Source organism: Heterodontus francisci, chromosome 40, assembly GCF_036365525.1.
Source record: "Heterodontus francisci isolate sHetFra1 chromosome 40, sHetFra1.hap1, whole genome shotgun sequence".
Taxonomy (NCBI): domain Eukaryota; kingdom Metazoa; phylum Chordata; class Chondrichthyes; order Heterodontiformes; family Heterodontidae; genus Heterodontus; species Heterodontus francisci.
The window spans coordinates 1,061,851-1,132,969 of NC_090410.1; the positions used below are offsets into that span (position 1 = coordinate 1,061,851).

Sequence of the window (71,119 nt, forward strand, 5' to 3'; positions counted from 1 at the left end):
TCCCCTGTGTCCCGATCCCCTTCCCCTGTCTCCAGCTCCCCCTCCCTGTGTCCAGCTTCCTTTCCCCTGTGTCTAGCTCCCCTTCCCCTGTGTCCAGCTCCCGATCCCCTGTGTCCCGATCCCTTTCCCCTGTGTCCAGCTTCCTTTCCCTTGTATCCAGCTCCCCTTCCCCTGTGTCCAGCTCCCCTTCCCCTGTGTACAGCTCCCCTTCCCTTGTGTGTAGCTCCCCTTTCCCTGTGTCCAGCTCCCCTTCCCCTGTGCCTAGCACCCCTTCCCCTGTGTCCAGCTCCCCTTCCCCTGTGTCCCGATCCCCTTCCCCTGTGTACAGCTCCCATTCCCTTGTGTCTAGCTCCCCTTTCCCTGTCTCCAGTTCCCCCTCCCTGTGTCCAGATCCCCTTCCCTTGTGTCCAGCTCCCCTTTCTCGTGTCCGGCTCTCCTTCCCCTGTGTCCAGCACCCCTTCCCCTGTGTCCAGCTCCCCGTCCCCTGTCTCCAAATCCCCCTCCCTGTGTCCAGCTCCCCTTTCCCTTGTGTCCGGCTCCCCTTCCCCTGTGTCCAGCATCCCTTCCCCTGTGTCCAGCTCCCCTTCCCCTGTGTCCAGCTCCCCTTTCCCTGTGTCCAGCTCCCCTTCCTCTGTGTCCAGCTCCCCTTCCCCTGTGTCCAGCTTCCTTTCCCCTGTGTCCAGCTCCCCTTCCCCTGTGTCCCGATCCCCTTCCCTTTGTCCAGCTCCCCTTCCCCTGAGTCCAGCTCCCCTTCCCTGTGTCCCAATCCCCTTCCCCTGTCTCCAGCTCCCCTTCCCCTGTCTCCAGCTCCCCCTCCCTGTGTCCAGCTCCCCTTCCCCTGTGTCCAGCTCCCCTTCCCCTGTGTCCCGATCCCCTTCCCCTGTCTCCAGCTCCCCTTCCCCTGTGTCCCGATCCCCTTCCCCTGTGTCCAGCACCCCTTCCCTGTGTCCAATTCCCCTTCCCTTGTGTCTCGCTCCCCTTCCTTTGTGTCCAGCTCCCCTTCCCCTGTCTCCAGCTCCCCCTCCCTGTGTCCAGCTCCCCTTCCCCTGTGTCCAGCTCCCCTTCCCCTGTGTCCAGCACCCCTTCCCTGTGTCCAGCTCCCCTTCCCTTGTGTCTAGCTCCCCTTCCTTTGTGTCCAGCTCCCCATTCCCTGTGTCCAGCTCCCCTTCCCCTGCCTCCAGCTCCCCCTCCCTGTGTCCAGCTCCCCTTCCCCTGTGTCCAGCTCCCCTTCCCCTGTGTCCCGATCCCCTTCCCCTGTCTCCAGCTCCCCCTCCCTGTGTCCAGCTTCCTTTCCCCTGTGTCTAGCTCCCCTTCCCCTGTGTCCAGCTCCCGATCCCCTGTGTCCCGATCCCCTTCCCCTGTGTCCAGCTTCCTTTCCCTTGTATCCAGCTCCCCTTCCCCTGTGTCCAGCTCCCCTTCCCCTGTGTACAGCTCCCCTTCCCTTGTGTCTAGCTCCCCTTTCCCTGTGTCCAGCTCCCCTTCCCCTGTGCCTAGCACCCCTTCCCCTGTGTCCAGCTCCCCTTCCCCTGTGTCCCGATCCCCTTCCCCTGTGTACAGCTCCCATTCCCTTGTGTCTAGCTCCCCTTTCCCTGTCTCCAGTTCCCCCTCCCTGTGTCCAGATCCCCTTCCCTTGTGTCCAGCTCCCCTTTCTCGTGTCCGGCTCTCCTTCCCCTGTGTCCAGCACCCCTTCCCCTGTGTCCAGCTCCCCGTCCCCTGTCTCCAAATCCCCCTCCCTGTGTCCAGCTCCCCTTTCCCTTGTGTCCGGCTCCCCTTCCCCTGTGTCCAGCATCCCTTCCCCTGTGTCCAGCTCCCCTTCCCCTGTGTCCAGCTCCCCTTTCCCTGTGTCCAGCTCCCCTTCCTCTGTGTCCAGCTCCCCTTCCCCTGTGTCCAGCTTCCTTTCCCCTGTGTCCAGCTCCCCTTCCCCTGTGTCCCGATCCCCTTCCCTTTGTCCAGCTCCCCTTCCCCTGAGTCCAGCTCCCCTTCCCTGTGTCCCAATCCCCTTCCCCTGTCTCCAGCTCCCCTTCCCCTGTCTCCAGCTCCCCCTCCCTGTGTCCAGCTCCCCTTCCCCTGTGTCCAGCTCCCCTTCCCCTGTGTCCCGATCCCCTTCCCCTGTCTCCAGCTCCCCTTCCCCTGTGTCCGGATCCCCTTCCCCTGTGTCCAGCACCCCTTCCCTGTGTCCAGTTCCCCTTCCCTTGTGTCTCGCTCCCCTTCCTTTGTGTCCAGCTCCCCTTCCCCTGTCTCCAGCTCCCCCTCCCTGTGTCCAGCTCCCCTTTCCCTTGTGTCCGGCTCCCCTTCCCCTGTGTCCAGCACCCCTTCCCCTGTGTCCAGCTCCCCTTCCCCTGTGTCCAGCTCCCCTTTCCCTGTGTCCAGCTCCCCTTCCTCTGTGTCCAGCTCCCCTTCCCCTGTGTCCAGCTTCCTTTCCCCTGTGTCCAGCTCCCCTTCCCCTGTGTCCCGATCCCCTTCCCTTTGTCCAGCTCCCCTTCCCCTGAGTCCAGCTCCCCTTCCCTGTGTCCCAATCCCCTTCCCCTGTCTCCAGCTCCCCTTCCCCTGTCTCCAGCTCCCCCTCCCTGTGTCCAGCTCCCCTTCCCCTGTGTCCAGCTCCCCTTCCCCTGTGTCCCGATCCCCTTCCCCTGTCTCCAGATCCCCTTCCCCTGTGTCCCGATCCCCTTCCCCTGTGTCCAGCACCCCTTCCCTGTGTCCAATTCCCCTTCCCTTGTGTCTCGCTCCCCTTCCTTTGTGTCCAGCTCCCCTTCCCCTGTCTCCAGCTTCCTTTCCCTTGTATCCAGCTCCCCTTCCCCTGTGTCCAGCTCCCCTTCCCCTGTGTACAGCTCCCCTTCCCTTGTGTCTAGCTCCCCTTTCCCTGTGTCCAGCTCCCCTTCCCCTGTGCCTAGCACCCCTTCCCCTGTGTCCAGCTCCCCTTCCCCTGTGTCCCGATCCCCTTCCCCTGTGTACAGCTCCCATTCCCTTGTGTCTAGCTCCCCTTTCCCTGTCTCCAGTTCCCCCTCCCTGTGTCCAGATCCCCTTCCCTTGTGTCCAGCTCCCCTTTCTCGTGTCCGGCTCTCCTTCCCCTGTGTCCAGCACCCCTTCCCCTGTGTCCAGCTCCCCGTCCCCTGTCTCCAAATCCCCCTCCCTGTGTCCAGCTCCCCTTTCCCTTGTGTCCGGCTCCCCTTCCCCTGTGTCCAGCATCCCTTCCCCTGTGTCCAGCTCCCCTTCCCCTGTGTCCAGCTCCCCTTTCCCTGTGTCCAGCTCCCCTTCCTCTGTGTCCAGCTCCCCTTCCCCTGTGTCCAGCTTCCTTTCCCCTGTGTCCAGCTCCCCTTCCCCTGTGTCCCGATCCCCTTCCCTTTGTCCAGCTCCCCTTCCCCTGAGTCCAGCTCCCCTTCCCTGTGTCCCAATCCCCTTCCCCTGTCTCCAGCTCCCCTTCCCCTGTCTCCAGCTCCCCCTCCCTGTGTCCAGCTCCCCTTCCCCTGTGTCCAGCTCCCCTTCCCCTGTGTCCAGCTCCCCTTCCCCTGTGTCCCGATCCCCTTCCCCTGTCTCCAGCTCCCCTTCCCCTGTGTCCGGATCCCCTTCCCCTGTGTCCAGCACCCCTTCCCTGTGTCCAGTTCCCCTTCCCTTGTGTCTCGCTCCCCTTCCTTTGTGTCCAGCTCCCCTTCCCCTGTCTCCAGCTCCCCCTCCCTGTGTCCAGCTCCCCTTTCCCTTGTGTCCGGCTCCCCTTCCCCTGTGTCCAGCACCCCTTCCCCTGTGTCCAGCTCCCCTTCCCCTGTGTCCAGCTCCCCTTTCCCTGTGTCCAGCTCCCCTTCCTCTGTGTCCAGCTCCCCTTCCCCTGTGTCCAGCTTCCTTTCCCCTGTGTCCAGCTCCCCTTCCCCTGTGTCCCGATCCCCTTCCCTTTGTCCAGCTCCCCTTCCCCTGAGTCCAGCTCCCCTTCCCTGTGTCCCAATCCCCTTCCCCTGTCTCCAGCTCCCCTTCCCCTGTCTCCAGCTCCCCCTCCCTGTGTCCAGCTCCCCTTCCCCTGTGTCCAGCTCCCCTTCCCCTGTGTCCCGATCCCCTTCCCCTGTCTCCAGATCCCCTTCCCCTGTGTCCCGATCCCCTTCCCCTGTGTCCAGCACCCCTTCCCTGTGTCCAATTCCCCTTCCCTTGTGTCTCGCTCCCCTTCCTTTGTGTCCAGCTCCCCTTCCCCTGTCTCCAGCTCCCCCTCCCTGTGTCCAGCTCCCCTTCCCCTGTGTCCAGCTCCCCTTCCCCTGTGTCCAGCACCCCTTCCCTGTGTCCAGCTCCCCTTCCCTTGTGTCTAGCTCCCCTTCCTTTGTGTCCAGCTCCCCTTTCCCTGTGTCCAGCTCCCCTTCCCCTGCCTCCAGCTCCCCCTCCCTGTGTCCAGCTCCCCTTCCCCTGTGTCCAGCTCCCCTTCCCCTGTGTCCCGATCCCCTTCCCCTGTCTCCAGCTCCCCCTCCCTGTGTCCAGCTCCCCTTCCCCTGTGTCCAGCTCCCCTTCCCTGTGTCCAGCACCCCTTCCCTGTGTCCAGCTCCCCTTCCCTTGTGTCTAGCTCCCCTTCCTTTGTGTCCAGCTCCCCTTTCCCTGTGTCCAGCTCCCCTTCCCCTGTCTCCAGCTCCCCCTCCCTGTGTCCAGCTCCCCTTTCCCTGTGTCCAGCTCCCCTTTCCCTGTGTCCAGCTCCCCTTCCCCTGTGTCCCGATCCCCTTCCCCTGTCTCCAGCTCCCCCTCCCTGTGTCCAGCTTCCTTTCCCCTGTGTCTAGCTCCCCTTCCCCTGTGTCCAGCTCCCGATCCCCTGTGTCCCGATCCCTTTCCCCTGTGTCCAGCTTCCTTTCCCTTGTATCCAGCTCCCCTTCCCCTGTGTCCAGCTCCCCTTCCCCTGTGTACAGCTCCCCTTCCCTTGTGTGTAGCTCCCCTTTCCCTGTGTCCAGCTCCCCTTCCCCTGTGCCTAGCACCCCTTCCCCTGTGTCCAGCTCCCCTTCCCCTGTGTCCCGATCCCCTTCCCCTGTGTACAGCTCCCATTCCCTTGTGTCTAGCTCCCCTTTCCCTGTCTCCAGTTCCCCCTCCCTGTGTCCAGATCCCCTTCCCTTGTGTCCAGCTCCCCTTTCTCGTGTCCGGCTCTCCTTCCCCTGTGTCCAGCACCCCTTCCCCTGTGTCCAGCTCCCCGTCCCCTGTCTCCAAATCCCCCTCCCTGTGTCCAGCTCCCCTTTCCCTTGTGTCCGGCTCCCCTTCCCCTGTGTCCAGCATCCCTTCCCCTGTGTCCAGCTCCCCTTCCCCTGTGTCCAGCTCCCCTTTCCCTGTGTCCAGCTCCCCTTCCTCTGTGTCCAGCTCCCCTTCCCCTGTGTCCAGCTTCCTTTCCCCTGTGTCCAGCTCCCCTTCCCCTGTGTCCCGATCCCCTTCCCTTTGTCCAGCTCCCCTTCCCCTGAGTCCAGCTCCCCTTCCCTGTGTCCCAATCCCCTTCCCCTGTCTCCAGCTCCCCTTCCCCTGTCTCCAGCTCCCCCTCCCTGTGTCCAGCTCCCCTTCCCCTGTGTCCAGCTCCCCTTCCCCTGTGTCCCGATCCCCTTCCCCTGTCTCCAGCTCCCCTTCCCCTGTGTCCCGATCCCCTTCCCCTGTGTCCAGCACCCCTTCCCTGTGTCCAATTCCCCTTCCCTTGTGTCTCGCTCCCCTTCCTTTGTGTCCAGCTCCCCTTCCCCTGTCTCCAGCTCCCCCTCCCTGTGTCCAGCTCCCCTTCCCCTGTGTCCAGCTCCCCTTCCCCTGTGTCCAGCACCCCTTCCCTGTGTCCAGCTCCCCTTCCCTTGTGTCTAGCTCCCCTTCCTTTGTGTCCAGCTCCCCATTCCCTGTGTCCAGCTCCCCTTCCCCTGCCTCCAGCTCCCCCTCCCTGTGTCCAGCTCCCCTTCCCCTGTGTCCAGCTCCCCTTCCCCTGTGTCCCGATCCCCTTCCCCTGTCTCCAGCTCCCCCTCCCTGTGTCCAGCTTCCTTTCCCCTGTGTCTAGCTCCCCTTCCCCTGTGTCCAGCTCCCGATCCCCTGTGTCCCGATCCCCTTCCCCTGTGTCCAGCTTCCTTTCCCTTGTATCCAGCTCCCCTTCCCCTGTGTCCAGCTCCCCTTCCCCTGTGTACAGCTCCCCTTCCCTTGTGTCTAGCTCCCCTTTCCCTGTGTCCAGCTCCCCTTCCCCTGTGCCTAGCACCCCTTCCCCTGTGTCCAGCTCCCCTTCCCCTGTGTCCCGATCCCCTTCCCCTGTGTACAGCTCCCATTCCCTTGTGTCTAGCTCCCCTTTCCCTGTCTCCAGTTCCCCCTCCCTGTGTCCAGATCCCCTTCCCTTGTGTCCAGCTCCCCTTTCTCGTGTCCGGCTCTCCTTCCCCTGTGTCCAGCACCCCTTCCCCTGTGTCCAGCTCCCCGTCCCCTGTCTCCAAATCCCCCTCCCTGTGTCCAGCTCCCCTTTCCCTTGTGTCCGGCTCCCCTTCCCCTGTGTCCAGCATCCCTTCCCCTGTGTCCAGCTCCCCTTCCCCTGTGTCCAGCTCCCCTTTCCCTGTGTCCAGCTCCCCTTCCTCTGTGTCCAGCTCCCCTTCCCCTGTGTCCAGCTTCCTTTCCCCTGTGTCCAGCTCCCCTTCCCCTGTGTCCCGATCCCCTTCCCTTTGTCCAGCTCCCCTTCCCCTGAGTCCAGCTCCCCTTCCCTGTGTCCCAATCCCCTTCCCCTGTCTCCAGCTCCCCTTCCCCTGTCTCCAGCTCCCCCTCCCTGTGTCCAGCTCCCCTTCCCCTGTGTCCAGCTCCCCTTCCCCTGTGTCCAGCTCCCCTTCCCCTGTGTCCCGATCCCCTTCCCCTGTCTCCAGCTCCCCTTCCCCTGTGTCCGGATCCCCTTCCCCTGTGTCCAGCACCCCTTCCCTGTGTCCAGTTCCCCTTCCCTTGTGTCTCGCTCCCCTTCCTTTGTGTCCAGCTCCCCTTCCCCTGTCTCCAGCTCCCCCTCCCTGTGTCCAGCTCCCCTTTCCCTTGTGTCCGGCTCCCCTTCCCCTGTGTCCAGCACCCCTTCCCCTGTGTCCAGCTCCCCTTCCCCTGTGTCCAGCTCCCCTTTCCCTGTGTCCAGCTCCCCTTCCTCTGTGTCCAGCTCCCCTTCCCCTGTGTCCAGCTTCCTTTCCCCTGTGTCCAGCTCCCCTTCCCCTGTGTCCCGATCCCCTTCCCTTTGTCCAGCTCCCCTTCCCCTGAGTCCAGCTCCCCTTCCCTGTGTCCCAATCCCCTTCCCCTGTCTCCAGCTCCCCTTCCCCTGTCTCCAGCTCCCCCTCCCTGTGTCCAGCTCCCCTTCCCCTGTGTCCAGCTCCCCTTCCCCTGTGTCCCGATCCCCTTCCCCTGTCTCCAGATCCCCTTCCCCTGTGTCCCGATCCCCTTCCCCTGTGTCCAGCTCCCCTTCCCCTGTGTCCAGCACCCCTTCCCTGTGTCCAGCTCCCCTTCCCTTGTGTCTAGCTCCCCTTCCTTTGTGTCCAGCTCCCCTTTCCCTGTGTCCAGCTCCCCTTCCCCTGCCTCCAGCTCCCCCTCCCTGTGTCCAGCTCCCCTTCCCCTGTGTCCAGCTCCCCTTCCCCTGTGTCCCGATCCCCTTCCCCTGTCTCCAGCTCCCCCTCCCTGTGTCCAGCTTCCTTTCCCCTGTGTCTAGCTCCCCTTCCCCTGTGTCCAGCTCCCGATCCCCTGTGTCCCGATCCCCTTCCCCTGTGTCCAGCTTCCTTTCCCTTGTATCCAGCTCCCCTTCCCCTGTGTCCAGCTCCCCTTCCCCTGTGTACAGCTCCCCTTCCCTTGTGTCTAGCTCCCCTTTCCCTGTGTCCAGCTCCCCTTCCCCTGTGCCTAGCACCCCTTCCCCTGTATCCAGCTCCCCTTCCCCTGTGTCCCGATCCCCTTCCCCTGTGTACAGCTCCCATTCCCTTGTGTCTAGCTCCCCTTTCCCTGTCTCCAGTTCCCCCTCCCTGTGTCCAGATCCCCTTCCCTTGTGTCCAGCTCCCCTTTCTCGTGTCCGGCTCTCCTTCCCCTGTGTCCAGCACCCCTTCCCCTGTGTCCAGCTCCCCGTCCCCTGTCTCCAAATCCCCCTCCCTGTGTCCAGCTCCCCTTTCCCTTGTGTCCGGCTCCCCTTCCCCTGTGTCCCGATCCCCTTCCCCTGTCTCCAGCTCCCCCTCCCTGTGTCCAGCTTCCTTTCCCCTGTGTCTAGCTCCCCTTCCCCTGTCTCCAGCTCCCCTTCCCCTGTGTCCCGATCCCCTTCCCCTGTGTCCAGCACCCCTTCCCTGTGTCCAGTTCCCCTTCCCTTGTGTCTCGCTCCCCTTCCTTTGTGTCCAGCTCCCCTTCCCCTGTCTCCAGCTCCCCCTCCCTGTGTCCAGCTCCCCTTCCCCTGTGTCCAGCTCCCCTTCCCCTGTGTCCAGCACCCCTTCCCCTGTGTACAGCTCCCATTCCCTTGTGTCTAGCTCCCCTTTCCCTGTCTCCAGTTCCCCCTCCCTGTGTCCAGATCCCCTTCCCTTGTGTCCAGCTCCCCTTTCTCGTGTCCGGCTCTCCTTCCCCTGTGTCCAGCACCCCTTCCCCTGTGTCCAGCTCCCCGTCCCCTGTCTCCAAATCCCCCTCCCTGTGTCCAGCTCCCCTTTCCCTTGTGTCCGGCTCCCCTTCCCCTGTGTCCAGCACCCCTTCCCCTGAGTCCAGCTCCCCTTCCCTGTGTCCCGATCCCCTTCCCCTGTCTCCAGCTCCCCTTCCCCTGTGTCCCGATCCCCTTCCCCTGTGTCCAGCACCCCTTCCCTGTGTCCAGTTCCCCTTCCCTTGTGTCTCGCTCCCCTTCCTTTGTGTCCAGCTCCCCTTCCCCTGTCTCCAGCTCCCCCTCCCTGTGTCCAGCTCCCCTTCCCCTGTGTCCAGCTCCCCTTCCCCTGTGTCCAGCACCCCTTCCCTGTGTCCAGCTCCCCTTCCCTTGTGTCTAGCTCCCCTTCCTTTGTGTCCAGCTCCCCTTTCCCTGTGTCCAGCTCCCCTTCCCCTGCCTCCAGCTCCCCCTCCCTGTGTCCAGCTCCCCTTCCCCTGTGTCCAGCTCCCCTTCCCCTGTGTCCAGCACCCCTTCCCTGTGTCCAGCTCCCCTTCCCTTGTGTCTAGCTCCCCTTCCTTTGTGTCCAGCTCCCCTTTCCCTGTGTCCAGCTCCCCTTCCCCTGCCTCCAGCTCCCCCTCCCTGTGTCCAGCTCCCCTTCCCCTGTGTCCAGCTCCCCTTCCCCTGTGTCCCGATCCCCTTCCCCTGTCTCCAGCTCCCCCTCCCTGTGTCCAGCTTCCTTTCCCCTGTGTCTAGCTCCCCTTCCCCTGTGTCCAGCTCCCGATCCCCTGTGTCCCGATCCCCTTCCCCTGTGTCCAGCTTCCTTTCCCTTGTATCCAGCTCCCCTTCCCCTGTGTCCAGCTCCCCTTCCCCTGTGTACAGCTCCCCTTCCCTTGTGTCTAGCTCCCCTTCCTTTGTGTCCAGCTCCCCTTTCCCTGTGTCCAGCTCCCCTTCCCCTGCCTCCAGCTCCCCCTCCCTGTGTCCAGCTCCCCTTCCCCTGTGTCCAGCTCCCCTTCCCCTGTGTCCCGATCCCCTTCCCCTGTCTCCAGCTCCCCCTCCCTGTGTCCAGCTTCCTTTCCCCTGTGTCTAGCTCCCCTTCCCCTGTGTCCAGCTCCCGATCCCCTGTGTCCCAATCCCCTTCCCCTGTGTCCAGCTTCCTTTCCCTTGTATCCAGCTCCCCTTCCCCTGTGTCCAGCTCCCCTTCCCCTGTGTACAGCTCCCCTTCCCTTGTGTCTAGCTCCCCTTTCCCTGTGTCCAGCTCCCCTTCCCCTGTGCCTAGCACCCCTTCCCCTGTGTCCAGCTCCCCTTCCCCTGTGTCCCGATCCCCTTCCCCTGTGTACAGCTCCCATTCCCTTGTGTCTAGCTCCCCTTTCCCTGTCTCCAGTTCCCCCTCCCTGTGTCCAGATCCCCTTCCCTTGTGTCCAGCTCCCCTTTCTCGTGTCCGGCTCTCCTTCCCCTGTGTCCAGCACCCCTTCCCCTGTGTCCAGCTCCCCGTCCCCTGTCTCCAAATCCCCCTCCCTGTGTCCAGCTCCCCTTTCCCTTGTGTCCGGCTCCCCTTCCCCTGTGTCCCGATCCCCTTCCCCTGTGTCCCGATCCCCTTCCCCTGTGTCCAGCACCCCTTCCCTGTGTCCAGCTCCCCTTCCCCTGTGCCTAGCACCCCTTCCCCTGTGTCCAGCTCCCCTTCCCCTGTGTCCCGATCCCCTTCCCCTGTGTACAGCTCCCATTCCCTTGTGTCTAGCTCCCCTTTCCCTGTCTCCAGTTCCCCCTCCCTGTGTCCAGCACCCCTTCCCCTGAGTCCAGCTCCCCTTCCCTGTGTCCCGATCCCCTTCCCCTGTCTCCAGCTCCCCTTCCCCTGTGTCCCGATCCCCTTCCCCTGTGTCCAGCACCCCTTCCCTGTGTCCAGTTCCCCTTCCCTTGTGTCTCGCTCCCCTTCCTTTGTGTCCAGCTCCCCTTCCCCTGTCTCCAGCTCCCCCTCCCTGTGTCCAGCTCCCCTTCCCCTGTGTCCAGCTCCCCTTCCCCTGTGTCCAGCACCCCTTCCCTGTGTCCAGCTCCCCTTCCCTTGTGTCTAGCTCCCCTTCCTTTGTGTCCAGCTCCCCTTTCCCTGTGTCCAGCTCCCCTTCCCCTGCCTCCAGCTCCCCCTCCCTGTGTCCAGCTCCCCTTCCCCTGTGTCCAGCTCCCCTTCCCCTGTGTCCAGCACCCCTTCCCTGTGTCCAGCTCCCCTTCCCTTGTGTCTAGCTCCCCTTCCTTTGTGTCCAGCTCCCCTTTCCCTGTGTCCAGCTCCCCTTCCCCTGCCTCCAGCTCCCCCTCCCTGTGTCCAGCTCCCCTTCCCCTGTGTCCAGCTCCCCTTCCCCTGTGTCCCGATCCCCTTCCCCTGTCTCCAGCTCCCCCTCCCTGTGTCCAGCTTCCTTTCCCCTGTGTCTAGCTCCCCTTCCCCTGTGTCCAGCTCCCGATCCCCTGTGTCCCGATCCCCTTCCCCTGTGTCCAGCTTCCTTTCCCTTGTATCCAGCTCCCCTTCCCCTGTGTCCAGCTCCCCTTCCCCTGTGTACAGCTCCCCTTCCCTTGTGTCTAGCTCCCCTTCCCGTGTCCAGCTCCCCTTCCCCTGTGCCTCGCACCCCTTCCCCTGTGTCCAGCTCCCCTTCCCCTGTGTCCCGATCCCCTTCGGGATCGAAGGGTTGGTGTGAGTTGGCATGAGTTAGCTTGGGTTGGCATGAGTTGGTGTGGGTCAGTGTGAGTCGGTGTGAGCCAGTGTGAGTCAGTGTGGGTTGGTGTGGTTTGGTGTGAGTTGGCATGGGTTGGTGTGAGTTGGCATGGGCTGGTGTGGGTTGCTCTGGGTTGCTGTGAGTCAGTGAGTCGCTGTGAGTCGTCGTGGGTTGGTGTGAGTTGGCGTGAGTTGGTGTGATGCTGCTCACTGTTGAATTCATTTAGATGAGGGGGAAGTATGAGGTTTACACGCTGCCTGCCTTAAGGATCAGATACTTTAGAGATTCAATGTCGGCAGGGATGAGGTGTGGCATAGTTTGACTCAGAGTAAAGTTCTGTATATTCTGCTCCAGCCATGCAGTACCATTTCCCATATTCGTCACACAGAGCAAGGTTAGCAACTCGCTGCTGAACTAGGAACAGGTTTGTGCTCATTGGGAACTGATACGAAACAACCCAAACTTTTTGCTCAGTGCCTCTGACAGCATAATTACCCAATGCCCTAAAACGGGCCTTTTCCAGTTTTTCTCCAGTGTATTTGTTGGCACTGTTCAGTGTGAAAGGAGCTCATTCTAATTCCTGTTTTAATCTCTGCTCTGCATTGAGGATTAACGCATTGGAAACCTAATTCCAAGACAGCTTAAGGAAGAGCAGTGAGAGGAAGAGGGGTCAGAGGGCACTTCCATCCATGAGTATGTGAAAGAGGTGATTTCTGATTTGTTGCTATCTGTATGCAGTAGGTGTTTGTGTATCATTCAGAGCAAATAATTATCTGCAACTCAGGATGTGTAGAATCATACCAAGTAAGAAGCCTCCATGTCTGGACTCTGCATTGATGTGGGGGTTAGGCACTCGCCTTTTAGATGTGGCTTCTTGTCCAGCTCAGACTGACAGGTGAAAATGCCTTGGGTCTTCTTGCTGTCAGAGGCACTGAGCAAATAGTTTGGGTTGTTTTGTATCAGTTCCCAATGAGCACAAACCTGTTCCGAGTTCAGCAGCGAGTTGCTAACCTTGCTCTGTGTGACTAATATGGGAAATGGTACTGCATGTCTGGAGCAGAATATACAGAGCTTTACTCTGAGTCAAACTGTGCCACATCTCATCCCTGCCGACATTGAATCTCTAAAGTACAGAATTTTCCAGGCATCATCTTGAAATCAGAATTCACAACCAGGGACATTTTAACTTCAGTTGAACATGGATGAACACAGTGTTACTAATTTGTCTAAACCCCTCACTCAAAACATCTGTTGGAGAGTTGGACGATTATCTAGTCTAGGTCCCTCACTGCAGGAACCAATCAGGTATTCTGCAGTTCAGTGGCCGATTTTGTCTGATTTATGTGCCCGTGACACACCAAGGAATGGTGTTACTGTGGTTCACTTGGTCGTACTCTTGACTCTGAGTTCGGCGGTTCGAGGTTCATGGCCCACTCCAGGACTTGAGTGTAAAATTCGAGACTGCTGCTCCCAGTGCAGTACTGTCAGAGGTGTTCCCTTTTGGATGAGATATTAAACTAAGGCCCTGCTCTCTCAGGTGGCCGTAAAATATCTCATGGTACTATTTTGAAGAAGAGCAGGAGAGTTCTGCCGTGGCCTGGCCAATATTTATCAAAAAACAAATAACAAAGAACAGTACAGCACAGGAACAGGCCATTCGGCCCTCCAAGCCTGCGCCGATCTTGATGCCTGCCTAAACTAAAACCTTCTGCACTTCCGGGGACCGTATCCCTCTATTCCCATCCTATTCTTGTATTTGTCAAGATGCCTCTTAAACGTCATTATCTTACCTGCTTCCACCACCTCCCCTGGCAGCAAGTTCCAGGCACTCACCACCCTCTGTGTAAAGAACTTGCCTCGCACATCCCCTCTAAACTTTGCCCCTCGCACCTTAAACCTATGTCCTCTAGTAACTGACTCTTCCACCCTGGGAAAAAGCTTCTGACTATCCACTCTGTCCATGCCACTCATAACTTTGTAAACCTCGATCATGTCGCCCCTCCATCTCCGTCGTTCCAATGAAAACAATCCGAGTTTATCCAACCTCTCCTCATAGCTAATGCCCTCCAGACCAGGCAACATCCTGGTAAACCTCCTCTGTACCCTCTCCAAAGCCTCCTCATCCTTCTAATATTCTAAGTGTGGCCGAACTAAAGTTCTGTACAGCTGCAGCATGACTTGCCAATCTTTATACTCTATGCCCCGACCGATGAAGGCAAGCATGCCGTATGCCTTCTTGACTACCTTATCCACCTGCGTTGCCACTTTCAGTGACCTGTGGACCTGTCAATACTCCTAAGGGTTCTGCCAGTTACTGTATACTTCCCACCTGCATTAGATCTTCCAAAATGCATTACCTCACATTTGTCCGGATTAAACTCCATCTGCCATTTCTTCGCCCAAGTCTCCAACTGATCTATATCCTGCTGTATCCTCTGACAATCCTCATCACTATCCGCAACTCCACCAACCTTTGTGTCGTCCGCAAACTTACTAATCAGACCAGCTACATTTTCCTCCAAATCATTTATATATACTACAAACAGCAAAGGTCCCAGCACTGATCCCTGCGGAATACCACTAGCCACATCCCTCCATTCAGAAAAGCTCCCTTCCACTGCTACCCTCTGTCTTCTATGACCGAGCCAGTTCTGTATCCATCTTGCCAGCTCACCTCTGATCCCGTGTGACTTCACCTTTTGTACCAGTCTGCCATGAGGGACCTTGTCAAAGGCTTTACTGAAGTCCATGTAGACAACATCCACTGCCCTTCCTTCATCAATCATCTTTGTCACTTCCTCAAAAAACTGAATCAAGTTAGTGAGACACGACCTCCCCTTCACAAAACCATGCTGCCTCTCGCTAATATGTTCATTTGTTTCCAAATGGGAGTAAATCCTGTCCCGAAGAATCCTCTCTAATAATTTCCCTACCACTGACGTAAGGCTCACCGGCCTATAATTTCCTGGATTTTCCTTGCTACCCTTCTTAAACAAAGGAACAATATTGGCTATTCTCCAGTCCTCTGGGACCTCACCTATAGCCAATGAGGATGCAAAGATTTCTGTCAAAGGCCCCAGCAATTTCTTCCCTTGCCTCCCTCAGTATTCTGGGGTAGATCCCATCAGGCCCTGGGGACATATCTACCTTAATGCTTTGCAAGACACCCAGCACCTCCTCCTTTTTGATAACGACATGACCCAGACTATCTACACTCCCTTCCCTAGACTCATCATCCACCAAGTCCTTCTCTTTGGTGAATACTGATGCAAAGTACTCATTTAGTACCTCGCCCATTTCCTCTGGCTCGACACATAGATTCCCTCCTCTGTCCTTGAGTGGGCCAACCCTTTCCCTGGTTACCCTCTTGCTCTTATATACGTATAAAAAGCCTTGGGATTCTCCTTAATCCTGTTTGCCAATGACTTTTCATGAACGCTTTTAGCTCTCCTGACTCCTTGCTTAAGTTCCTTTCTACTGTCTTTATATTCCTCAAGGGATTCGTCTGTTCCCCACCTTCCAGCCCTTATGAATGCTTCCTTTTTCTTTTTGACTTTCTTTCTTTCTTTCTTTCTTTTGGGCCTCCTTATCTCGAGAGACAATGGATACGCGCCTGGAGGTGGTCAGTGGTTTGTGAAGCAGCGCCTGGAGTGGCTATAAAGGCCAATTCTGGAGTGACAGGCTCTTCCACAGGTGCTGCAGAGAAATTTGTTTGTTGGGGCTGTTGCACAGTTGGCTCTCCCCTTGCGCCTCTGTCTTTTTTCCTGCCAACTACTAAGTCTCTTCGACTCGCCACAATTTAGCCCTGTCTTTATGGCTGCCCGCCAGCTCTGGCGAATGCTGGCAACTGACTCCCACGACTTGTGATCAATGTCACACGATTTCATGTCACGTTTGCAGACGTCTTTATAACGGAGACATGGACGGCCGGTGGGTCTGATACCAGTGGCGAGCTCGCTGTACAATGTGTCTTTGGGGATCCTGCCATCTTCCATGCGGCTCACATGGCCAAGCCATCTCAAGCGCCGCTGACTCAGTAGTGTGTATAAGCTGGGGGTGTTGGCCGCTTCAAGGACTTCTGTGTTGGAGATATAGTCCTGCCACCTGATGCCAAGTATTCTCCGAAGGCAGCGAAGATGGAATGAATTGAGACGTCGCTCTTGGCTGGCATACATTGTCCAGGCCTCGCTGCCGTAGAGCAAGGTACTGAGGACACAGGCCTGATACACTCGGACTTTTGTGTTCCGTGTCATTGCGCCATTTTCCCACACTCTCTTGGCCAGTCTGGACATAGCAGTGGAAGCCTTACCCATGCGCTTGTTGATTTCTGCATCTAGAGACAGGTTACTGGTGATAGTTGAGCCTAGGTAGGTGAACTCTTGAACCACTTCCAGAGCGTGGTCGCCAATATTGATGGATGGAGCATTTCTGACATCCTGCCCCATGATGTTCGTTTTCTTGAGGCTGATGGTTAGGCCAAATTCATTGCAGGCAGACGCAAACCTGTCGATGAGACTCTGCAGGCATTCTTCAGTGTGAGATGTTAAAGCAGCATCGTCAGCAAAGAGGAGTTCTCTGATGAGGACTTTCCGTACTTTGGACTTCGCTCTTAGACGGGCAAGGTTGAACAACCTGCCCCCTGATCTTGTGTGGAGGAAAATTCCTTCTTCAGAGGATTTGAACGCATGTGAAAGCAGCAGGGAGAAGAAAATCCCAAAAAGTGTGGGTGCGAGAACACAGCCCTGTTTCACACCACTCAGGATAGGAAAGGGCTCTGATGAGGAGCCACCATGTTGAATTGTGCCTTTCATATTGTCATGGAATGAGGTGATGATACTTAGTAGCTTTGGTGGACATCCGATCTTTTCTAGTAGTCTGAAGAGACCACGTCTGCTGACGAGGTCAAAGGCTTTGGTGAGATCAATGAAAGCAATGTAGAGGGGCATCTGTTGTTCACGGCATTTCTCCTGTATCTGACGAAGGGAGAACAGCATGTCAATAGTCGATCTCTCTGCACGATCTCTCAGCATAGTGGGGAAAGTCTTTGCTCGAGTCGCTCTGAACAGGCTCCAGAAGCTGGCCGAGCGCGTCTACCCTGAGGCACAGTGTGGCTTTCGTGCAGAGAGATCTTTTTGACTAGACTCACAATATCCCACGTTATCCAAGGTTCCCAAAACTTGCCAAACTTATCCTTCTTCCTCACAGGAACATGCTGGTCCTGGATTCTAATCAACTGACGTTTGAAAGACTCCCACATGTCAGATGTTGATTTACCCTCAAACAGCCGCCCCCAATCTAAATTCTTCAGTTCCTGCCTAATATTGTTATAATTAGCCTTCCCCCAATTTACCACCTTCACCCGAGGACTACTCTTATCCTTATCCACAAGTACCTTAAAACTTATGGAATTATGGTCACTGTTCCCGAAATGCTCCCCTCCTGAAACTTCGACCACCTGGCCGGGCTCATTCCCCAATACCAGGTCCAGTGCGGCCCCTTCCCTAGTTGGACTATCTACATATTGTTTCAAGAAGCCCTCCTGGATGCTCCTTACAAATTCTGCCCCATCCAAGCCCCTAGCACTAAGTGAGTCCCAGTCAATATAAGGGAAGTTAAAATCACCCACCACCACAACCCTGTTACCTTTACATCTTTCCAAAATCTGTCTACATATCTGCTCCTCTACCTCCCGCTGGCTGTTGGGAGGCCTGTAGTAAACCCCCAACATCGTGACTGCACCCTTCCTATTCCTGAGCTCCACCCATATTGCCTCGCTTCATGACCCCTCCGAGGTGTCCTCCTGCAGTACAGCTGTGATATTCTCCTTAACCAGTAATGCAACTCCCCCACCCCTTTTACATCCCCCTCTATCCCACCTGAAGCTTCTAAATCCCGGAACATTTAGCTGCCAATCCTGTCCTTCTGTCAACCAAGTCTCTGTACTAGCAACAACATCATAGTTCCAAGTACTAATCCAAGCTCTAAGTTCATCTGCCTTACCTGTTATACTTCTCGCATTGAAACAAATGTACTTCAGACCACCAGTCCCGCTGTGCTCAGCAACATCTCCCTGCCTGCTCTTCCGCTTAGTCTTACTGGCCTTATTTACTAGTTCCCCCTCAGTTATTTCACCTGCTGACCTACTGCTCTGGTTCCCATCCCCCAGCCACACTAGTTTAAACCCTCCTGAGTGACGCTAGCAAACCTCACAGCCAGGATATTTGTGTCCCTCCAGTTTAGATGCAACCCATCCTTCTTGTACAGGTCCCACTTGTCCCGGAAGAGATCCCAATGATCCAGATATCTGAAACCCTCCCTCCTACACCAGCTGTTCAGCCACGTGTTTAGCTGCACTATCTTCCTATTTCTCGCCTCACTGGCACGTGACACAGGGAGTAATCCCAAGATTACAACCCTGGAGGTCCTGTCTTTTAACTTTCTACCTAACTCCCTGAACTCCCCCTGCAGGACCTCGTCACTCTTCCTGCCTATGTCCTGGGTACCGATGTGTACCACAACCTCTGGCTGTTCACCCTCCCCCTTCAGAATGCCCCCTGTCCGTTCAGAGACATCCTTGACCCTGGCACCAGGGAGGCAACATACCATCCTGGAGTGCTCAATCATTCATCAAATAAACAGATTCTCTGACCATTATAACAATGCTGTTTGTGGGATCTTGCTATGCACATGTTGGCTGCTGCATTCCCTGCATTACAACAGTGACTACACTTCAAAAAGTACTTCATTGGCTGTAAAGCACATTGGAGCGTTCTGAGCTCATGAAAGACACAAGTGCCCTCACCCAGTGCCCTCACCCAGGGCCTACACCCAGTGCCCTCACCCAGTGCCCACACCCAGTGCCCTCACCCAGGGCCTACACCCAGTGCCCTCACCCAGTGCCCACACCCAGTGCCCTCACCCAGGGCCTACACCCAGTGCCCACACCCAGTACCCACACCCAGTGCCCACACCCAGTGTCCTCACCCAGTGCCCACACCCAGTGCCCACATCCAGTGCCCACACCCAGTGCCCACATCCAGTGCCCTCACCCAGTGCCCACACCCAGTGCCCTCACCCAGGGCCTACACCCAGTGCCCTCATCCAGTGCCCACACCCAGTGCCCTCACCCAGGGCCTACACCCAGTGCCCTCACCCAGTGCCCACACCCAGTGCCCTCACCCAGGGCCCACACCCAGTGCCCTCACCCAGTGCCCACACCCAGTGCCCTCACCCAGTGTCCTCACCCAGTGCCCACACCCAGTGCCCACATCCAGTGCCCACACCCAGTGCCCACATCTAGTGCCCTCACCCAGTGCCCACATCCAGTGCCCTCACCCAGTGCCCACACCCAGTGCCCACACCCAGTGTCCTCACCAAGTGCCCACACCCAGTGCCCACATCTAGTGCCCTCACCCAGTGCCCACATCCAGTGCCCTCACCCAGTGCCCACACCCAGTGCCCACATCCAGTGCCCTCACCCAGTGCCCACATCCAGCGACCACATCCAGTGCCCACATCCAGTGCCCTCACCCAGTGCCCACATCCAGTGCCCTCACCCAGTGCCCACATCCTGTGCCCTTGCCCAGTGCCCTCACCCAGTTTCCTCACTCAGTGCTCTGACACAGTGTCACACCCAGTTTCACATGTTACATTTTTCAGCTGAATTCAAGATCATCAGGGGGAATTTGAGATGATCCAGCCTTCCCTACCCTGTGGGAGTCTTGCCGATTGTGGTCCGGAGGTTGTCTGGTCCACGATTGTCCCAGTTACCACTGGGAGCAGAGGCATCGGACTCAAAGAGGATGACTCTCTGCTCTGAGGCCCTCCCTCCAGTAAGGGAATGTAGCCTCAGTGTCATGTGTGAAACAGGGAATGGGATGAGTATCTTCAGGCAGCTGCCACACAGTAAATGATCCCGATCAGCAATTGGAAGGTTTGGGAGAAGAAGGGAGCAAATTGGAGCAAAAAGGACTGGTCGCCATAGTAACAAGCAAGTGGCCAACCTTTTCTCATCTCTATCACTAGAATTTTTATATCTGATCTTTAAAGCCTGTGATTAAAATCTGTGAAATTACATAGGAGATAGATATCTGCCTCAGCAGGCGGGGCTCTGGCTGCACAGGGAATATAAAATGAGTCTGAAATGTGCGACAGGAATATAAAGACAAAGGATCTTCTCATTGTGTTGATAAATTCATGAGATTGGGTTATAGCAAACCGCATTTAACCTTTTCCTTTATGTTGTCCAATTTGACTGGGTAAGGAAGACGACCAGATTTATATAGCATTTTATCACGTCTCCCAAAAACTGCCCAAGGTGTTTCACAACCAATTAATTTATTTTAAATGCAGCAAGTTGTGTTATTTAGGTAAATGTGTCAGCCATTTTGAGCACAGTGACTGCAGTGAGATGAATGGACTATTATTTGCTGTTGTGTTTCTCTTTCTTTAAAACAAACACACCAACCAAACGAGGAGGACTGGTAACTAAAATAAGTGGGTTCTTTATTTGAAGAGATGAAACTATGTACAACAATAACTGAGAGGTTCACTATATGTCTGGTCTCTCTAACAGCAACTTCTGCTTGATGATTTCATGAATATCTTCATCATATCCTGTCTGGTGATAGACAACTGTTTTAGACAACACACTTAGAGGTATACCACAACATGTGCTGATGTTGGTTGAAGGCAGAATGTTGACTAGGAAACCCCCATGCTCTTACTCGAATATTGCCGTGGGACCATTAGCCTCTTAGCTAAAGATTGACATGTAAAGAGGTGGCCATGTAGAAATTAAAATACAAATGCATTGTCTATTTGCAATCTCATGCTTATTCCTGCTGACTGAATGGTTTTAATGGTGTGCTTGCTATTCTCTTGCTTACAACGCAAGTTTGACACATTCGGCCATCCGCAAACTGCATGATTCTATTAAAGGTTTGACAAACCTATTTTACAAACACGGTTTACAATGACTTCACTTAATTCATGTAGGAATTCACCTCTCCATCCAAAGAGGTGGAAGCTCATCACTGTTAGTCAGTTACAGCCCCACCATAGCAATCTGCTTTGTTCACATACATCTTAGTGTACACACATACAAATTAGTGTACGCTCAAACATATTAGTGTGCACACAAACATATTAGTGTACGCACAAACATATTAGTGTACGCACAAACATATTAGTATACACACAAACATATTAGTGCACACACATACATATTAGTGTACGCACAAACATATTAGTGTACGCACAAACATATTAGTATACACACAAACATATTAGTGCACACACATACATATTAGTGTACGCACAAATATATTAGTATACACACAAATATATTAGTATACACACATACATATTAGTGTACACACATACATATTAGTGTACGCACAAATATATTAGTATACACACAAATATATTAGTATACACACATACATATTAGTGTACACACATACATATTAGTGTACGCACATACATCTTAGTGTGCGCACATACATCTTAGTGTACGCACAAACATATTAGTGTACGCACATACATCTTAGTGTACACACATACATATTAGTGTGCGCACATACATCTTAGTGTATGCACAAACATATTAGTGTACGCACATACATCTTAGTGTGCGCACATACATATTAGTGTACGCACATACATCTTAGTGTGCGCACATACATCTTAGTGTACGCACAAACATATTAGTGTACGCACATACATCTTAGTGTGCGCACATACATCTTAGTGTACGCACAAACATATTAGTGTACGCACATACATCTTAGTGTACACACATACATATTAGTGTACGCACATACATATTAGTGTACACACATACATATTAGTGTGCGCACATACATCTTAGTGTACGCACAAACATATTAGTGTACACACATACATCTTAGTGTACGCACATACATATTAGTGTACGCACATACATCTTAGTGTACACACATACATATTAGTGTGCGCACATACATCTTAGTGTATGCACAAACATATTAGTGTACACACATACATCTTAGTGTACGCACATACATATTAGTGTACGCACATACATCTTTGTGTACACACATACATATTAGTGTGCGCACATACATCTTAGTGTACGCACAAACATATTAGTATACACACAAATATATTAGTGTATGCACATACATCTTAGTGTACACACATACATATTAGTGTACACACAAATATATTAGTGTATGCACATACATCTTAGTGTACGCACATACATATTAGTGTACGCACATACATCTTAGTGTACACACATACATATTAGTGTGCGCACATACATCTTAGTGTACGCACAAACATATTAGTGTACACACATACATATTAGTGTATGCACATACATCTTAGTGTACACACATACATATTAGTGTACGCACATACATCTTAGTGTACACACATACATATTAGTGTACGCACATACATCTTAGTGTACACACATACATATTAGTGTACGCACAAACATATTAGTGTACACACATACATATTAGTGTACGCACATACATCTTAGTATACACACATACATATTAGTGTACGCACATACATCTTAGTGTACTCACAAACATCTTAGTGTACACACATACATATTAGTGTATGCACATACATCTTAGTGTACACACAAACATATTAGTGAACACATACATATTAGTGCACACAAACATATTCTTTGCGGACAGAAATATGTTTTTTGAATGCAGACATCTATACACATAAACACTTGCATGGAGTAGATCGATACAATTCTTTCCACAAATAAATATGTCTGTGCCTGTTTATGATTGTGTGATTAGTAGTGACCAGTGGACTTCTATTTCTGGTCTGTGTCATAGCGACTCACCACCAACACCCCCCCCACGCCCCACCCCTGCCCCACGCCAGTGCGACCTCATCCCCACCCAGTGCGACCTCTCCCCCCCACCTCTCCCAGTGCGACCTCTGCCCCCCGCACCTCTCCCAGTGCCACCTCTCCCCCTCACTCCTCCTAGTGCAACCTCTCCCCCCCCACCTCTCCCAGTGCAACCTCACCCCCTCACTCCTCCCAGTGTGACCTCTCACCCCCACCTCTCCCCCCCACCTCTCCCAGTGCAACCTCACCCCCCACTCCTCCCAGTGCAACCTCACCCCCTCACTCCTCCCAGTGCGACCTCCCCCCCCACCTCTCCCAGTGCAACCTCACCCCCTCACTCCTCCCAGTGCAACCTCACCCCCACTCCTCCCAGTGTAACCTCTCCCCACCCCCAGTCCTCCAGTGTGATCTCACCCCCCACTCCTCCCAGTGCAACCTCTCCCCACCCCCAGTCCTCCAATGCGATCTCACCCCCCACTCCTCCCAGTGCAACCTCACCCCCCACTCCTCCCAGTGCAACCTCTCCCAGTGCAACCTCACCCCCTCACTCCTCCCAGTGCAACCTCACCCCCCACTCCTCCCAGTGCAACCTCACCCCCTCACTCCTCCCAGTGCAACCTCACCCCCCACTCCTCCCAGTGCAACCTCTCCCCCCCCCCACCTCTCCCAGTGCAACCTCACCCCCCCACTCCTCCCAGTGCAACTTCTCCCCCTCACTCCTCCCAGTGCAACCTCTCCTCCCCCCCACCTCCCTCAGTTCGATCTCACCCCTCCCACCTCTCCCAGTCTGACCTCATCCCCTCCTCATCCTTCCCACTGCGACCTCACATAGCTAATGCTGGCAGTACCCAGGGTTTAAAGCAGTGCCCTTGTTACTGTGATTTATTTACTGGAAATGACACAAGGATGGTCATATACTGATAGTCACTCTACCAGGCTCTATGGTGTAGGCTAAAATCTATGAATCAGGTTTATTATAAAGTAAAAATTAAACAGACGCAGGAAGTTAGAATGGCAGGTTTCATAAACTTACAAAGTAAAATTTACAACTTTGGGTTGAAAAATAATAGATGTTCCTCTCAGAATAAGATTGAACAAGTTTCAGCATCTCAAACACAATTTTATTCATGAGGTGAATTCACCCCACACAACCCACATCTGTCTCAAAAGAACTGCTGAATTGGCTAAGTGCAGCAGAATTTATTTCCCTTCATGAACTGGACCTGTCAATCAATTGCTCTGTGAGATTCCTGCTGCAGAAACTAGTTGCTTTCATTTAGATTTTTCAGACATCTGGGATTTGGGCGATGTCTTTACTGTGTGCTAATTGGCTGCTGCAATTCCTACATTACAACATGGACTGTATTTCAAAAAGTATTTCATTGGCTGTAAAGCGCTTTTGAATATCCCAAGGTTGTGAAAGGCGCTACAGAAATGCAAGTCTTTCTTTTTCAATTTACATTAAACTCGCAAAACTTGCGAGGCCCTCAGGCAGGCTGGGACAGGCTTGTCTCCTTTGTAGGGCAACACAAGACCAGAAGGAAGTGAGACAATGACCAACCGCTGACCAAAGTCAGCACCAAAGCATCGCCTGATCATTCTATTCTATTCTAACTTAAAAACTTTGGATGTAGAGTTTTTAGCTGGAGACTCAAAAACTGGATGAGGAAAAATGTTTTCTCTCAGAGGGTTGTGAGTCTTTGGAACACTCTTCCTTAAAAGGCAAAGCGAATATTTTTAAGGCAGAAGCAAGGGGTGAAAATTTGGGGTAGGTGGGTATGTGGAGTTGAGGTTACAATCAGATCAGCCATGCTCTTATTGAATGGCGGAGTAGGCTCGAGGGGCCGAGTGGCCTCCTCCTCCGTATGTTCATATGGATTCAGCTACACATGTGTATGTGGATCTTCTCCCGATATGCAGTGTTTATTCAAATTGTTCCCTCACAGGCCTTCATTAAAAGATTAGAATGATTCCTTACATTAAACAGAGCAGGTTTGCAATTTGTTACCCTTCCCTCCTCTCCTCGCAGGGCGCTGGCCTCAGAATATATCATGCAATGCGAGGTTTTACATCTGGGCCAGGCCTGCGGTAAATTGAATTGAGTGCATTGAAGGCCCAACAAGTAGACTGTGACACAGATACAGTAGGTCCCAGGATCCATTCTCAGTGCTCAAGGGTCTTAGTTTAAGATGGAATTACTGTGGTGGTGGGGGGTTTCCTGGGCTGTGGAATTACTGTGGTGGTGGGGGCTTTCCCAGGCTGTGGAATTACTGTGGTGGTGGGAGGTTTCCCCGGGCTGTGGAATTACTGTAGTGGTGGGGGGTTTCCTGGGCTGTGGAATTACTGTGGTGGTGGGGGTTTCCTGGGCTGTGGAATTAATGTGGTGGTGGGAGGTTTCCCCGGGCTGTGGAATTACTGTGCTGGTGGGGGGTTTCCTGGGCTGTGGAATTACTGTGGTGGTGGGGGGTTTCCTGGGCTGTGGAATTACTGTGGTGGTGGGGGGTTTCCTGGGCTGTGGAATTACGGTGGTGATTGGGGGGTTTCCCCGGCTGTGGAATTACTGTAGTGATGGGGGGTTTCCTGGGCTGTGGAATTACTGTGGTGGTGGGAGGGTTCCCGGGCTGTGGAATTACTGTAGTGGTGGGAGGGTTCCCGGGCTGTGGAATTACTGTAGTGGTGGGGGGTTTCCCAGGCTGTGGAATTACTGTGGTGGTGGGGGGTTTCCTGGGCTGTGCAATTACTGTGGTGGTGGGGGGTTTCCCGGGCTGTGGAATTACTGTAGTGGTGGGGGGTTTCCCAGGCTGTGGAATTACTGTGGTGGTGGGAGGTTTCCTGGGCTGTGGAATTACTGTGGTGGTGGGAGGTTTCCCGGGCTGTGGAATTACTGTGGTGGTGGGAGGTTTCCCGGGCTGTGGAATTACTGTGGTGGTGGGGGGATTCCCGGGCTGTGGAATTACTGTGGTGGTGGGGGGTTTCCTGGGCTGTGGAATTACTGTGGTGGTGGGGGGTTTCCTGGGCTGTGGAATTACTGTGGTGGTGGGGGGTTTCCTGGGCTGTGGAATTACTGTGGTGGTGGGGGGATTCCCGGGCTGTGGAATTACTGTGGTGGTGGGGGGTTTCCTGGGCTGTGGAATTACTGTGGTGGTGGGGGGTTTCCTGGGCTGTAGAATTACTGTGGTGGTGGGGGGTTTCCTGGGCTGTGGAATTACTGTGGTGGTGGGGGGTTTCCTGGGCTGTGGAATTACTGTGGTGGTGGGGGGTTTCCTGGGCTGTGGAATTACTGTGGTGGTGGGGGGTTTCCCCGGTTGTGGAATTACTGTGGTGGTGGGGGGTTTCCCAGGCTGTGGAATTACTGTGGTGGTGGGGGGTTTCTCAGGCTGTGGAATTACTGTGGTGGTGGGAGGTTTCCCGGGCTGTGGAATTACTGTGGTGGTGGGAGGTTTCCCGGGCTGTGGAATTACTGTGGTGGTGGGAGGTTTCCCGGGCTGTGGAATTACAGTGGTGGTGGGGGGTTTCCCGGGCTGTGGAATTACTGTGGTGGTGGGGGGTTTCTCAGGCTGTGGAATTACTGTGGTGGTGGGGGGTTTCCCGGGCTGTGGAATTACTGTGGTGGTGGGAGGTTTCCCGGGCTGTGGAATTACTGTGGTGGTGGGAGGTTTCCCGGGCTGTGGAATTACTGTGGGGGTGGGAGGTTTCCCGGGCTGTGGAATTACTGTCGTGGTGGGGGGTTTCCCCGGTTGTGGAATTACTGTGGTGGTGGGGGTTTCCCGGGCTGTGGAATTACTGTGGTGGTGGGGGGTTTCCCCGGTTGTGGAATTACTGTGGTGGTGGGGGGTTTCCTCGGCTGTGGAATTACTGTGGTGGTGGGAGGTTTCCTGGGCTGTGGAATTACTGTGGTGGTGGGGGGTTTCCCAGGCTGTGGAAATTCTGTGGTGGTGGGGGGATTCCTGGGCTGTGGAATTACTGTGGTGGTGGGGGGTTTTCCAGGCTGTGGAATTACTGTGGTGGTGGGAGGTTTCCTGGGCTGTGGAATTACTGTGGTGGTGGGGGGTTTCCCAGGCTGTGGAAATTCTGTGGTGGTGGGGGGATTCCTGGGCTGTGGAATTACTGTGGTGGTGGGGGGTTTTCCAGGCTGTGGAATTACTGTGGTGGTGGGGGGTTTCCCGGGGTGTGGAATTACTGTGGTTGTGGGGGGGTTTTCCAGGCTGTGGAATTACTGTGGTGGTGGGGGGTTTTCCAGGCTGTGGAATTACTGTGGTGGTGGGGGGTTTTCCAGGCTTTGGAGTTACTGTTGTGGTGGGGGGTTTCCCAGGCTGTGGAATTACTGTGGTGGTGGGGGGTTTCCTGGGCTGTGGAATTACTGTGGTGGTGGGGGGTTTCCTGGGCTGTGGAATTACTGTGGTGGTGGGGGGTTTCCTGGGCTGTGGAATTACGGTGGTGATTGGGGGGTTTCCCCGGCTGTGGAATTACTGTGGTGGTGGGGGTTTCCCCGGCTGTGGAATTACTGTGGTGGTGGGGGTTTCCCCGGCTGTGGAATTACTGTGGTGGTGGGGAGTTTCCAGGGCGGTGGAATTACTGTGGTGGTGGGGGGTTTCCTGGGCTGTGGAATTACTGTGGCGGTGGGGGGTTTCCCAGGCTGTGGAAGTACTTTGGTGGTGTGGGGTTTCCTGGGCTGTGGAATTACTGTGGTGGTGGGGGGTTTCCTGGGCTGTGGAATTACTGTGGCGGTGGGGGGTTTCCCAGGCTGTGGAAGTACTTTGGTGGTGTGGGGTTTCCTGGGCTGTGGAATTACTGTGGTGGTGGGGGGTTTCCCAGGCTGTTGAAGTACTTTGGTGGTGGGGGGTTTCCTGGGCTGTGGAATTACTGTGGTGGTGGGGGGTTTCCCAGGCTGTTGAAGTACTTTGGTGGTGGGGGGTTTCCTCGGCTGTGGAATTACTGTGGTGGTGGGGGGTTTCCTGGGCTGTGGAATTACTGTGGTGGTGGTGGGTTTTCCAGGCTGTGGAATTACTGTGCTGGTGGGGCGTTTCCCCGGTTGTGGAATTACTGGAGAGGTGGGGGTTTCCCCGGGCTGTGGAATTGCTGTGGTGGTGGGGGGTTTCCTGGGCTGTGGAATTACTGTGGTGGTGGGGGGTTTCCTCGGCTGTGGAATTACTGTGGTGGTGGGGGGTTTCCCCGGTTGTGGAATTACTGTGGTGGTGGGGGGTTTCCTCGGCAGTGGAATTACTGTGGTGGTGGGGGGTTTCCCAGGCTGTGGAATTACTGTGGTGGTGGGGGGTTTCCCGGGCTGTGGAATTACAGTGGTGGTGGGGGGTTTCCCGGGCTGTGGAATTACTGTGGTGGTGGGGGGTTTCCTGGGCTGTGGAATTACTGTGGTGGTGGGGGGTTTCCCCGGTTGTGGAATTACTGTAGTGGTGGGGGGTTTTGTACGCTGTGGAATTACTGTGGTGGTGGGGGGTTTCCCCGGGCTGTGGAATTACTGTGGTGGTGGGGGGTTTTCCAGGCTGTGGAATTACTGTGGTGGTGGGGGGTTTCCCAGGCTGTGGAATTACTGTGGTGGTGGGGGGTTTCCCGGGGTGTGGAATTACTGTGGTTGTGGGGGGGTTTTCCAGGCTGTGGAATTACTGTGGTGGTGGGGGGTTTCCCCGGCTGTGGAATTACTGTGGTGATGGGGAGTTTCCAGGGCTGTGGAATTACTGTGGTGGTGGGGGGTTTCCCAGGCTGTGGAAGTACTTTGGTGGTGTGGGGTTTCCTGGGCTGTGGAATTACTGTGGTGGTGGGGGGTTTCCTGGGCTGTGGAATTACTGTGGCAGTGGGGGGTTTCCCAGGCTGTGGAAGTACTTTGGTGGTGTGGGGTTTCCTGGGCTGTGGAATTACTGTGGTGGTGGGGGGTTTCCCAGGCTGTTGAAGTACTTTGGTGGTGGGGGGTTTCCTCGGCTGTGGAATTACTGTGGTGGTGGGGGGTTTCCCGGGCTGTGGAATTACTGTAGTGGTGGGGATTTCCCCGGGCTGTGGACTTACTGTGGTGGTGGGAGGTTTCCCACGGCTCTGGAATTACTGCGGTGGTGGGGGGTTTCCTGGGCTGTGGAATTACTGTGGTGGTGGGGGGTTTCCCAGGCTGTGGAATTATTGTGGTGGTGGGGGTTTCCCCGGCTGTGGAATTACTGTGGTGGTGGGGGTTTCCCCGGCTGTGGAATTACTGTGGTGGTGGGGGTTTCCCCGGCTGTGGAATTACTGTGGTGGTGGGGAGTTTCCAGGGCTGTGGAATTACTGTGGTGGTGGGGGGTTTCCTGGGCTGTGGAATTACTGTGGTGGTGGGGGGTTTCCCAGGCTGTTGAAGTACTTTGGTGGTGGGGGGTTTCCTCGGCTGTGGAATTACTGTGGTGGTGGGGGGTTTCCCGGGCTGTGGAATTACTGTGGTGGTGGAGGGTTTCCTGGGCTGTGGAATTACTGTAGTGGTGGGGATTTTCCCGGGCTGTGGACTTACTGTGGTGGTGGGGGGTTTCCTGGGCTGTGGAATTACTGTGGTGGTGGTGGGTTTTCCAGGCTGTGGAATTACTGTGCTGGTGGGGCGTTTCCCCGGTTGTGGAATTACTGGAGAGGTGGGGGTTTCCCCGGGCTGTGGAATTACTGTGGTGGTGGGGGGTTTCCTGGGCTGTGGAATTACTGTGGTGGTGGGGGGTTTCCTCGGCTGTGGAATTACTGTGGTGGTGGGGGGTTTCCCCGGTTGTGGAATTACTGTGGTGGTGGGGGGTTTCCTCGGCAGTGGAATTACTGTGGTGGTGGGGGGTTTCCCAGGCTGTGGAATTACTGTGATGGTGGGGGGTTTCCCGGGCTGTGGAATTACTGTGGTGGTGGGGGGTTTCCTGGGCTGTGGAATTACTGTGGTGGTGGGGGGTTTCCCCGGTTGTGGAATTACTGTAGTGGTGGGGGGTTTTGTACGCTGTGGAATTACTGTGGTGGTGGGGGGTTTCCCCGGGCTGTGGAATTACTGTGGTGGTGGGGGGATTCCTGGGCTGTGGAATTACTGTGGTGGTGGGGGGTTTTCCAGGCTGTGGAATTACTGTGGTGGTGGGGGGTTTCCCAGGCTGTGGAATTACTGTGGTGGTGGGGGGTTTCCCGGGGTGTGGAATTACTGTGGTTGTGGGGGGGTTTCCTGGGCTGTGGAATTACTGTGGTGGTGGGGGGTTTCCCCGGTTGTGGAATTACTGTAGTGGTGGGGGGTTTTGCACGCTGTGGAATTACTGTGGTGGTGGGGGGTTTCCCCGGTTGTGGAATTACTGTGGTGGTGGGGGGTTTTCCAGGCTGTGGAATTACTGTGGTGGTGGGGGGTTTCCCCGGCTGTGGAATTACTGTGGTGGTGGGGGGTTTCCCCGGTTGTGGAATTACTGTGGTGGTGGGGGGTTTCCCAGGCTGTGGAATTACTGTGGTGGTGGGGGGTTTTCCAGGCTGTGGAATTACTGTGGTGGTGGGGGGTTTCCCCGGCTGTGGAATTACTGTGGTGGTGGGGGGTTTTCCAGGCTGTGGAATTACTGTGGTGGTGGGGGGTTTCCCCGGCTGTGGAATTACTGTGGTGGTGGGGGGTTGCCCAGGCTGTGGAATTACTGTGCTGGTGGGGGGTTTCCCCGGCTGTGGAATTACTGTGGTGGTGGGGGGTTTCCCAGGCTGTGGAATTACTGTGGTGGTGGGGGTTTCCCCGGGCCGTGGAATTACTGTGGTGGTGGGGGTTTCCCCGATTTGAGGAATTACTGTGGTGGTGGGGGGTTTCCCAGGCTGTGGAATTACTGTGGTGGTGGGGGGTTTCCCGGGCTGTGGAATTACTGTGGTGGTGGGGGGTTTCCCAGGCTGTGGAATTGCTGTGGTGGTGGGGGTTTCCCCGGCTGTGGAATTACTGTGGTGGTCGGGGTTTCCCCAGGCTGAGGAATTACTGTGGTGGTGTGGGGTTTCCTGGGCTGTGGAATTACTGTGGTGGTGGGGGGTTTCCCGGGCTGTGGAATTACTGTGGTGGTGGGGGGTTTCCCAGGCTGTGGAAGTACTTTGGTGGTGTGGGGGTTTCCCCGGGCTGAGGAATTACTGTAGTGGTGGGGATTTCCCCGGGCTGTGGACTTACTGTGGTGGTGGGAGGTTTCCCACGGCTCTGGAATTACTGCGGTGGTGGGGGGTTTCCTGGGCTGTGGAATTACTGTGGTGGTGGGGGGTTTCCCCGGCTGTGGAATTACTGTGGTGGTGGGGGTTTCCCCGGGCTGAGGAATTACTGTGGTGCTGGGGGGTTTCCTGGGCTGTGGAATTACTGTGGTGGTGGGGGGTTTCCCAGGCTGTGGAAATTCTGTGGTGGTGGGGGGTTTCCCTGGGCTGAGGAATTACTGTGGTGGTGGGGGGTTTCCCGGGCTGTGGAATTACTGTGGTGGTGGGGGATTTCCCCGGCTGTGGAATTACTGTGGTGGTGGGGGTTTCCCCGGCTGTGGAATTACTGTGGTGGTGGGGGTTTCCCCGGCTGTGGAATTACTGTGGTGGTGGGGAGTTTCCAGGGCGGTGGAATTACTGTGGTGGTGGGGGGTTTCCTGGGCTGTGGAATTACTGTGGCGGTGGGGGGTTTCCCAGGCTGTTGAAGTACTTTGGTGGTGGGGGGTTTCCTCGGCTGTGGAATTACTGTGGTGGTGGGGGGTTTCCCGGGCTGTGGAATTACTGTGGTGGTGGAGGGTTTCCTGGGCTGTGGAATTACTGTAGTGGTGGGGATTTCCCCGGGTTGTGGACTTACCGTGGTGGTGGGGGGTTTCCTGGGCTGTGGAATTACTGTGGTGGTGGTGGGTTTTCCAGGCTGTGGAATTACTGTGCTGGTGGGGCGTTTCCCCGGTTGTGGAATTACTGGAGAGGTGGGGGGTTTCCCCGGTTGTGGAATTACTGTGGTGGTGGGGGGTTTCCTCGGCAGTGGAATTACTGTGGTGGTGGGGGGTTTCCCAGGCTGTGGAATTACTGTGGTGGTGGGGGGTTTCCCGGGCTGTGGAATTACAGTGGTGGTGGGGGGTTTCCCGGGCTGTGGAATTACTGTGGTGGTGGGGGGTTTCCTGGGCTGTGGAATTACTGTGGTGGTGGGGGGTTTCCCCGGTTGTGGAATTACTGTAGTGGTGGGGGGTTTTGTACGCTGTGGAATTACTGTGGTGGTGGGGGGTTTCCCCAGGCTGTGGAATTACTGTGGTGGTGGGGGGTTTTCCAGGCTGTGGAATTACTGTGGTGGTGGGGGGTTTCCCAGGCTGTGGAATTACTGTGGTGGTGGGGGGTTTCCCGGGGTGTGGAATTACTGTGGTTGTGGGGGGGTTTTCCAGGCTGTGGAATTACTGTGGTGGTGGGGGGTTTCCCCGGCTGTGGAATTACTGTGGTGATGGGGAGTTTCCAGGGCTGTGGAATTACTGTGGTGGTGGGGGGTTTCCTGGGCTGTGGAATTACTGTGGTGGTGGGGGGTTTCCCAGGCTGTTGAAGTACTTTGGTGGTGTGGGGTTTCCTGGGCTGTGGAATTACTGTGGTGGTGGGGGGTTTCCCAGGCTGTTGAAGTACTTTGGTGGTGGGGGGTTTCCTCGGCTGTGGAATTACTGTGGTGGTGGGGGGTTTCCCGGGCTGTGGAATTACTGTGGTGGTGGAGGGTTTCCTGGGCTGTGGAATTACTGTAGTGGTGGGGGGTTTCCCAGGCTGTGGAATTACTGTGGTGGTGGGGGTTTCCCACGGCTCTGGAATTACTGTGGTGGTGGGGGTTTCCCCGGCTGTGGAATTACTGTGGTGGTGGGGGGTTTCCTGGGCTGTGGAATTACTGTGGTGGTGGGGGGTTTCCCAGGCTGTTGAAGTACTTTGGTGGTGTGGGGTTTCCTGGGCTGTGGAATTACTGTGGTGGTGGGGGGTTTCCCAGGCTGTTGAAGTACTTTGGTGGTGGGGGGTTTCCTCGGCTGTGGAATTACTGTGGTGGTGGGGGGTTTCCCGGGCTGTGGAATTACTGTGGTGGTGGAGGGTTTCCTGGGCTGTGGAATTACTGTAGTGGTGGGGGGTTTCCCAGGCTGTGGAATTACTGTGGTGGTGGGGGTTTCCCACGGCTCTGGAATTACTGTGGTGGTGGGGGTTTCCCCGGCTGTGGAATTACTGTGGTGGTGGGGGGTTTCCTGGGCTCTGGAATTACTGCGGTGGTGGGGGGTTTTCTGGGCTGTGGAATTACTGTGGTGGTGGGGGGTTTCCCAGGCTGTGGAATTACTGTGGTGGTGGGGGTTTCCCCGGCTGTGGAATTACTGTGGTGGTGGGGGTTTCCCCGGCTGTGGAATTACTGTGGTGGTGGGGGTTTCCCCGGCTGTGGAATTACTGTGGTGGTGGGGTGTTTCCAGGGCTGTGGAATTACTGTGGTGGTGTGGGGTTTCCTGGGCTGTGGAATTACTGTGGTGGTGGGGGGGTTTCCCAGGCTGTTGAAGTACTTTGGTGGTGGGGGGTTTCCTCGGCTGTGGAATTACTGTGGTGGTGGAGGGTTTCCTGGGCTGTGGAATTACTGTAGTGGTGGGGATTTCCCCGGGCTGTGGACTTACTGTGGTGGTGGGGGGTTTCCTGGGCTGTGGAATTACTGTGGTGGTGTTGGGTTTTCCAGGCTGTGGAATTACTGTGCTGGTGGGGCGTTTCCCCGGTTGTGGAATTACTGGAGAGGTGGGGGTTTCCCCGGGCTGTGGAATTACTGTGGTGGTGGGGGTTTCCCCAGGCTGTGGAATTGCTGTGGTGGTGGGGGGTTTTCCAGGCTGTGGAATTACTGTGGTGGTGGGGCGTTTCCCCGGGCTGTGGAATTGCTGTGGTGGTGGGGGTTTCCCCAGGCTGTGGAATTGCTGTGGTGGTGGGGGGTTTTCCAGGCTGTGGAATTACTGTGGTGGTGGGGGGTTTCCCCGGTTGTGGAATTACTGTGGTGGTGGGGGGTTTCCTGGGCTGTGGAATTACTGTGGTGGTGGGGGTTTCCCCGGGCTGTGGAATTACTGTGGTGGTGGGGGTTTCCCCGGGCTGTGGAATTACTGTGGTGGTGGGGGGTTTCCTGGGCTGTGGAATTACTGTGGTGGTGGGGGGTTTCCTGGGCTGTGGAATTACTGTGGTGGTGGGGGTTTCCCCGGGCTGTGGAATTACTGTGGTGGTGGGGGTTTCCCCGGGCTGTGGAATTACTGTGGTGGTGGGGGGATTCCTGGGCTGTGGAATTACTGTGGTTGTGGGGGGGTTTTCCAGGCTGTGGAACTACTGTGGTGTTGGGGGGTTTTCCAGGCTGTGGAGTTACTGTGCTGGTGGGGGGTTTTCCAGGCTGTGGAATTACTGTGGTGGTGGGGGGTTTTCCAGGCTGTGGAGTTACTGTGGTGGTGGGGGGTTTCCCGGGGTGTGGAATTACTGTGGTTGTGGGGGGTTTTCCAGGCTGTGGAATTACTGTGGTGGTGGGGGGTTTTCCAGGCTGTGGAATTACTGTGGTGGTGGGGGTTTCCCGTGGTGTGGAATTACTGTGGTTGTGGGGGGTTCCCAGGGCAGTGGAATTACTGTGGTGGTGGGGGGTTTCCCATGCTATGGAATTACTGTGGTGGTGGGGGGTTTTCCAGGCTGTGGAATTACTGTGGTGGTGGGGGGTTTCCCGGGCTGTGGAATTACTGTGGTGGTGGGGGGTTACCCGGGCTGTGGAATTACTGTGGTGGTGGGGGGTTACCCGGGCTGTGGAATTACTGTGGTGGTGGGGGTTTTCCAGGGCTGTGGAATTACTGTGGTGGTGGGGGGTTACTCGGGCTGTGGAATTACTGTGGTGGTGGGGGGTTTCCAGGGCTGTGGAATTACTGTGGTGGTGGGGGGTTTCCCTCGGGCTATGGAATTACTGTGGTGGTGGGGGTTTCCCGGGCTGTGGAATTACTGTGGTGGTGGGGGGTTTCCCCGGGCTGTGTAATTACGGTGGTGGTGGGGGGTTTCCTGGGCTGTGGAATTACTGTGGTGGTGGGGGGTTTCCCGGGCTGTGTAATTACGGTGATGGTGGGGGGTTTCCCAGGCTGGGGAATTACTGTGGTGGTGGGAGGTTTCCCGGGCTGTGGAATTATTGTGGTGGTGGGGGGTTTCCCATGCTATGGAATTACTGTGGTGGTGGGGGGTTTCCCATGCAGTGGAATTACTGTGGTGGTGGGGGGTTTCCCATGCTATGGAATTACTGTGGTGGTGGGGGGTTTCCTGGGCTGTGGAATTACTGTGGTGGTGGGGGGTTTCCCCGGGCTGTGTAATTACTGTGGTGGTGGGGGGGTTTCCCAGGCTGTGGAATTACTGTGGTGGTGGGGGGTTTCCCCGGGCTGTGTAATTACTGTGGTGGTGGGGGGGTTTCCCAGGCTGTGGAATTACTGTGGTGGTGGGGGTTTCCCAGGCTGTGGAATTACTGTGGTGGTGGGGGGTTTCCCAGGCTGTGGAATTACTGTGGTGGTGGGGGTTTCCCAGGCTGTGGAATTACTGTGGTGGTGGGGGGTTTCCCAGGCTGTGGAATTACTGTGGTGGTGGGGGGTTTCCCAGGCTGGGGAATTACTGTGGTGGTGGGGGGTTACCTGGGCTGTGTAATTACTGTGGTGGTGGGGGGTTTCCCGGGCTGTGGAATTACTGTGGTGGTGGGGGGTTTCCCGGGCTGTGGAATTACTGTGGTGGTGGGGGGTTTCCCGGGCTGTGGAATTACTGTGGTGGTGGGGGGTTTCCGAGGCTGGGGAATTACTATGGTGGTGGTGGGTCCCTCGGGCTATGGAATTACTGTGGTGGTGGGGGGTTTCCCGGGCTGTGGAATTACTGTGGTGGTGGGGGGTTTCCCAGGCTGTGGAATTACTGTGGTGGTGGAGGGTTTCCTGGGCTGTGGAATTACTGTAGTGGTGGGGATTTCCCCGGGCTGTGGACTTACTGTGGTGGTGGGGGGTTTCCTGGGCTGTGGAATTACTGTGGTGGTGGTGGGTTTTCCAGGCTGTGGAATTACTGTGCTGGTGGGGCGTTTCCCCGGTTGTGGAATTACTGGAGAGGTGGGGGTTTCCCCGGGCTGTGGAATTACTGTGGTGGTGGGGGTTTCCCCAGGCTGTGGAATTGCTGTGGTGGTGGGGGGTTTTCCAGGCTGTGGAATTACTGTGGTGGTGGGGCGTTTCCCCGGGCTGTGGAATTACTGTGGTGGTGGGGGGTTTCCTGGGCTGTGGAATTACTGTGGTGGTGGGGGGTTTCCTGGGCTGTGGAATTACTGTGGTGGTGGGGGTTTCCCCGGGCTGTGGAATTACTGTGGTGGTGGGGGTTTCCCCGGGCTGTGGAATTACTGTGGTGGTGGGGGTTTCCCCGGGCTGTGGAATTACTGTGGTGGTGGGGGGATTCCTGGGCTGTGGAATTACTGTGGTTGTGGGGGGGTTTTCCAGGCTGTGGAACTACTGTGGTGTTGGGGGGTTTTCCAGGCTGTGGAGTTACTGTGCTGGTGGGGGGTTTTCCAGGCTGTGGAATTACTGTGGTGGTGGGGGGTTTTCCAGGCTGTGGAGTTACTGTGGTGGTGGGGGGTTTCCCGGGGTGTGGAATTACTGTGGTTGTGGGGGGTTTTCCAGGCTGTGGAATTACTGTGGTGGTGGGGGGTTTTCCAGGCTGTGGAATTACTGTGGTGGTGGGGGTTTCCCGTGGTGTGGAATTACTGTGGTTGTGGGGGGTTCCCAGGGCAGTGGAATTACTGTGGTGGTGGGGGGTTTCCCATGCTATGGAATTACTGTGGTGGTGGGGGGTTTTCCAGGCTGTGGAATTACTGTGGTGGTGGGGGGTTTCCCGGGCTGTGGAATTACTGTGGTGGTGGGGGGTTACCCGGGCTGTGGAATTACTGTGGTGGTGGGGGGTTACCCGGGCTGTGGAATTACTGTGGTGGTGGGGGTTTTCCAGGGCTGTGGAATTACTGTGGTGGTGGGGGGTTACTCGGGCTGTGGAATTACTGTGGTGGTGGGGGGTTTCCAGGGCTGTGGAATTACTGTGGTGGTGGGGGGTTTCCCTCGGGCTATGGAATTACTGTGGTGGTGGGGGTTTCCCGGGCTGTGGAATTACTGTGGTGGTGGGGGGTTTCCCCGGGCTGTGTAATTACGGTGGTGGTGGGGGGTTTCCTGGGCTGTGGAATTACTGTGGTGGTGGGGGGTTTCCCGGGCTGTGTAATTACGGTGATGGTGGGGGGTTTCCCAGGCTGGGGAATTACTGTGGTGGTGGGAGGTTTCCCGGGCTGTGGAATTACTGTGGTGGTGGGGGGTTTCCCATGCTATGGAATTACTGTGGTGGTGGGGGGTTTCCCATGCAGTGGAATTACTGTGGTGGTGGGGGGTTTCCCATGCTATGGAATTACTGTGGTGGTGGGGGGTTTCCTGGGCTGTGGAATTACTGTGGTGGTGGGGGGTTTCCCCGGGCTGTGTAATTACTGTGGTGGTGGGGGGGTTTCCCAGGCTGTGGAATTACTGTGGTGGTGGGGGGTTTCCCCGGGCTGTGTAATTACTGTGGTGGTGGGGGGGTTTCCCAGGCTGTGGAATTACTGTGGTGGTGGGGGTTTCCCAGGCTGTGGAATTACTGTGGTGGTGGGGGGTTTCCCAGGCTGTGGAATTACTGTGGTGGTGGGGGTTTCCCAGGCTGTGGAATTACTGTGGTGGTGGGGGGTTTCCCAGGCTGTGGAATTACTGTGGTGGTGGGGGGTTTCCCAGGCTGGGGAATTACTGTGGTGGTGGGGGGTTACCCGGGCTGTGTAATTACTGTGGTGGTGGGGGGTTTCCCGGGCTGTGGAATTACTGTGGTGGTGGGGGGTTTCCCGGGCTGTGGAATTACTGTGGTGGTGGGGGGTTTCCCGGGCTGTGGAATTACTGTGGTGGTGGGGGGTTTCCGAGGCTGGGGAATTACTATGGTGGTGGTGGGTCCCTCGGGCTATGGAATTACTGTGGTGGTGGGGGGTTTCCCGGGCTGTGGAATTACTGTGGTGGTGGGGGGTTTCCCAGGCTGTGGAATTACTGTGGTGATGGGGGGTTTCCTGGGCTGTAGAATTACTGTGCTGATGGTGGGTCCCTCGGGCTATGGAATTACTGTGGTGGTGGGGGGTTTCCCAGGCTGGGGAATTACTGTGGTGGTGGGGGTTTCCCAGGCTGTGGAATTACTGTGGTGGTGGGGGGTTTCCCAGGCTGTGGAATTACTGTGGTGGTGGGGGGTTTCCCAGGCTGGGGAATTACTGTGGTGGTGGGGGGTTACCCGGGCTGTGGAATTACTGTGGTGGTGGGGGGTTTCCTGGGCTGTGGAATTACTGTGGTGGTGGGGGGTTTCCCCGGGCTGTGTAATTACTGTGGTGGTGGGGGGTTTCCCGGGCTGTGGAATTACTGTGGTGGTGGGGGGTTTCCGAGGCTGGGGAATTACTATGGTGGTGGTGGGTCCCTCGGGCTATGGAATTACTGTGGTGGTGGGGGGTTTCCCGGGCTGTGGAATTACTGTGGTGGTGGGGGGGTTTCCCAGGCTGGGGAATTACTGTGGTGGTGGGGGGTTTCCCAGGCTGTGGAATTACTGTGGTGATGGGGGGTTTCCTGGGCTGTAGAATTACTGTGGTGATGGTGGGTCCCTCGGGCTATGGAATTACGGTGGTGGTGGGGGTTTCCCGGGCTGTGGAATTACTGTGGTGGTGGGGGGTTTCCCGGGCTGTGGAATTACTGTGGTGGTGGGGGGTTTCCCGGGCTATGGAATTACTGTGGTGGTGGGGGTTTCCCGGGCTGTGGTTCGAACACTGACTGTTACCTGACAAAATAACAGTAACAGCTCTTCAATAATTCTTCATTGGCTGTGACAATACTATTTAACATATCCATGTTGTTCCATAATTAATATGTAATAAATAAAATTACAATTAAGCTAGTTTTGTTTTTGCTAAGCAGTAATTTATTAAGTTCAACGATTCGCATTGTGGTTTCACATGGAATAGATTCAGGATTTAAACCGAGGGATTATCAGAGGTCAGAGGGAAGGATTCCATGGTTCTTGGTTCCAAGAGTCCTGATTCTAGCATCGAGGATACAGGAGGGGGAACAGTGTGTAGGATGGGGAATTAGGGCCAGAGTTTTTCCCAGTCCCAGGTTGTCCCGCTGCTGGGACCGAAAGTGGGTACAGAGCCTGCGCGGACAAGTTGTGGGACTTCCCGGCAATAGCCAATTAAGAGGCTATTGGGTGGGACTGCTGTCCAATGGAGGATGGCGGACCACCTCTCAGAACTGCCGGCCCTCTGATTGGGCCGATAGAGGTGGCTGCTGCTGAGACTGCAAGAAGGAGGAGAGGGTGCCTCCATGTTGAGGTACCCTCGAAGGCCGGGTAAGCTTTTTCACTTAATGTGCCAGGGCCAAGCAGGTGCCGGCAATCGGAGGGGTGAACCCTCCAGCAGTGGCATTGGAGTCACGGAGATGGACCCAGGCAGGCCTCTCCGTGGGCCATGGACCAGCCGTAAAGAAAGGACCCCCCATCCCGCATTCCCCTAGGAACCCGCTGGGAAGCTGCCATATGTCATTACCTCATCCTGACACTGGTAAATTATGGCAGGGGCAGGAAGTGGGAGTTAATTGACCAATTAATTGGCCGTCTATCTCCGGTTGGCGGGTCGCCATGCCACTGCTGCTCTTGCCATTCAGAATATCCTGTGATGGTGGGAAGACATTAGGCTCCCCTCCTGACTCCTTCCACCATCATTTTCCAAGGCCTCCCACCTCCCAGCCTGTCTCCAGCCTGGTAGAATCCAGCCTTAGGAGTCTAGTAGGAATGAGTGAGGAAAGTTCACAGCTAAATGTAGCAGGAACTGCCAATGTCTAAATGAAATAGCTAATAGATGCAACAAGGGTGTTAAAGGTTGAATCTAGCTGTGACAGGTGCTCTGGGTTGTTGACACTATTTTGGCAAATGAGGAGTTACCAGGATGCTTTGAACAAGAGTGTGAAGTTAAATGAAGTTCCTCGAAAAGCTGCACATCTGCTGAGATGATCGACCCAGGGGCCAGAGGGTCACACGGGATAAAGTTTCTTTGCAACTGTGCTGTTTAAATCTAGAAAAATGTCTGTAAAGGGTGAGGAATTATTTTAAAAACAAATTGAACCTGGAATCCTGGCTCACTGGGTGACTACTGAGCAAACTAGGAGAGAGAATTCACCTGCCTGATTTACACCCCCCCCCCACCACCCCCACCCCCCCCCCCCCACATTTAATAACAGCTGTAGTTGCATTTGTAATGTTGATAGTATTTGTGACAGGAGCAGGAATAGTTATATGAACAGCAGCAGAAACAATAGTAGAAGTAAGTTTTACAATAGTAATAGTTAAAGTAATAGTTAACAGTAATAGTTAAGGTAATAATATAGTCATATATTACTGTACAGGAAGGATCTGTGATATTGTGGACCTGAATTTAGTTATAAATTCACCACATTTGTCCAATCAGATTTCAAATTTCAAATGATGGGATGGAATTTGTTTTTTCTTCCTTTTGGTGGAAGTTAAAGAGCCCTGTAAATGTTTCAATGAGATAATAGTAATCAAGAAAGGTTGTAATCCATTAGCTTGCAGAACACGATGTTTACAAAGTGGACCATTATCCACACAACCTCTCTCAACTTCTAACTAATTCTCAGACAATGAAAGATGCTGCTGTCTAAATGTTGATCACTACATTAAACCACCTTTATCTCACTGCTGACAAGTGCAGTGGTGTCAATCATCACATCTAACAAGCAGAAATAGATGGCATCATTATTCTTCTGGAAGGTAAGCTGTCAATCAAAGAGAGCCCGAGAGGATATTGCATTCTCTGTGGTGAAGTATCTTAGTCACGGAGGAGCTTAGGAATGACACAGGCATCATTACTTTATAAAGTTGCTTAAGTGCATTGTGGGGTTTGACTATTTATTTATTTGATCTTAAGGATATGAAGTGAAGGTTTCATTCTCCAGTCTGCAGACTTTTATGAATTAATATTTAAAACCTTTAAAACAAGGAGTTAGATGGCTAACTAGTGAGGAATACGATCTTGTTTTTAACTGGGAAGCTGTAGGTCAACCAATTCCACGACCAATACCTATAGTACACAATAACAGAATGGTTGTAAAGGTTTGGGGAGAAGATTGGTAAATCTAGTGGAACTAGTTAGATTTAGATTTAGATATACAGCACTGAAACAGGCCCTTCGGCCCACCGAGTCTGTGCCGACCATTAACCACCCATTTATACTAATCCTACACTAATCCCATATTCCTACCACATCCCCACCTGTCCCTATATTCCCCTACCACCTACCTATACTAGTGGCAATTTATAATGGCCAATTTACCTACCAACCTGCAAGTCTTTTGGCTGTGGGAGGAAACCGGAGCACCCGGAGAAAACCCACGCAGACACAGGGAGAACTTGCAAACTCTACACAGGCAGGACCCAGAATTGAACCCGGGTCGCTGGAGCTGTGAGGCTGCAGTGCTAACCACTGCGCCACTGTGCCGCCCGGTTTAGTGATGCCTACCTTTGATTTTAACAGTCTTTAGGTTGTAGGATTGAAGGGAATAAGAGTAGCAATAGATAGGCATGACCAGATGTTGTGGAGCAACACAATCATTTCTGGCTAGTTCACATCATGAAGAGGTTGTGACAGGGAAGCTAACTGGTCATGGATGGATAATATAAGAGGTAGGGGTAGATACAATTATCTGGAGTTTTGCTTGATTTAACATAGCAGGAAGGAGGTTTGAAAACAAAATTCCTCATGAGATGGAATGGGTTGAGTAGGGGCATGACAGTTTTGGTGTCAATGATCACAAGACAATGTTTATAAAGTGGACCATTATCCACACAACCTCTCTCACTTTCCAACTAATTCTCAGACAATGAAAGATGCTGCTGTCTAAATGTTGATCACTACATTAAAACTTGCCCTTAAACCACCTTTATCTCACTGCTGACAAGTGCAGTGGTGTCAATCATCACATCTAACAAGCAGGAAGCGGTTCAAGAAGGCAGCTTACCACCACCTTCTCAAGGGCAATTAGGGATGGGCAATAAATGCTGGCCTAGCCAGCGATGCCCACATCCCAGGAATGAATAAAAAAAGACAGTTTGGATGAGGGAGGCCATTTGGCCCATCTCAGCGTAATCATTCCCAGTGACCCTAAAATCCCCCAGTGAGAACTAGCAGTTGCTGCTGAAACAATCTAGGGCTTTCTCTGGTTTCATTCTTACAAATGTTCTCACATGATGCACGATATAGTTTAAAAATGTTTAGATATCGTAATAAGCTCAGAGTACCAGTTCCTGTAACTCTGGAAAAGTGTAGACTTCAGTCTGAGATCCCTTTACTCTTTGTGCATTTAAAAATATTTAAATGAAAGTTTATGAATATAATAAAACCTCAAATGACTACATAGGCCTTTGATATTAATTTAAAAATGCACTTTACGATTTCTAGTTCCATTTTTCTGTTATTACTTTCACTTCCTGAGAGTCATTAAATATAGATTTCTTGTGATTAGACCTGACCATGAGTTTGAATAAAAACAAGAAATGCTGGAAATACTCAGCAGGTCTGGCAGCATCTGTGGAGGGAGAAGCAGAGTTAACGTTTCAGGTCACTGACCCTTCACCAGAACTGACAAATATTAGAAATGTAAAAAGTTTTAAGCAAGTAAAGCAGGGGGCGGAGCAAGAGATAACAAAGGTGAAGGTGTTGATAGGACAAGGTCACAGAGAATAACTGACCAGAAGGTCATGGAACAAAGGCAAACGGTATGTTAATGGTGTGCTGAAAGACAAAGCGTTAGTACAGAGAGGGTGTTAATTGACTGGAAAGCACAAAGCACTCCAACCACAAACATCAAAAAGAAAATTAAAAAACAGAAACAGTGGGTAGAGAACAATTGTTTTATCATGTTTGGGCCCTGAGTACAAACCAGCCATGGATTGTCGAGGTGACAGGCTCGAATGAGTGTGAAGCTGCCATGAATTGGAGATGATAGTGGTCCCAAATGGACTTAATTCCACTGCACAAAGTTGCAAAGTGTGGAAATGTTATTTACTGAAAATGTAGCTCAGAGGTATAAGAGCAGTAGATCCTTCTCAGAAGAAATCATAGGCCATAAATAAAGAGAAAGTAAGTATAAAGTGACCTGTAGGATAAAACAATGAATTCCCCTGCCTCTGCTCCCACGGCCTGCTGTTCCTGCAGCTCTTTCTATAATTCCATAAGCTGGGGGCAGGAGAAAGTTTGAATTAGATTCCACAGGGTCAGAAGTACAAGGAGCTCAGCTCTACAGGACTGCAGTTAGCCCATGTTTAGAGTAAGGGCCCAAACTTTGCTGGAGTGGGACATCTCATGGTGTGCTCACTTTTTTAGATTAATCTCCTCCCCCTTTAGTTTGAAAATGTTTTGTGCTGTAACTTGCTGAGAGTGTGATAATGGTGCAGCGAAGGCAACAGGGTATTCAGGACCTCAGTGAACAATGGGACCAGCAGTCTATCTCCTTAACCAATGAGATTTAAAGATTGAGAAAAAAACAGAGGAACAACGGAGAGGGAAATCAGGCGAATTAGAGTCAAATCAGGTATAGAAAGGGAAATAAAGAGAGGGAAAGAAATGTTGGTTAAGAGAAAGATGAAAAAAACTGACAGAAAGGTAAAGTATATAAAAATAATTAAAATCTAATATTTTAAAAATCTTTAGGAACAATTTACTAGCTGTAGGAATGGGACTCCACAGTTTTAATTGTTCCCTTTCTGAGCCAGCGAGGTTGAGTGGCAGAAACATAAATCTCATCATTAAGAGGATCCTTATGCTGTTAAGTACCAGCCCTAACTTCTTGTGGTGAGGTTAATAGGTAATTAATGTGACAATTGTTATGACTGCAGCGGAGCAACGCACTGTCAATTCAGTCCCGTCACTCCACAGGTCACACCATATTATTAAGCTTTCACACCCAATCAGAAAACAGCCAAATCAAACACTCTAGTAACCCCAGAATGAAACAGACCAAACCAAGTATCTTTAGACAACAACAAATAAACTATTTATTTAAAAAAAACTAAATCTTAAACACTATTAAGATAAACCTATGTCTAAAGACCTTATAATTTCTTATTTTAATCTAACACCTGCAATCACACACATTGGGCTGAATTTTACGCCACCCCAGCAGATCGGATGGTGGTGTGGGGGCCGGAATGGGGTGACGTAAAATTGAGCGGGAGTCTTCGGGAGGCCTACCTGCCCCACTCCCACCTCCAGTCAACTTTACGGTGGTCGGGCGGTGGGGGGAAACAGCCTGCCCGCCTGAGGCCAATCAAAGCCCTTAAGTGGATACTTAACGGCCATTTAAGGGCCCTTGTCCACCTCCAAGGGTATTTTACCTGTGACAAGCCGGCGTGCTGGGGACGTTAAAGGCTGCCCAGCGATAGCTGCCGGACTTTCCGCGTGCCGGGGGGCCATGGTAGTCGGGCACAGGGTGCCCAACTGAGGTCCGCCCCCACCTCCCAACCCACCCCCAGGACCCAAGACAACCCCCCCTCAAACATCCACTCCAGCCTCACCAGGGCATGACCGATCTCACTTGTGAGGCATGCCCAACTTATCTTCCCTCCTGGCTTCACGTCATCGGATGGGCTGCAGTCCCAGCAGTGGCCACCACTCCCGGTGACGCTGCTGGGACTAAGGGCTGCTGGCCCGCTGATTGGCCGGCAACTCACTGAAGCGTGACTTCCTCCCTCAAGTGGGTGGAAGTCCCATCTCAGGATAATTAAAGCCCGGGGACCCGTAAAATGCGGGACAGATCCCCGGCTAGGTGGAAGTGGGTTTGCCACTAACCTTTACGTCGGTGGTGAAATCCCGTCCACCTAAAGTAAAATCCAGCCCATTCACTCAAAAAAACTAATTGTTAACCAGTTTTAAAAAGTGGAGTTTTTAAAATTAGCTGTCTCTTAAGAATAAATAAAAATAAGAAAGTCTTTGCAGGTTACAGTCCTGATGGATGAGGTCTTCTAATGTGGATTTGATGAAAATAGTCCTTCAGAAGATAGGCATTCAACTCTTTGGCTGCAGCAAGCATTAAACAGTTCTTTGAACGATGAGCACAGCAATCCAAATGGTTCCTTGAAAAAGAAGGTTTTTTTCTTCTTTACTCAGGGAATTAACTTGACTTGTTGATCCTTGTAGAATTTTTGCTGAGAGGAAGTAGACAGCTTTCTTTCTCTTCAGTTCACCTTGCTGGAAAGTCTCTCAGAGCTAATTGGTTTCAGCCAGTTTCTGCCAGTTCCACACACAGCCAAATGGAAACATTACCATGTGACCTCTCTCTCTCTCCTGCTGTTGTCCAGGGCAACAAAAATGCAGCTGTGGCACATTGTGTCTCCGGAACCTTCCATAGCTTTCTCCCTTAAAGGAGCACTGTTTTTAACACAGTCTTGAAGGCACACACACTGTTTTTAATCTGAGGAGAAAAAATAATTACAGGTCCGTGACACAATGCAGCAATTTTATGTAACTCACGGGGAGGTTGAGGGTGAGTTGCTGTTTCTGTGAAGCTCACAACAAATCTTCCTCACCTCACGTTGCTGGTTTATTTACACATTAATAAGAGCAAACACATTAATCTCGTCATTATTTTTCCAGCAAATTTTGGGACACTCTGCACAGTTTTTTTAACCATTCTTCCCAATATAGGAATAATATAAAAACAATGGAACAGTTGTATTGTCAATTCACTGGGATGGAATAACAGAACTGAGAAGTTAAGGCTTTTATCCCAGAGATTATAAGGTTAAAGGGTAACCTGATGTTTAGTATTATGAAGGTAAATAGTGATAGATTATCTCCACTGATTAACAAGATTGTAACAAGAGAGGGCAGAAATGTAAAAAAATTGCAGAAAGAATTGAAGGGGAGATCAGGAAAAAGTTCTTTATGTGGAAGGTGGTTAGAATGTGGAATTCTCGACTACAAACTCGTCCCCACGAGGTCCCAAAGCAATTCATAGCCTGTAGATGATAGAAATCTGGAACTCTCTTCTGAAAATTGCTATGGATGCAGGGGCAATTGAAAATTTTAATAGCGTGCAATAAATATTTTGTAAGGATATCAGGGGATATGAAGCAAAGGTGAGCAAATGGAGTTGAGGTACAGATCAGCCATGATCTAATGACATGGTAAAACAGGTTAAAGGGGCTGAATGGCCTCCTCCCTTTCCGAATGTTCCCATTGAAAGACACAGACACAGGAGAACAGCAAAGTGTAAGTTCGGAGGTGGCGAGAGAAACAGCGGGAGAGATAACAAAGGTAAGAATTCCCAACACAGAACTGGAAAAAATATACCAAGTTTTAATTATGCAAATGACTAAGCCTGTCAATATTCCAAAAGACAATGAATGGCTGTTTAATATATTTCTCAAATGCCTCACCATAATGAATCTTGGTTGAAGAATTTTAAGGCAATTACCAGGCCAACAATTCTACTCAAAATCACCAGGAGTGAATGCGGGGGCGATTGAGGGAACTAAGGTGGGGCACTGGGCTAGGGTCTGGGCTAGGGGACTATACTGGGGGACTGGGCTGAGACTCTGGGCTAGGGTCTGGGCTAGGAGACTATACTGGGGGACTGGGCTGAGACTCTGGGCTGGGAGACTGGGCTTGGAGATTGGGCTGAGACTCTGGGCTGGGAGACTGGGCTTGGAGATTGGGCTGAGACTCTGGGCTGGGAGACTGGGCTTGGAGACTGGGCTGAGACTCTGGGCTGGGAGACTGGGCTTGGAGACTGGGCTGAGACTCTGGGCTGGGAGACTGGGCTTGGAGAATGGGCTGAGACTCTGGGCTGGGAGACTGGGCTTGGGGACTGGGCTGAGACTCTGGGCTAGGGTCTGGGCTAGGGGACTATACTGGGGGACTGGGCTGAGACTCTGGGCTGGGAGATTGGGCTTGGAGATTGGGCTGAGACTCTGGGCTGGGAGACTGGGCTTGGAGACTGGGCTGAGACTCTGGGCTGGGAGACTGGGCTTGGAGACTGGGCTGAGACTCTGGGCTGGGAGACTGGGCTTGGAGACTGGGCTGAGACTCTGGGCTGGGAGACTGGGCTTGGGGACTGGGCTGAGACTCTGGGCTGGGAGACTGGGCTTGGGGACTGGGCTGAGACTCTGGGCTGGGAGACTGGGCTTGGGGACTGGGCTGAGACTCTGGGCTGGGAGATTGGGCTTGGAGACTGGGCTGAGACTCTGGGCTGGGCGACTGGGCTTGGAGACTGGGCTGAGACTCTGGGCTGGGTGACTGAGCTTGGGGACTGGGCTGAGACTCTGGGCTGGGCGACTGGGCTTGGAGACTGGGCTGAGACTCTGGGCTGGGAGACTGGGCTTGGAGACTGGGCTGAGACTCTGGGCTGGGAGACTGGGCTTGGAGACTGGGCTGAGACTCTGGGCTGGGAGACTGGGCTTGGGGACTGGGCTGAGACTCTGGGCTGGGAGACTGGGCTTGGGGACTGGGCTGAGACTCTGGGCTGGGAGACTGGGCTTGGGGACTGGGCTGAGACTCTGGGCTGGGAGATTGGGCTTGGAGACTGGGCTGAGACTCTGGGCTGGGCGACTGGGCTTGGAGACTGGGCTGAGACTCTGGGCTGGGTGACTGAGCTTGGGGACTGGGCTGAGACTCTGGGCTGGGCGACTGAGCTTGGGGACTGGGCTGAGACTCTGGGCTGGGCGACTGGGCTTGGGGACTGGCTGAAGGACAGGGCTGTTGAGGTTCGTCAGAACTCTACTGCCCGTATCCTAACTCACACCAAGTCGAGTTCACCCCTCACCCTTATGCTTACTGACCTACATTGACCCCTGGTCCTGCATCGCCCCAATTTAGAATTCTCTTTGTTTTCAAATCTATCCATGGTTTCACCCCTCCCTATCTGTATAACCACTTACACATCCCCGATTTTATTCACTTCACCATTGGTGGCTGTGCCTTCAGTTGCCTAGGTCCTAATCTCTGAAATTCCCTCCTGAAACCTCTCCACCTCTTTTTCCTTCTTTAGACGTTCATAAAAACCTAACTCTTTGACCAAGCTTTTGACCATCTGGCTGAATATCTCCTAACCTGGCTTGGTTTCAGATTTTGTCTGATCACGCTCCTGTGAAGCATCTTGGGATATTTTACTATTTTAAAGGCACTCTTTAAATGCAAGTTGTTGTTGTTTGTAGATGTTTGAAAAAGGAAATACATGTCACAAGTTATTTTACAGTTTTTATTATTGAGAAACTTAGAGAACAAGGCCCAAAGTCCATAAACCAGGACACCAGCAAGCTTGCAAAGAATAGAAGTGAAGACAAGAAGGAATGTTTAAAAGACACCAAAAACAAAGTTTTAAAAGCTTGGAGATTGTAGGATGAAGGAGTGCTCCCTTAATTGATTATCCACATGACCATAACTCAATGCTGGTCTGAATTTTCAGGATAAGATTAGAGATTTTATTTTAATTGCCCCTTCCAGATTTCTCCTGAGTTTAGGACAGAATCTGTGAGCTTCACACCCTCCTGTATCCTACTCTCAGAACCATTGAGTTATTCCAGTCTGCTTCACTTGAGTTAAACGCAGTGACCTTGAAGAGACTGCAAACCTAGCTCATTGGAAAGGAATATTATCCTTTTCCAGAATACAGATCTTTATCTATGGAGAACGCAGACACTAAACAGAGACGGACGCCCACCTCCTCCTGGAATGTGCCTTTGCAAAGCAGGTGTGGAAAGAGATGCAGTGGTTTTTGTCAAGGTTCATCCCAAGCAGCTCTGTAACACAGGAGTCTGTGCTCTACGGGCTGTTCCCAGGGACACACACAGAGACAAACATTAACTGCTGCTGGAGGACTATCAATTCGGTGAAAGACGCCCTTTGGTCTGCCCGAAACTTGCTGGTCTTCCAGCGCAAAGAGTTGTCCACCGCCGAATGTTGCAGACTGGCACATTCCAAGGTCCAGGACTACGTGCTGAGGGACGCACTAAAGCTTGGGGCAGCTGCAGCAAAGGCTCAATGGGGAAAGACCACAGTGTAAGGTTCCCCCACCAAGATGGATTGAGGGGCTGGATCAATGGGAAACCCCTCGAACTGTATCGTTAATATTCTGAATTGCTGTAAATGTAAAACTGTAATTGACATGACAATTGTGAAACGGAAGGGTGGGGAAGGAACTCATGACAGTATTGAAGGAAACTGATCTCCCTTGCAATGTTTGTATTTTTTGGTGCTGTTTGGAAACTGTCTGGCAATGTAATTTTTACAGATGTTTATGAATAAAGTATATTTTGGAAATAAAAAAAAAACTAAACAGAGAGCTTCTCGGTCTTTTGGCTAAGATCAAGGGTAGTATCTGTTCTTATCAGTGCTTATTTGATTGAGAAGAGACCATGATCATTGCCTTTTGATCCTGGGGAAGCTTTGAGTAAAATGGCTAAAACCAGGGAGTGCGCAACACCGTTCGGGTGGTCGTGAAGGACAAGGAAGGAGATGCACCGGTCGATCGCACCTTCTTCATCAAGAAAATTCTCTTCGATTGCTGCGGATTTCAAGCGACGGACGTCTTCTGCCTGCAGGATTTCCCCAGCAGTGGATACTTCGACGTGACATTCCGGAACGTGGCGGGATGCATCAAGTTCCTGAAGGCGTTCAAGGAGAAGGGGGACCGGGCGCCACTGTCGATCCTCACAGCGGAGCCGCTCTTCACGCTTCCGTCACAACGGGACCGGGTGGTGACCATTCACCTCTACAACCCCCATGTTCCGGTGGTGGATGTACTCACCTTTCTCGCCAGGTACGTCGAGGTGGCCGGCAGCAGCACTGATGTCAAGGACCCCTTTGGGATCTGGACCAGCAAGCGGCAGGTCAAGGTGACCTTGAAGGTAGATCCCAGTGGAGCCATCATCCACCCTCCCTCCAGCTTCGCTATCGGGGGAAGTCGAGGCTTCTTGGTCTACGCTGGGCAGCCCAGAGTTTGCCGCACCTGTGGCAAATCTGGTCACATGGCAGCCAACTGCAGCACGGTTGTTTGCAAGAACTGCAAGGAGGAAGGCCATCAGACCAAGGACTGTAAGCAGACTAAGTGTTGCAACTTGTGCGGTGCGGCAGGCCATCTCTACAAGACCTGCCCCAAACGTTGTCTCAGCTATGCTCAGGCAGCAAGGTCCAAGGAATGGCCGGGCGAAGGTTCGACGAAGGCGTCCGCTGTTCGAAAGGAGACCAGCAACCTTCTCCGCAGTGAGGAACTTCAACCTGAGAAGGAAGGGGAGGCGGCTGAAACCAACGACCCAGCAGCTACCCAGCGCCCGGAAACCCCTCCTCTACAGACAGAATCAATGGAGGAGGAGGCAGCAGATGGACAAACAGGTCAGTGGCAAGTGTTCCAGAGGAAAACCACAAAGAAAAAACATCCCAAAGCCACCACCCAAACCAGTGGCAAGAGGAGGCTCTCTTCTGAATCAGACTGCAACAACTCCTCTTCACTGGACGGGGAAATGCTGGAACGACAGCCCCTTCAAAAGAGGCGGCAGAACTCTGAGATGGATGATAAAGCATCCCAGCCCCCGGGCACTGGAAGCTGTGATGGGCCCTGCGTGCCCCAACCCCAATGCCCCACACGTAACGAAGTGGCCAACGCATCTCAGCTCTGCGACACCGGGAGCAAAGACACGTCTGGCGCACCTGAGCTCCGGGAGACCGGGAGCTGTGATGTTTTCGAGGAGGAACAGATGGAAGCAGCTGAGGACAACCCAATCCTCTCTGCCTACAAGACCCCCCCGATGTCACCCGAGCGGCACAAACCCTGCATGAAAAATCAGGAGGGGTTTTTGAGCCCAACCAACGTGAAACTGCTTGCGCATACGATGGGTATGCAGGAACATCCCGAAGGGGAAGGACTGGGACTAGCGAGGAGAAATGGTATGGGAAGCAACAACTAATTTTTAGTAAAAAATGGGTGTAAGAATTGCTTCCATTAATGTGCGTAGCATTAAATCTACTACGCGATGTGTTTCAACCTTGGATTACCTTGCCAAGGTCAAAGCTGACCTACTGTTTCTGCAGGAGTGTGGAATACCACACCTCAGCACCTACAGGCAGTGGTCGCGATGGTGGTCCCACGGGCCATCGATCTGGTCGGGGGGTAATGACTGCCGTTCCTCCGGCCTGGGTATTCTGCTGCGGGGAGGTAACTTCACCATCTCCGAAGTTAAGGAGGTGGTGGGCGGCCGCCTCCTCGTAGCAGACGTGATGTACAACAACGCTCCGCTCCGGTTGATCAACGTGTACGCCCCGGTACAACGCAGCGAGCGGCTGACCGTCTTCCAGCAGCTCCCACTGCTGCTGGCGACGTCCAGGCCGGTCATCCTAGGCGGTGACTTCAACTGCATCATCGATGCGGCTGGACAATCCGGCAGTGACGACAGCAAACTGGACGCTACGTCCAGATTCCTCGTAGAAACAGTTAAAGATGCCAAACTGCACGACGTCTTCAGCAAACCTGCAGACGGAGCGCAGCGCAGATACACATGGTCAAGATCGGACGGGTCTGCCCGTTCCAGGATTGACTTCCTGTTTGTGTCCCGTGCTGTCACGGTCGGATCCACCGACGTCAAGCCGGTGTTCTTCTCCGACCACTGCCTCTTACTGGCCGACTGTCACTTACAGGACGACCAGCGGGTTGGCAGAGGGACGTGGAAGCTCAATGCAACACTGCTGACCCCAGAGAACGTTGAGGAACTCAAAAGGGATTACAAAGGTTGGAGGACCGTGAAACCCCTCTTTGAGTCTCCAGTTCACTGGTGGGAAGCGATTAAGGAGAACATCAAGAGGTTCTTCATCCACAAAGGTGTTCAGAAGGCGAGAGAGAGACAGAGGGAACTATCCCGACTCCAGAAAATTATGCAAAATCTACTCCGGTTGCAGTCAATGGGGGTCGAGGTCAAGGAGGACCTCCAAGAGGTGAAGAGCCAGCAGGCCTCGCTCTTTGCCAAGGAGGCCTCCAAGATCATCTTCCGGTCCAGAGTCCGCTCCATCGAGCAGGGCGAGACGTGCTCGCGATACTTCTTCCAAAAGGTACACAGAGAGAGCTCTGTTATCAGCAGCCTGAAGGAAGAAGATGGCTCGGTAACGGCTTCGCAGTCCGACATACTAAGGATCAGCAAATCCTTTTATGCTGGGCTGTATGACGCGAAGCCCACAGACAGCAGAGCCTCCCAGTCCTTCCTGTCATCTATCACAGAAGTCCTAGATGACAGCAGGAGGGAGAGACTGGACAAGCCGCTAACTCTGGACGAGCTGACAAAGGCCGTCGAGTCTTTCGAGACGAGTAAAACCCCCGGGAGCGACGGCTTACCGGTCGAGTTGTACTCGGCCCTGTGGGACTGGGTCGGCCCGGACCTGCTGGAAGTATACGAGAGTATGCTCCTGGCCGGCAGCATGTCAGAATCCATGAGAAAAGGCATCATCACCCTCATTTACAAGCAGAAGGGGGAGAGGGCAGAAATCAGAAATTGGCGGCCCATCTCACTGCTTAATGTTGATTACAAGATTCTGTCCAAAGTCATAGCCAGTCGAGTCAAGTCTGCTTTGGAGTTGGTGATTCACCCCGATCAGACCTGTACTGTACCCGGCAGGAAGATCTCTGATAGTCTCGCGCTACTCAGGGATACGATCGCCTACGTACGGGACAGGAGGGTGGACACCTGCCTCATCAGCCTGGACCAGGAGAAGGCTTTTGACAGGATATCGCACACCTACATGATGGACGTGCTTTCCAAAATGGGGTTTGGGGAGGGAATCTGCAATTGGATCCAACTGCTCTACACAAACATCAGTAGCGCAGTCTCAATCAACGGGTGGGAATCTGAAAGTTTCCCGATCAAATCTGGAGTCAGACAGGGCTGTCCTCTGTCCCCGGTCTTGTTTGTTTGCTGTATTGAACCCTTTGCTGAGTCTATTAGGAAGGATGCGAGCATAAGAGGGGTGACAATCCCAGGCAGCAGAGGCACTCAGGTCAAAACCTCCCTGTACATGGATGACGTCGCCGTCTTCTGCTCGGATCCGCTGTCCGTGCGCAGACTGATGAGCATCTGCGACCAGTTCGAACTGGCCTCAGGAGCCAAAGTTAACCACGGCAAGAGCGAGGCCATGTTCTTTGGGAACTGGGCTGACCGATCCTTTGTCCCCTTCACCGTCAGGTCAGATTACCTGAAGGTGCTGCGGATATGGTTCGGAAGTGCCGGGGCGTGCACCAAAACATGGGAGGAGCGAGTAGCCAAGGTACGACAAAAGTTGGGCATGTGGCGGCAGCGATCTCTCTCCATTGTGGGTAAGAACCTGGTCATCAGGTGCGAGGCGCTCACGTTGTTGCTCTACGTGGCGCAGGTCTGGCCCATACCCCACTCCTGCGCTGTGGCAGTCACCCGAGCCATTTTCCGCTTCGTCTGGGGATCTAAAATGGACCGGGTCCGGAGGGACACAATGTTCAAATCTCTGGACAAGGGCGGGAAAAATGTACCCAACGTGGCCCTCATCCTGATGACCACCTTCGTGTGCGACTGCATCAAGCTGTGTGTAGATCCCCAGTACGCAAACTCCAAGTGTCACTACGTGCTGAGGTTCTATCTGTCCCCGGTGTTGCGAAGGATGGGCCTGGTCACATTGCCGCGGAACGCACCATGCAGTTGGGCCGTGCCGTACCACCTATCCTTCGTGGAGCAGTTTCTGCGGGAAAACACCTTCGACCACCGGTCCATCAGGCAGTGGTCTGCACGGAATGTCCTCAAGGCCCTACGGGTAAAGGAAACGGTGGATCCTGTCGGATGGTTCCCTGAGCAGACCGTCAAAGTCATTTGGCGGAATGCCTCATCACCAGAACTTTCAAACAAGCACCAAGACGTAGCTTGGCTGGTGGTGAGAAGGGCCCTCCCCGTCAGATCCTTCATGCACACTCGAAGTCTCGCCCCCTCCGCACAGTGCCCCCGCGTTGGCTGTGGTGGGGAAGAGACGGTCGCACACCTCCTCCTGGAATGTGCCTTTGCAAAGCAGGTGTGGAAAGAGATGCAGTGGTTTTTGTCAAGGTTCATCCCAAGCAGCTCTGTAACACAGGAGTCTGTGCTCTACGGGCTGTTCCCAGGGACGCACACCGAAACAAACATCAACTGCTGCTGGAGGACTATCAATTCGGTGAAAGACGCCCTTTGGTCTGCCCGAAACTTGCTGGTCTTCCAGCGCAAAGAGTTGTCCACCAACGAATGTTGCAGACTGGCACATTCCAAGGTCCAGGACTACGTGCTGAGGGACGCACTAAAGCTTGGGGCAGCCGCAGCAAAGGCTCAATGGGGAAAGACCACAGTGTAAGGTTCCCCCACCAAGCTGGACTGAGGGGCTGGATCCATGGGAAACCCCTCGAACTGTATCATTAATATTCTGAATTGCTGTAAATGTAAAACTGTAATTGACATGACAATTGTGAAACGGAAGGGTGGGGAAGGAACTCATGACAGTATTGAAGGAAACTGATCTCCCTTGCAATGTTTGTATTTTTTGGTGCTGTTTGGAAACTGTTTGGCAATGTAATTTTTACAGATTTTTATGAATAAAGTATATTTTGGAAATAAAAAAAAAACTAAACAGAGAGCGAAGGCTAAGAAATAGAAAGCAGGCTCTCAAATGTAAAGAAAAAAATGACTTACACTAGAGATCCTCACAAAAAACTGTTGATGGCTACGATAAAGGATCTTGCACCTTCTGGAACAGACCTTCTATTTTTTAGATAAGAATGAATGCAGATTTAGTCAGGAACTGAGAAACTACAAAGCGATATAAACCCTATTAAATAAAATTCATCACGCTAAAATGGATTTTTGTAACCTAGTAGGAGTAGCAATGAAAAGTGTGGTGCTACAGCTAGAATAATAATAACTATGGAGAGGTGAAAACAAATTATCTATTCGAGCAGTAACAGTTCAAGCCATATCAGAAAGCTATAAACGGCCATTCAGCAAAATAATGTCAAGCCCACCCTGATAAAGTCCCAATGTTGAGACAGCAGCAGACAACATCGTTAGGATTGAGAATGTCACTCTCTCAGGCCTGGGGAGCTTCTGCCTCTGAAGGTAACATCAAAGAAAGCACTGGTCATCACACCTTGTGATCTGTGAACTCAAAACTCAGGGACATGCCTACCAAAAATCAGGATCAAATAATTAAAAATCGGTGACAAATAAGACAAAAATCAGGCAACTACAGGACAAGCAGGGACAAAGTAAGTGGTGGAGATTATAGTTTAAGTCTCAAATCCAGCTGATTAGATACTTTGAGGACTAGCCCCCCAAAACAAGTGTGGGGATTGCAATGCACATTTAGATTGGGTAAGCACAGCAGGTTTTCTTTCCTAAACAATATTAGTAAACTAGATGAATTTTTGCAACAATCAGGTATCTCCATAGTCATCATTACTGATACTAGTTATTTATTTATTTATTTAATTGAACTTAATTTCCCCAGCTGCTGTAATGGGATTTAAGCTCATGTCTGTAGATTATCAGTCAAGGTCTCTGATCTAATAACATAACCACTGCGGTGCAGTTGTGCTGACTCAGTAGTATGCTTCTGTAGGCCGTGCTATCGAAATCCTCATCTGAGTCCTCTGCAGTGAAACTGTGTGTGCCCTTGCCCTCTGGTGAGCTGGCACTTGTGCTCTATCCTTAACCCTTCCCTGGCTACACGCTACGCATGCCCAGTGTGTCTCTAAGATACATACGCGCAGTGTTAGTATCTGAGCTGGTGGCTGCGAGTGTGAAATCAAGTGATGGTGTGTCTTCATGATCAATGTCTCCACTGTTTGGCCAGGTTGCATTTCTTGGGTATCTGAAGGATAAAGGCACAACGGGAAGGTTGTGCTGAGGGGAGGGGTTGTTATGTAAGAGCTGCATGCTTATACCATCTGCAGCTTGTAAATCAGAAGAGAGTATGGGATGAGAGGGAGGTGGGATGTGAGAAAGAGGATTAGCTATGAAGATACTATCATGAAATATAGTGAGCTCTCTTTGAATGCACAGCCTGTGACTTCCTTTGAGCAACAGCGGACTACAAACTGCGAGATGTTGCAAATATCTCCAGCTCCAGTCTGCAAGAAGCTTAATGCATAAAGGTTCATAGCCACTGTCGCCTTCACAGCCACTAGCCATGCAATCCTTGCCCTGCCCTGAGGTTGCAGCTGTGGCTGCATCAGTTGGCAGATTTCAGTGAGGCCTTCTTTATTGAGTTTCACACATTGTTGCTTGCTGAGGTTCACGTCAGAGACTGGCTCCCTGAACACCCTGGATGGAAATGTCCTCCTGCTGAGAGTCCTTCTCCCCCGTTTGCTCCTCCCTCTTCTAGTAACTTGTCTTGCTCTGCGTGGCCTCTGTTCCTTCTCCAAGTCTTGCTGTATTCCAAGGAGAATGGCTACTACTGCACCCATGTCTGAGTTGATGCAGATGTTCTGAAGTCAGCAGAAAGTCTGTCAGCACCTGTCACACCACTCCCTGTGGACTTCTGCAACTTGAAACAACTATAGAAAGCACCAAACACTGTAGAATCGTAGCAACAGCCAGAAGAATTCAACCAGCAGCTAAGTTGCAAGTGGATGATGATACCTTTAAATAACACAGGTAGGGTCTGGGGGGTGGGGGCTCCTTTCTGTTGCTGAATGTATGTTCAGCTGTGTGAGGTTAGGCGAGGGCATTGGCTAGAGCGTTGATCTCCAAAATGGCAATGCTGGCGTCAAATCACTGTGACATGCTTATTGACATCATGATCTGCCTGCTGTGCACACTTTGGGTGGATGCTAACTACAAACACGCTAATGCCCTCTCCAAGATGGCGTCCAGCATGATTCATGGCAGAGGAGTGATTGCACGTAGGACATGCCATCTTGTCCCTGAATGACATCCATAGTGCAAAGAGCAGACCCGATGGAGCCCAATTTCCTGCCTGTTGACTCCAGAGCAAATTCCAGTTTACATAAAATATAAAATGAACGTTTTCCATCTTTCACTTCCAACAGCACGTTGAGTTTCTGGTATGTGCTACTCCTGGATGAAACTCCCTCCTGCAATGTGAATTCAGAAAATACCCCCCAATAGGGGCAACCATCCTACAGACAGTGCATCTACCCCAACCCCAGGATTTGACACCAGTGCCTAACTTTCAGCCTGGGAAGTGATCACACCCTCTCATCCTTATTTAATGTACAGTATGTATAATGTATATTACATGTGACGTGTAGTGAAGACACTGCCCTCTGCCAGAGAGGCGATGGTCTTGCAGGGACTCCATGCGAAGGTTCGGTTGAGGATCTGGATCAACTCACGGCCTCAGACTGTGCAACTTGATGGGTTGCATAGCTGCCCCGACTGCAGTGATGATGGGAAAGATCCACACGGACAAGTTGTGCAGTAACAGATTACATTAGTCTGAGCCTTCCAGGGACTGGATTGCCCGGGACCCCTGACTGGCTCAGGCTGTGTGCATGAGTTGCACTATATCCAATGCAGCACAATGAGGGGAGGGGTGCAGGAACTGCAGAGTCATGATGCTATAGCTCTATGGTGGGTCAAGCTTGATGGACCAGCCAGTCACTTTCTGCCCATCAGGCTGCTACAATTCTTAATGAGTCTGAGGCCTGTGTTAAGTCAGTTACTGAGGGACACAGAACTCTGTTACAAGCAACAAACTACCAGCATTGTTCTTCGTGATTAAAGGGAGGCTGGTGTCGGGAAGTAGAAGCCTTGCTGGGGGCCCTGTTACTTTCAGCAATGATGGATTTTAAAAAATTTGTTCTTGTGATGTGCGTGTCACTGGCAAGGCCAGCATTTATTGCCCATCCCGAATTGCCCTTGTAGGTGGTGACCCACCTACAACTGAATAGCATGTTAGGCCATTTCAGAGGGCAGTTAAGAGTCAACTACATTGCTGTGGGTCTGACATCCCCTATAGACCAGGTAAGGACAGTAGATTTCCTTCCCTGAAGCACATCAGCATTAGTGAACCAAATAGATTTTCATAACAATCCAGTAGTTTTATGATCACCATTACTGAGACTAGTATTTTATTCCAGATTTATTAATTAATTGAATTTAAATTTCTCCAGCTGCTGTGGTGGGATTTGAACTCATGTCACTGCCATATTAGTCCAGGTTTTCTGGATTACTATTCCAGTAACATTATCACTATGATACCATACCCCGAAATTGTGAGATATATTAGAGGGAGCCGTGCTCTGTGTGCAGTCTGTACTGAGCATGACCTGAGAGGGTTTGATGTTAACATTAGGAGTAAAAAGCATTAAGATTTTCCATTCATCTCACATCATGCAGCATGCAGCATAGAAAAGTATTCACTGAACACATAAAAACCCTGTAATTTTAATTTAATGTGTAATTTCCTTGTCAGAAAGTATAGAAGCTTCAACTGCAAAGCTGTAAAGTATCACATTGTGCTCCAACACTGCTAGTCTATTGTGCAACTGACACAACTCAACAGTTCAACTCTGTTCAAGCCTTGAATCTGGCTCTCATACTTGATAAATCAGTTCTTTTAAAAAATAAATATCCTGTATCTGTGGAGGTTTTTGTAACCCATCTCTCACACTCCTGGGGAGGATATAATAAACAGCTGTCAATCCTCTGTCCCCTCTTGCCCCAGTCTCTCTTTCTCGACTGCAGCTTTTCTCTTATTTTATACTGACCACAATGATCTCACTGCTCCCTTGAACTTTCCTCTCTTGTACATCAGCGCACATCCAGGGTGTTAAAGGAAGTGGCTATTGAGATATTTGATGCATTAGTTTTAATTTTCCAAAATTCCCTAGATTCGGGGGAAGGTTCCATTAGGTTGGAAAATAGCCAATGTAACTCCTTGATTCAAAAAGGGAGGGAAACAGAAAGCAGGAAACTACAGGCCAGTTAGCTTAATATCTGTCTTAGGGAAAATGTCAGAAGCTATTATTAAAGACGTTATAGCAGGGCATTTAGAAAAATTGAAGGTAATCAGGCAGAGTCAACATAGTTTTGTAAAAGGGAAATCATGTTTAACCAATTTATTAGAGTTCTTTGAGGAAATTACATGTGCTGTGGATAAAGGGGAACCTGTGGATGTATTGTACTTAGATTTCCAGAAGGAATTTGATAAGGTGACACATCAAAAGTTATTGCAGAAAATAAAAGCTCATGGTGTAGGGGTAACATATTGGCATGGATAGAAGATTAGCTAGCTAACAGGAAACAGAGAGTAGGCATAAATGGGTCATTTTCTGGTTGGCAAGATGTAACGAGTGGTGTGCCACAGGGATCTGTGCTGAGGCCTCAACTTTTTACAATTTATATAAATGACTTAGATGAAGGGACCAAAGGTATGGTTGTTAAATTTGCTGATGACACAAAGATAGGTAGGAAAATAACTTGTGAAGGGGACATAAGGAGGCAACAAAGGGATATAGATAGGTTAATCGAGTGGGCAAAGACCTGGCAAATAGAATATAATGCGGGAAAGTGTGAAATTGTCCACTTTGGCAGCAAGAATAAAAAAGAAGCATATTATCTAAATGGTGAGAGATTGCAGAGCTCTGAGATGCAGATGGATCTGGGTGTCCGAGTGCATGAATCGCAAAAGGTTAGTATGCAGGAACAGTAAGTAATTAGGAAAGCTAATAGAATGTTATAGTTTATTGTAAGGGGAATTGAATACAAAAGTAGGGAGGTTATGCTTCAGCTATACAGGGCATTGGTGAGACCACATCTGGAGTACTGTGTACAGTACTGGTCTCCTTATTTAAGGAAGGATGTAAATGTGTTGGAGGCAGTACAGAGAAGGTTTACTAGACTAATACCTGGAGTGGGTGGGCTGTCTTCTGAGGAAAGATTGGACAGACTCGGCTTGTATCCACTGGAATTTAAAAGAGTAAGAGGTGACTTGATTGAAACATATAAGATCCTGAGGTATCTTGACAGGGTGGATGTAGAAAGGATGTTTCCCCTTGTCTCAGAGAGTTGTGAGTCTATGGAATTCTCTTCCCCAAAAGGCGGTGGAAGCAGAGTCTGAATATTTTTGAGGCAGAGGTAGATAGATTCTTGATAAACAAGGGGGTGAAAGGTTATCGGGGGTAGTCATAGAGTCATAGAGTTATACAGCACAGAAACAGGCCCTTCAGCCCATCGTGTCTGTGCCGACCATCAAACACCTAACTATTCTAATCCCATTTTCCAGCACTTGGCCCGTAGCCTTGTATGCTATGCCGTTTCAAGTGCTCATCTAAATATTTCTTAAATGTTGTGAGGATTCCTGCCTCTGCCACCTCTTCAGGCAGTGTGTTCCAGATTCCAACTACCCTCTGCGTGAAAAATTGTTTCCTCAAACCCCCCTAAACTTCCTGTGCCTTACCTTAAATCTGTGCCCCCTGGTTATTGACCCCTCTACTAAGGGAAAAGGTCTCTTCCTATCTAACTTATCAATGCCCCTCATAATTTTGTATACCTCAATCATGTCCCCCCTCATCCTTCTCTGCTCTAAGAAAAACAGCCCTAGCCTTTTCAGTCTCTCTTCATAGCTGAAATGCTCCAGCCCAGGCAACATCCTGGTGAATCTCCTCTGCACCCTCTCCAGTGCAATCACATCCTTCCTATAGTGTGGTGACCAGAACTGTACACAATACTCCAGCTGTGGCCTAACTAGCATTTTATACAGCTCCATCATAACCTCCCTGCTCTTATATTCTATGTCTCGGCTAATAAAGGCAAGTATCCCATATGCCTTCCGAACCACCTTATCTACCTGTGCTGCTGCCTTCAGTGATCTATGGACAAGTACACCGAGGTCCCTCTTACCCGCTGTACTTCCTAGGGTCCTACCATCCATTGTATATTCCCTTGCCTTGTTAGTCCTCCCAAAATGCATCACCTCACACTTCTCAGGATTAAATTCTATTTGCCACAGCCCCGCCCATCTTACCAGCCCATCTATATCGTTCTGTAATCTAAGGCTTTCCTCCTCACTATTTACAGAACCACCAATTTTCGTGCCATCTGCGAACTTACTGATCATGCCTCCTATATTCATGTCTAAATCATTAATGTACGCTGCAAACAGCAAAGGTCCCAGCACCGATCCCTGTGGTACACCACTGGTCACAGGCTTCCACTCGCAAAAACAACCCTCGACCATCACCCTCTGCCTCCTGCCACTAAGCCAATTTTGGATCCAATTTGCCAAATTGCCCTGTATCCCATGGGCTCTTACCTTCTTAACCAATCTCCCATGCGGGACCTTATCAAAAGCTTTACTGAAGTCCATGTAGACTACATCAACTACTTTGCCCTCATCTACACAACTCGTCATCACCTCAAAAAATTCAATCAAGTTAGTTACTTCTTTTAATTTACTTTTTTAATTACTTTTTTAAGTACCTCCCCTACACTTTCTATACTCCTCTAGGGCCTCCGCTGTTTTCAGCGCTCTGAATCTGCAATAAGCCTCCTTTTTTTTCCTGATCCAATCCCTTGATATCCAGGGTTCCCTGGACCTGTTAGTCCTACCCTTCACTTTAACGGGTACATGTTGGCTCTGAACTCTCACTATTTCCTCTTTGAATGACTCCCACTGATCTGATGTAGACTTTCCTACAAGTAGCTGCTCCCAATCCACTTTAGCCAGATCCTGTATTATCATCTTAAAATCGACCTTCCCCCAATTTATTTCCAGTCCAACTTTGTCCTTTTCCAAAACTACCTTAAATCTTACAGAGTTATGGTCACCATCCCTGAAATGTTCCCCCACTGACACTTCTACCACTTGTCTGGCATCATTCCCTAGGACTAGGTCCAGTACTGCCCCTTCTCTTGTCGGACTTTCTACGTACTGGCTCAAAAAGCTCTCCTTCTTCAAAAAGAATTCCGCCCCCTTTAAGCCTTTTGCACTCAGACTATCCCAGTTGATATTGGGGAAGTTGAAATCCCCTACTATTATTACCCTATTATTTTTACACCTCTCTGAGATTTTCTGACATATCTGCTCCTCTATCTCTCCCTGACTGTTTGGAAGCCTGTAGTACACTCCCAGAAAAGTGATTGCCCCCTTTTTGTTTTTAGGTTCTACCCATATGGCCTAATTTGAGGAATTTTCTAAGATAACGTCCCTCCTTACTGCAGTAATTGACTCTTTGATCAACAGTGCAATGCCACCTCCGCTTTTATCCCCTCCCCTGTCACGTCTGAAGATTCTATACCCTGGAATATTGAGTTGCCAGTCCTGCCCCTCCCTCAGCCTTGACTCTGTGATAGCAATAATATCATAATGCCATGTGCTAATCAACGCCCTCAATTCATCTGTCTTACTAGTAAGATTCCTTGCTTTGAAATAGATGCAATCCAGCCTTGAATTGTTCACTTGTGCCTTAACAGGTCTATATTTGCTCTGCCTTCCAGACTGACTCAGTTTCTCTTCTATATTTGACTGTGCATCCCATACTGTACCTCCACTCTGTATCACATCCCCCTGCCAAATTAGTTTAAACCGCACCCCCCAACAGCACTAGCAAACCTCCCAGCAAGGATGTTGGTCCCGTTCCAGTTCAGGTGCAACTTGTCCAATTTGTACAGGTCCCACCTTTGCCAGAAACAGACCCAGGGTAGGGGGAAGTGTGGAGTAATCAGTTCAGCCATGAACTTATTGATTGGCGGAGCAGGCTTGAAGGGCCAAGTGGCCTACTCCTGTTCCTAATTCGTATGTTCCTTTTCCCAGCATGCCTGCTCTGCGGAATCAATAATCATCGCAACATTTCCTACTCTTATCACGAGATCTCACTGATTCTTCCCTTTCGATCTTCCCTGCTCCCTAAAATTTCCAGTAGTATTGCCTACCCACTGTTAATTCATTTTCCTGGTCTTCAAACCAAAAAAAAGGACTCTTGTGTGGAGGGTTTGGTAAGGTAAGGTTTTCCTTTATTTTTACTTAATCTCTGTGTCAATTTAGAGCAGAGGGGATGGAAGCTAGGGCAGTTGCATGCTCCTCTTGCAGGATGTGGGAGGTAAGAGTCACCACTTGTGTCCCTGCTGACTTCACCTGTGAGAAGTGCACCCAACTCCAGCTCTTCACAGACCGCGTTAGGGAACTGGAGCTGGAGCTGGATGAACTTCGGATCATTCGGGAGGATGAGGGGGTGATAGAGAGCAGTTATAGGGAAGTAGTGACACCTAAGTTTCAGGATAAAGGTAGCTGGGTGACCGTCAGGGGAGGGAAAGGGAATAGACGCACAGAGCAGGGATCCCCTGTGGCCGTTCCCCTCAATAATAAGTATACCGTTTTGGATACGGTTGGGGGGGGGGACCTACCAGGGGAAAGCCACAGTGGCCAGGTCTCTGGCACTGAGCCTGGCTCTGTGGCTCAGAAGGGAAGGGGGGGAGAATAGGAGAGCGATAGTGATAGGAGATTCAATGGTTAGAGGAACAGACAGGAGATTCTGTGGTCGTGAACGAGACTCCCGGATGGTATGTTGGCTCCCGGGTGCCAGGGTCAGGGATGTCTCGGATCGAGTCTACAGGATTCTTAAGGGGGAGGGGGAGCAGCCAGAAGTCATGGTACATATCGGTACCAATGACATAGCTAGGAAAAGGGATGAGGACCTGAAAATCAAATATAGGGAGTTAGGTTGGAAGCTAAAAGGCAGGACGAGCAGGATAGTAATCTCAGGATTGATACCGGTGCCACGTGCTAGTGAGGCTAGAAACAGAGAGCGAGTGCAGCTGAACACGTGGCTACAGAGCTGGTGTAGGAGGGAGGCCTTCAGATATGTGGATCATTGGGATACCTTCTGGAGAAGCTGGGACCTGTACAAGAAGGACGGGTTGCATCTGAACTGGAGGGGCACCAATATCCTGGGCGGGAGGTTTGCTAGCGCTGTTCGGGAGGGTTTAAACTAGTTTGGCAGGGGGATGGGAACCGGAGCTACGGATCAGTGGATGGGGTAGCTGTTGAACAGGCAGATACCGAGTGCAGAGAGTCTGTGAGGAAGGTTAGACAGTTGACAGGGCAAAGTTGCAGCCAGTATGATGGGTTGAAGTGTGTCTATTTTAACGCAAGAAGTGTCAGAAATAAGGGTGATGAACTTAGAGCATGGATCAGTACTTGGAGCTACGATGTTGTGGCCATTACGGAGACTTAGATATCACAGGGGCAGGAATGGATGTTGGATGTTCCGGGGTTTAGATGTTTCAAAAGGAATAGGGAGGGAGGTAAAAGAGGTGGGGGAGTGGCATTGCTAATCAGGGATAGTATCACAGCTGCAGAAAGGGAGGTCGTCGAGGAGGGTTTGTCTACTGAGTCATTATGGGTGGAAGTCAGAAACAGGAAAGGAGCAGTCACTTTATTGGGAGTTTTCTATAGCCCCCCAATAGCAACAGAGACACGGAAGAACAGATTGGGAGGCAGATTTTGGAAAGGTGCAGAAGTAACAGGGTTGTTGTCATGGGTGACTTCAACTTCCCTAATATTGATTGGAACCTCCTTAGTGCAACTAGTTTGGATGGAGCAGATTTTGTCAGGTGTGTCCAGGAAGGTTTCCTGACTCAATATGTAGATAGGCCGACTAGAGGGGAGGCTATGTTGGATTTGGTGCTTGGCAATGAACCAGGCCAGGTGGCAGATGTCTCGGTGGGAGAGCATTTCGGTGATAGTGATCACAACTCCCTGATCTTTACTATAGTCATGGAGAGGGATAGGAGCAGACGGGATGGGAAAATATTTAATTGGGGGAGGGGGAATTACAATGCTATTAGGCAGGAACTGGAGAGCTTAAATTGGGAACAGATGTTCTTAGGGAAATGCACGACAGAAACGTGGAGGTTGTTTAGGGAGCACTTGCTGCGACTGCTGGATAGGTTTGTCCCGGTGAGGCAAGGAAGGGATGGTAGGGTGAAGGAACCTTGGATGACAAGAGATGTGGAACAGCTGGTCAAGAGGAAGAAGGAAGTTTACTTAAGGGTGAGGAAGCAAGGATCAGACAGGGCTCTAGAGGGTTACAAGGTAGCCAGGAAGGAACTGAAGAATGGACTTAGGAGAGCTAGAAGGGGACATGAAAAAGTCTTGGCGGGTAGGATTAAGGAAAATCCCAAGGCGTTCTACACTTATGTGAGGAACAAGAGGATGACCAGAGTGAGGGTAGGGCTGATCAGGGATAGTGGAGGGAACTTGTGCCTGGAGTCGGAGGAGGTAGGGGAGGTCCTAAATGAATACTTTGCTTCGGTATTCACTAGTGAGAGGGACCTGGTCGTTTGTGAGGACAGCGTGAAACAGGCTGATACGCTCGAACAGGTTGATGTTAAGAGGGAGGATGTGCTGGAAATTTTGAAAGACATAAGGACAGATAAGTCCCCGGGGCCAGACGGGATATACCCAAGGATATTATGGGAAGCGAAGGAAGAGATTGCCGCGCCTTTGGCGATGATCTTTGCGTCCTCACTGTCCGCTGGAGTAGTACCAGATGATTGGAGGGTGGCAAATGTTATTCCCTTGTTCAAGAAAGGGATAACCCTGGGAATTATAGACCAGTCAGTCTTACGTCGGTAGTGGGCAAATTATTGGAGAGGATTCTGAGGGACAGGATTTATGATTATTTGGAAAAGCATAGTTTGATTAGAGACAGTCAGCATGGCTTTGTGAGGGGCAGGTCATGCCTCACAAGCCTTATTGAATTCTTTGAAGATGTGACAAAACACGTTGATGAAGGAAGAGCAGTGGATGTGGTGTATATGGATTTTAGCAAGGTGTTTGATAAGGTTCCCCATGGTAGGCTCATTCAGAAAGTAAGGAGGCATGGGATACAGGGAAAGTTGGCTGTCTGGATACAGAATTGGCTGGCCCATAGAAGACAGAGGGTGGTAGTAGATGGAAAGTATTCAGCCTGGAGCTCGGTGACCAGTGGTGTTCCACAGGGATCTGTTCTGGGACCTCTGCTCTTTGTGATTTTTATAAATGACTTGGATGAGGAAGTGGAAGGCTGGGTTAGCAAGTTTGCCGATGACATGAAGGTTGCTGGAGTTGTGGATAGTGCGGAAGGCTGTTGTAGGTTGCAACGGGACATTGATAGGATGCAGAGCTGGGCTGAGAAGTGGCAGATGGAGTTCAACCTGGAAAAGTGTGAGTTTTTCATTTTGGAAGGTCGAATTTGAATGCAGAATACAGGCTTAAAGACAGGATTCTTGGTAGTGTGGAGGAACAGAGGGATCTTGGGGTCCATGTCCATAGATCGCTCAAAATTGCCACCCAAGTTGATAGGGTTGTTAAGAAAGCGTATGGTGTGTTGGCTTTCATTAACAGGGGGATTGAGTTTAAGAGCCGCGAGGTTATGCTGCAGCTCTATAAAGCCCTGGCTAGACCACACTTGGAATATTGTGTTCAGTTATGGATGCCTCATTATAGGAAGGATGTGGAAGCTTTAGAGAGGGTGCAGAGGAGATTTACCAGGATGCTGCCTGGACTGGAGGGCATGTCTTACGAAGAAAGGTTGAGGGAGCTAGGGCTTTTCTCATTGGAGCGAAGAAGGATGAGAGGTGACTTGATAGAGGGGTACAAGATGATGAGAGGCATAGATAGAGTAGATAGCCAGAGACTTTTTCCTAGGGTGGAAAGGGCTATCACCAGGGGCCATAATTTTAAGGTGATTGGAGGAAGGTTTCGGGGAGATGTCAGAGGTAGGTTCTTTACACACAGAGAGTGGTGGGTGCGTGGAATGCGCTGCCAGCGGTGGTAGTAGAAGCAGATACATTAGGGGCATTTAAGCGACTCTTGGATAGGTACATGGATGATAGTAGAATGAAGGGTAGGTAGTTAGTTTGATCTTAGAGTAGGTTAAAGGGTCGGCACAACATTGTGGGCCAAAGGGCCTGTACTGTGCTGTACTGTTCTATGTTCTATGTTCGCTCTTACAATATGCTGGACCACGAATCTTGGCCCTTCACATTGCTAATAATTTTTTTAAAATAGGAAGGTATCAGATATAACTGATGTTTCTAGTGTGGCTGTTGAGATGCTGAGTGCCTCTGTGTGTTGGCCAGAAAATAATAGACTGTTTAAGATAGAGTAAGTGGGACATGCCTGTTTTAAAATCGTAACTCACCCAACCTCATACAGACTGATGGACAAAATGGATTGCGTTGTTATTTTTATTGAGAAACCAAGGAGTGGGTCATGACTGAGAATATCAGACACAAGTAAGATTGAAAAGAGGGGGGCAATAGAAGATGGGATAAACCAATAAGTAGAGATCAAGTGACATCGGGTCGCAGGCTTAAAAGACTATGGTTTGCATGAGTGAGAGGTGCAAATTTCCAGATTTTGCAGCACAGTGGAAGACTTGGAGTAGGAGACAGTGCAATGAGCATTGATGTCAACACATTGAGGATGGTGGGAGGAGGACGAATGTGTGGGATGGTATTAGGAACTTAGGAAGAAAAGAGGAATGTTTAAAAAGGGCTTTGACTAAAGTTGCATTAATGAAACACATTCAAATAGAACTCTTCCTGAATTCTGATCAAATGTTCGACTCCTTTGATTGTGACCCAAACTAACTGTGCATCATCCAAGGATAAGTACAGGAGAGATGTTCAAACACTATGTGGAACATAATGGTTGCTGAGCTACCAGAACTTTGAACAATGGCAAATCGAGGGAGGTAATGAGATTAGACAGCCTGGTGCTTTATTCAATCTCCTTTTGGGTAGGAGTGGGAGTGAAGGGAGAATCTTGCCTTGTGAAATTAAATGAGTTGGAGCCAACTGTAAATAGTGTGTGGAAGGAAAGGGTTTGAGTGGCCAAATGGCCCTCTCCTGTTCCATGTTTTATATTTTTGTATCAAGGTAAGAAAGGAAGGATTGTTTGACCTGGTATAACCGCAGTCCAGGCTGGGACCGGGAAGGGATTCTGGAGGGCATAAACTGCACGAACTTTGTTCTAGTTGAGAATTTTCTACTTTGGTCTCCAATCCTTCAGTGTGTTTATCTCAGCAACAGAGCAGCATTTCACCTGGGTCCTTCCTGCTCTGTATGAAGCAACACGACATCACGATTCCCCAACTGACTAAGCTTCAAAGGGAGCCAGTGCTCTCACTATTATTTCTTCCTTAACCTTCAGTGAGTTTTCCTAGTTTGTTCCATCACCTCCCTCTCCTGCAGCCTAATCCCAATCCTGGAACAAAACTTCAACACAACACCCTGATCCAAGAGAGAAATACTTTCTGTTCTGCCTCATCCTGTCATTGAATCATTCCAAACTGCAAGGAATTATTTCTGAGGAGCTGAGACTTGTCATCTAGGCAAACATGGCAACTAATCCACCACCGCAAAGTGTAACAAATAGGGCTGAGATTCATCAACATCTAATCTAGTTTTGGGTTGTTGTTTGAGGGAGGAATGTTGACCAAGACACTGGGAAGTCTCTCTGGTCTTTTTCAAAAAGCACCGTGCGATTTTAATGTCCAACTCAACCAGACGGCCTGGGGTCGAAGGGCACGTTCTTGGGGTTAAAGGGTCTCTGTGCTGTGGATTGGAGATAATGCTATCAAATAGCACTGACTAATTTAAGGGGGGGACTTGATGCATACAGGGCCAGGTGGGAAGAGATAATTAGGGTGGGAGGAGGCTCCCATGTGGTGTAAATGCCAGTTGGATTGTATGACCTTGTTCGGTGCTGTAGATTCTCTGTAACAGATGAAGCCTTAGTTTAACACATTATCTTAAGGACAGCACCGCCCTACAACACAGCACTCCCTCGGTACTGCACTGAATATCAGACTAGATTAGTTAAAAATGGTCAAACATTTACAAATCATCTTATCCTTAATCTCAGCTCTATCAAATTCCCAATCCAGAATTCTTTCTTTGCTGACTAATTAAAGCATTCCTCATGATTCAAAAGTAATATTTATTTCACCCCTGGGAGAAATGTGTATTCTGTGCAAGTTCTTGCATAATTTATAATCCTGTATCTAGCTAATAAAGCTGAGAGACACGGAATCTATCTTCATGACTTACTCTGAGGTTTCATCTTGGTTTACCTGATTCTAACTCATGCTGTGTTACTGCTACTTGCTCGAGTGACCCTTCCTCATGTTGGAGGAGTCAGACCAGGCCATTCAGCCCATTACATGGAATGTAGAAGTGGAAAATGCTGTACTTGTGGCAGACTATTTTACCACAGAGACCACCAAAGGCAAGCATGACCTTATTCTTACTTGATGGTCATATATGTAGGAGGCAGTGTGTTGCGGTGAAGAGTGTGAGTCCTGTTTCAATACCCCTCCACTCTTTTGAAAAAGCAATCCCCCCACCCCTTTCCCCACAGCCCTGCAAACTTTTCCTCTTCAAGTATTTATCCAATTCCCTTTTGAAGGTTACTATTGAATCTGCTTCCACCTTTCAGGCAGCGCGTTCCAGATCACAACTTGCTGCATAAAAACATTCTCCTCCTCTTCCCTTCTGGGTTTTAAACCTGTGCCCTTTGGTTATTGATCCTTCTGCCAGTGGAAACAGTTTCTCCTTATTTACTCTATGAAAACCCTTCACAATTTTCAACATCTCAATTAAATCTCTCATAATCTTCTCTGCTCTAAGGAGAATAACACCAGCTTCTCCAGTCTCTCCACATATTAAAGTCTCTCATCCCTGGTACTAACCTGATAAATTTTCTCTGCACCCTCTCCAAGGTCTTCCAGGAATCAGGTAAAGTTGCAGGTATTGAGTAAAACAAAACTGGGTCATTAATACATGGTCTGTCAGGAAGTCAAGGATCTATTCCAGTCACTGATTACACTTTGTGAGAAGAGAATTCACTGAAAAACATCTTGAAGGCAAAGAAAATCCATACACATAACATGCCAGGAATACATTAAGTGAGGTCCCTTGGGATCAAATACTGGATGATGTGACAGTGTAGAGGGAGCTATACTCTGTATCTAAGTCATTCTGTATCTGCCCTGGGAGTGTTTGGTTTACACCAAAAGATATGGAATTATAATCTCTCAGTTGTGCAATATTCAGGAACCTTTTCGAGTAGTTTCACAAATACAGTGTCAGCATCGAATTCTCCCCATTGGGCCAGGATGCTGGGGACTCGGCTCTGCAGCTGGCAAGGGAGAGCATGAAGCTGTCGGGCAAATGCACAATTAGCATCGAGCTCAACTGTTGTCTGTTCATACCAGGAGAGTAGGATTAGATTTGACACATGGAGAGCACCAATGAAGACTTTATGGGCTTGTTCCTGTCCTGAACATTCTGGGATTCCACAATCCTGATCTAGAATATTGCTGTGTGACAGGATTTGCCTCCTTGAGATATATTATTGGATATTCCAATTTATTCTGAGATCAGCTCTTTATTAAGCTTATTTTAAAAACATTGTTGTCATGCAAATTCTGCCATAATGAAACATTGCACTGCTAGAACGCTAGCAGGTTTATAAAATCTTACTGAGATATAATGGCTGTTTTACTGTTTACTCTTCTCAGTTACCTGCTTATAATGGCCAAGAGGTTGCTTGTTAAAAATGTTCTAGGATTGTTACATCCTATCTGTTAGAATATGCGTTGCTTAAATATAAACCTGGAGCGAAGAAATTCAAATCATTTGTACAATAAAAGCAGGAAAATGGAACTTTCAATCTTTAACCTTCATCCTCAGAATGTTACTGAGACACACAAGAATTGGAATGTATGAATCCATTTGAATTGTTTAATCCTTCTGTGCTGTATACGTACAGGATGAGGCATCAAGACACTCCCGATCCCTGTAGTATCAGTGAGTGACCTGTCCACTTTAACCTGGGAACTACTGCAGCTGTGGTCTGCTGGAGACCTTGGGGTTATTTTGACCAAAGGGAAGAAACAGGCACTACATGAGTGCAGAGCTAGTAAGAAACGCTTGTTTGAAAGTCAGGATTTAGCACACAATTTTGGTCCTATTTGTAATTAGCATAATTTGAATTTGCCTGGATGTTCTAAACCAGAAACCTGCAGGTTTAACACTCGTGTGCTGATTGGACATCATTTTCATTGAGCAGTAGGTGTGGGTTCCTCACACCCACTTCCACTGAAGCTGTGGAGTTTGCTGGCAAAGTGGCAGGTTTCAGGATGGCTCAGGGACTGAGGGAGAGGGAACACAGATTCTCGGAGGCAGCACTGGAGGTCCTGGTGGAGGAGGGATGTCATGTACCCACAGTGGGGAGAGAGGGAATCCAACTCCTCCCGCTCATCTCTCCTGCAGGAGTTGATGCTGCTCTATCTGGCCTCATCTCCTCCTCTCATTCCTCCAGCAGACCAAGAAGGACCCCGGCAAGATACAGATGACCAATCACTCCCTTCCTCCTGGTGACTCCAATAAGATAAGTAGCACAGCACTCACTCTGTTTTGGTGAAGGTGAACGATAAAAGGTGATCTACCTTTAAGCAGCACTCAAAATCCTCAGCAACAACTAGTTTACTTCCAGTCAGCTGCTTGCTGTTAAGAAAAACTGTAAGTTTAAGGAGGAGATGTTTTAGGTACATGGTTGGTACATTCCAACTAGGGAATGATTCTCCCAGTAAAACATTGTAATCTGCTCAACACTGTGACCATTCCCAGGTTCTATTCCCTCCTCTTACCGCCCTTGTAATGTGCACAGAACCTGGCTCATTTCAAATAATGAATGTTACCCAGTAGACCAAAAGGATTGTATGAACCCAAAGGATATTCATTAATCCATGTAATTCCTGGAACAAATGGAAACAGATTGCCATCCTTTTTCAATTTGATGCAAAAATGCTACATGCATTCCTCGGAGGACTGAAGAAGCAGAGTCTATAATTGTGCTTTCCAAATCTCTTGTGCTCTAAGTAGACGGGACCGGCTTCAGAATACAGCAGCCAGTTTACAATCAGCCTTCAGTTTCCAGGGCTGGTGCTGACACTCACAGACCTCCATCTCCAACGTTTACTCCTGTCTGGAGCTAATTCTGGTGCATGGTGTACT

At 51.5% G+C, this 71,119-nt stretch overlaps 1 pseudogene; it reads left to right on the forward strand.

Annotated features, from left to right (window-relative positions):
- Window positions 1-48,399: 48,399 nt before the first annotated feature.
- On the forward strand, window positions 48,400-48,508 carry LOC137353242 (U2 spliceosomal RNA; annotated as a pseudogene).
- The last annotated feature ends 22,611 nt before the right edge of the window (window positions 48,509-71,119 follow it).